This window comes from Quercus robur, chromosome 1, assembly GCF_932294415.1.
Source record: "Quercus robur chromosome 1, dhQueRobu3.1, whole genome shotgun sequence".
Classification (NCBI taxonomy): Eukaryota; Viridiplantae; Streptophyta; class Magnoliopsida; order Fagales; family Fagaceae; genus Quercus; species Quercus robur.
The window spans coordinates 15,267,320-15,328,267 of record NC_065534.1 but is presented as its reverse complement, the minus strand read 5'-3'; the positions used below and the strand labels follow the sequence as shown (position 1 = coordinate 15,328,267).

At 32.9% G+C, this 60,948-nt stretch overlaps 2 protein-coding genes across 3 annotated transcripts; both read left to right on the top strand.

Moving 5' to 3' along the window:
• Positions 1 to 22,062: 22,062 nt before the first annotated feature.
• On the top strand, positions 22,063 to 27,078 carry LOC126722747 (uncharacterized). Of its 2 annotated transcripts, none has more exons than XM_050425901.1 (9): positions 22,063 to 22,771; positions 23,193 to 23,379; positions 23,475 to 23,608; positions 24,240 to 24,352; positions 24,481 to 24,724; positions 26,102 to 26,254; positions 26,402 to 26,481; positions 26,568 to 26,610; positions 26,819 to 27,078. In XM_050425901.1, the coding sequence occupies exons 1-9, from the start codon at positions 22,379 to 22,381 to the stop codon at positions 26,975 to 26,977; spliced, it is 1,506 nt and encodes a 501-aa protein (XP_050281858.1). In that variant the 5' UTR covers positions 22,063 to 22,378; the 3' UTR covers positions 26,978 to 27,078. The 2 variants fall into 2 exon arrangements, with proteins under 2 accessions (XP_050281858.1, XP_050281864.1); XM_050425907.1 differs by having other exon boundaries at positions 26,568 to 26,617.
• Positions 27,079 to 32,854: 5,776 nt separating this feature from the next.
• Positions 32,855 to 33,599, top strand: LOC126722640 (uncharacterized protein At2g29880-like). Its single transcript, XM_050425815.1, has 2 exons — positions 32,855 to 32,947; positions 33,057 to 33,599. The coding sequence occupies exons 1-2, from the start codon at positions 32,855 to 32,857 to the stop codon at positions 33,597 to 33,599; spliced, it is 636 nt and encodes a 211-aa protein (XP_050281772.1).
• The last annotated feature ends 27,349 nt before the right edge of the window (positions 33,600 to 60,948 follow it).

The window sequence follows — 60,948 nt, the reverse complement described above, 5'->3', positions numbered from 1 at the left end:
AAAAAAATAAACTAACTCTCCCCCTAAGTTAGATACATCAAAAAGTTTTTTATATTCTCCCCCTAAACAAAACAAACAGGTCATCTATGTCTCCCCCTTTTTGTCACGTATTGACAAAGACTACCTAATCAGAAGGTAGACAGAAAACATACACAACAGAGTAAGAGAAAATAAAGACAATTCCCCCTATGAAGAGCAACAACTCCCCCTAAGAACCACAAAGGTTAAAAAAAAATTTCTCCCCCTATAAAAATAGGAAAAACAAAACAAGTTTTGGGAAAAACAGTTTTGGGGAAAAATAAAGGGAGTGGGGATAAATAAAAAGATACAAACCAAGTTTTTTTAAAAAACTAAGTTGAGGACACACATGAAGAAAAAATATTCTCTCTTTCAATAAAATGCAAACATGGCACTATGTGACCCATAAACGGTTGCATGAGTAGAGAAAATATTTGCATATTGACTATCCATCACATCTCTTAGAAAAAAAAATTTCTACAGCTCACACATAAAAAAGGCATATACTAGAAAGTACATAGCTCAAAAATTAATCAATCAATTTTTTGATCAAGTTGAGTACCTAATGTAGCAAAGTGTATGCATGTTATGTGTGAAAATAATGAGAGATATGACTGCAAAACTACAAGATGGATACAAAAACAATCAATGCATTACATGTGAATCCTAAACATAAATGATGCATGGAAAAATCAACTTTTTGAAAAATAGAACAATTTAATGCAGAAACTCCTCAAAGCACAATATTTCATGAATGAAATGCATGAGTATGAGATTAAAAGTTTTTCAAAAACACTTGAATGCAACCCGGATTTTCCAAAAACAAAATTTTCAACCAATTTGACTCCAAAACTCAAATATTAAAGACATTTTGCATCAAAATCCAGGAACTTTTAATCTTGGTTGGCCAAAACAAAATCACACACAATATAATGTACCAAGTTTAACAAAGAGTAACTTGTGTAGTGTGTGCAACTAGTAAAAGCTTGAGATACATGTGAGGTGATATGTGAATAACAATCAATCACAAAGTCTACAAAATTCATCACAAAGAATTTAAAAGAGACTATCACCTAAAGAGTTACATCATATAACTCCCACATCTCCTAGATCATAAGCTTGCAATTATGTAAGTTTCTTGTATTTATGCCTCATAATATACACACCAATTTTAATTATGTGATTTGGCATCAAGCCTAATGGTACACACCAATTTTAACATTTAAACTGAGGCTACACCTTATGTTCTTTTTGTGCATGTGCTACACTTTTTCGAGCACAAAATCTTATGATATGCACTAAGGTGTTCATGATTGGCTAGTGAACAGTGGTGAGATGGTTATTTATACCTTTCTCTAAAGGTTCAAGTCCGACAGTCAAAGACATGTGACTTCAAGATCAAGACAAAGTGATAAAAAACTATAAACATCTTTCCCACACAACATGCACTATAAAACTTCAACTAGTAAAGTGCAATAAGTAAGCTCATCAAAGCTAAACAAGGTACATAAACTTGTTATGTAAAGATAATATGGCCAATCCTTAATTATAAATCCAAGATGTGAAATACAAAACACAAAAAAACTTTTCGGTAAAAAAAATTTATAACCAAAAACTAAAAGCACACATTATGCTAAATGAACAATGCAAATGCAATGCATGACAATGTTTAACTAAGCTATAGAGGGTACACAAACAAGAAATATTAATTTCTTAATTAACCCTTGAGTACATGTACAAACTAGTACATACTCATACAAAATAAAAAATAGCTTAGCACTTATATAACACATACTATTCAAGTTTCTCCACAATGTCAAGCATGTTCTAAATCAAGAGAAAGATATCATAATTCATGTAATTCTCAAGAAAAAAAAAGACTCAAAATAAAATATTTTTGTCTTTTTGAAAAATTTTCAATGTTTTTGGATTTTTTTTTTATTAAAAAAAACCTAAGAAAAAACAAAACAACCAAAAACAAAAACAAAACATGTCCACAAACAATTGAAAGAATTAAATTAGGGACAAGTCAGCAACACTCACCTTAGAGAATCTTTTCTCACCCATATAGCACGAGTCTTCGGCTTTGTAGGTGAAAATCCATGTGAAGCAGAGTGTATATGAGGAATTACACCAATTTTCTGAGAAAGACTAAAATCCTGCAAATTCCTTTCACAAGCCAACAAGCTCAAATTTTTCAAAAAAATATGAAACAATTTATATGGACTTATGGCAGGAGAAATATCATCACAAATCCTAGACTGAAACATAGAATGCTTAAATTTCAGTTTATGACAATTAGGACGAATGTGACCATGGCCACCCCAAAAGTGGCAGACAGGAACAAATTTAGGAACATCAGTATTCCTAACAATAAGTCTAGTCTCAGATTTTGGTTTTTGCCTCAACAAAGAACAATTTGGTCTAATATGACCAACAACACCACAAAGGTGACAAGTAGGCACAAAAACAGATTTATTATGCTCTCTAACAGTAGGTTTAGACATAGGTTTAGAAACATTAGCGTCAACATCAGAATTTTTACCTTTGTCTAACCTAGCAAAATAAGCATTTTCTTTATTATTCCTTTTAAAAGGAGGGATATAAAGTTTCTCAGTTTTAGGCTTAAGAGAAACAAAAACACTTCTGTTATCAACAGCAGATTTGGTACAAGTCAAATTTTCAATTTTAGCTTTAGATTCAACTAACTCTTGTTCCAAGTTTTTCATCTTCTCATCTTGAGAGGAAATTTGATTTCTCAAAAATTCATTCTTTTTATTAGATTCATCTAATCTAACAATTAATTCCTCTTTTTCAAGATTAGCCAATTTTAACTCTTCCTTGAATTTCTTAGCAATTTTCATAGATTTCAATAATTCCTTACGAAGAGTTTCACAGGCATCAATAAAATCAACAGAAGCATGAGCAGAAACATGATTAGAAAGACACTTCAAATTATCCATGACAACAAGGGTCAAGGATCAGCTCTTAGATCAAAAGATCTAAAACAAAAGAGCAACTCGCTCTAATACCACTTGTTAGTTTTTAGACCCCTTAAAACAATTGATTTAACCTAGGTAATTAACCAAGTTGTTACTTAGTCCAAATTTCAAGTCTAGGTTATCACAATCAATCAATCATATCATGCATAGCAGCGAAAAATAAATAAGACAATGATATGATCACCCAGGAAAACCAAACCGGTAAAAAACCTGGGGAGGATTTAACCTAGCTATCCTCAAGGTAAAAAGCAAATCCACTAGAAAGAATCGAAATTCATACAATAAGACTTACAAGCCCCCACGCTCGACTTCTTATTGCTACCAACCAGTAGAACTTACTGACACGACCACGTGCAAGCTCCGAATACACGGACTCCTTCTTGCTTTGGCCTTTGCAAAACACAAACACCCCCGTTTGTGACTTTAAGATCCCACTCAAAGGTTTAGCAACACAAACTCTCCTGTTTGTGACTCCAAGACCACCCTTGAAGGTTTAGATCATCAACACCTTTGATGACAAGAGAAGGCAGCAACTTCTACAATACCGGATCTTGAGATTCTTCAAGGAATAGCACCGGTAGAAGACATAAGAGAGCTTTTTAGGAACAAAACCCTAAATACAAAAGAGGCACACTCTTTTCTCTCTGAAAAGCCACATAAAAATATGCTTAGGATTTCCTTTATATACTGGGAGAAGTAGATTAGAAACCCTAATCCTAAATGGGCTTGAACTGCTGTTTGGGCTTAATTAAAATTCTGCAGATACGATTTTCGATCGGTCGAGCCTGTCTTTTGATCGATCGAACCAGACAGATTATGAAATCTTCTTCTTGCAGCTTGTATGTTCTTGAATCTTGACTTGAATCACCTTGAGTATTGTCTAATAAAACCTATAGACTCTAAGATCTATATCTAGACAAGTTTGTGTTCACGATTTGCCAATTGTTCTAAACATTTTGAACTTAACAAATGCTTTGGATAAAAGGGATTTCCAGACAAAAAGTAGAAAAAAAGAAAAAGAAAAAAAGAAAAAAAAGGTACTCGATTTTCACAAACACATTCTTATCAACGATTGCGGTATAAGATGTTTACATGGAATCTGCTTTCTACTTTTCTTCCAAAAAAAGAATCTTCCTAGACATTAAACGTGCTTTCCACTTTGCACCTTTATTTTCTATACTTTTACAAGTTCACTTTTGTTTTCTTGACTATTTTCCGGGATAGAAAATGATAGGCACCAGTAGAGTATTTTAAACATATATTTTCAGTTTTTAAACAATATTACACATATTTTCACATATTTTTTCAATTACACGTATTTTTAAAAATTACAAACAATATTATTCCAACCCCTTTACCAAACATGTCATAGTTTTACAAGTTCACTTTGACTTGATATAAAAATTAATTTCCACAGATCCCAAAGATCAAAAGATGATATGATGCTGGATATGCGAACTTTTCATAGTTGTGAATGATATCTAGTCCTCGCCAACACTGAAAAAAAAAAAAAAAGGTATCTGATGGTTCTAATTCACTGTTCTATGGGTCCACAAAGAAAACGTATTTAATTTGAAAAACGATAATTTATCTCAATTTGATAAAGTTTCTTAGAACTTGGATTCAATATTATCTTCCCAAAAAAAATTTTTAATGTCTTTGTCTATTGATATTTTTTTTGATGAATCATAAAAAATAATTATCATGCAATGCATGTCATAGATTTGAAATCTTAACGTATTTATGGAAAAAAGACTCTACAATTAGTCAATAGCTTTATCGTTTACCGGCATCTATTCTTTCTAGAAGAGTTTTTTATTTAAATTTTTTTATGGGACATACAAGGGCTTAGTTACGGAGTTGAATCTCTTTATTTACAATTAAAAAAAAAAAAAAAAAATCAATCTACCAGTATCTTGTCCTTTATGGTTGGTTTTTATTTTTTTATTTTATGGTTGGTTCTTAATAATAAAAAGGAGACTTTTCTTTAGTGATATAGTTTCCATCATTTTGCTAATTGACTTTATGTCATGTGTTTGTTTGTTTGTTTGTTTGTTTTTTTTTTTTTTTTTTTTTTTAAATATTTTTTTAATTTTTATGTAATAAAATTCTCTTCCTTTACGTAGGGTATAAGAATTTTCACCACTTTAGTTTAAACTTTAAACCAAGTTGAAAATGGCATATTAAGAGTTAATTTCTCATTCGACGCTTAATGATTTTGGACAAAAAAAATTAACAATCACATAATATTATTTTTTTTGAATTAATTATTATTATTATTTTGGTAGAACATCACATACATTAATTTACATAAATAGAGAAGAACGTGTTTTAATTGCAAGCTTACCCACCATGATATTCAAAAAGACATTGTGAATGCAATTGCACGTGAAACATCCAAAGCCATCATCAAGGATCTTGACAATGGGTTCTTTTCAATATTAGTTGATGAGTCACATGATATCTTAGTGAAAGAACAAATGGCTCTCGTTCTTCGTTATGTAAACAAAAAATGAATTATTATAGAGCGGTTCCTTGGTATTGTACATGTAGCAAGTACAACCACTTTGTCACTCAAATATGCTATTGAATGTTTACTTTGCGAACATAATTTGAGTTTATCGAAGCTACGTGGGCAAGGTTATAACGGGGCTAGTAATATGCAAGGTGAAATCAATGGTCTCAAAACTTTAATTTTGAAATAGAATAAGTCAGCATTTTATGTCTATTGTTTTGCTCATCAACTTCAATTGACACTTGTTGCCGTTGTTAAAAATTACATTAACATTGCTGAATTTTTTTATGTGGTTAGTAATTTTGTAACTGTTGTTGGAGGCTTTTGTAAGAGACGAGATGCTCTTTGAGATGCACAATTTGCCAAAATTAAAGAAGATTTAAAGAATGACGTACGTAGAAGTGGACAAGGTTTGAATCAAGAGACAAATCTTAAATGTTCTGGTGATACACGTTGGGATCATATTATGGGACTATTCTTAACTTGATTTTGATGTTCTCTGTTGTTATTGATGGACTTGAGATTATTGAAGAAGATGGCATCTCCAACCAAAAAGTTGAAGCTCGATTTATTATGAGGTCAATTCTATCTTTTAAATTTGTCTTTGCTCTATACTTGATGAAAAATATTTTAGGGATAACAAATGAGTTGTAAATAGCATTGCAAAAAAATAAAAAAATAAAAAATCAAGATATAGTAAATGCTATGGATCTTGTTAATGTGTCTAAGCAACGATTGCAAGTGATGAGAGATGATGAATGGATATCTTTATTGACTGAAGTGTCTTTATTTTGTACCACATATGATATTCCTATCTTGAACATGGATGAAATATTTGTAGTTAGTGGGAGGCCGCGACGCAACACCCAACAAAATACAAATTTACATCATTAACGTGTTGAGCTATTCTACACAGTCATAGATATGCAACTTCAAGAGCTTAACAACAATTTTTCAAAGGCGAATACTGATTTGCTACTTTGTATGGCTTGCTTGAATCCAAGTGATTCATTTGTGGCTTTTGATAAGGAAAAGTTGATATGTTTAGCAAAGTTCTATGCATATGATTTTATTGGGATAGATATCTTGGCACTTGACTCTTAACTTCAGAATTATATTTTTGATATGCGCAACAATGATTTGTTTTTAGAGTTTCAAAGAGTTAGTGAACTTGCTGAAAAGTTAGTGAACACAGTGAAGCATGAGTCTTATCCACTAGTCTATTTGCTTGTGAAGTTAGTTTTGACACTTCCTATCGCTATTGCAATAGTAGAAAGAAGTTTTTTAACAATGAAATATATAAAGAATGAACTGGGCAATCGAATGAGAGATCAGTAGATGAATGATTGCTTGATTGTGTATATTGAAAGAGATGTAGCTTGTAGCATTGATAATGAGACTATCATGTAACGATTTCAAAATATGAAAATTCGTAGAAGACAATTGTAAACTTTATGTATTTGCGTGTTTTTTTTTATTTTATTGTTGTTGTCAATATATGAATTTCTCTTTTTATTAGATTGGGTAATTTATGCTTCTTAAGGAACATCCTGTGAAAAATTCCTAGAGCCACCACTGCATTCTTCCAACAAAATCACGATGCTATTGACAATAAATCTAAGAATCCTTCACTTGCCATTATCAGTTTGAGTGACAAATTTATATATGTAACTTGACCCAATCCAACTTGTGATTACCCCTAAATTCTTTCCACTTCACCAAACACCCACATGAGGCAATTGAGTCAACAAGGAATTTGAGGCCAAAATGGCCAAACACCATTGTTTGGGAAAATAAGTATGGATTTACCACTATTTGCGAAATAATTAGGGATCTACTACTTTTTAAAAACTCGAGTTTGTGAAACTCGAGTTTGCTGTGTAACTCGAGTTTCATGAAAAATTTCCACCAATTTTTTATGTAACTTGAGTTTTATAAAAAATAGCACGGCAAATTTGAAAGCTATTTTTTCAAAGAACTCGAGTTACATGGCAAACTTGAATTTTACAAACTTGAATTTCAAAAATGTGATAAATTATTTTTTCAAAGAACTCGAGTTTCTGGAACTCGAGTTACACGGCAAACTCGAATTTTACAAACTTGAATTTTAAAAAGGTGATAAATTGCTAAATATTTCACAAATAGTGATATATTACTAAATATTTTGCCAAATAGTAGAATGACCATTTTTTACCCAATTTTAAGAGCCAAATTCATACGGTTCCATATTTCCCTAAAGTCTATGGAAAACTCCCAAATCATTCGACTTTTCAGTTTTCACGCTGGGAACGCATAGTCTAAAAGATAGTATTCGCGTGAGAAAAGTGATCAAAATCCCGAGGGCTATCTATTTCAACTTATCATGAATGATGATTCATGAGACTGTCACTGAACACTTTTTTTTTTTTTTTTTTGCTTCCATAAAGAACTGGAATTAGGCAGTGTGTACTCAAACTGGAATTAGATTTTTTTTCAAATTGTTAAATCTTTACGGGCATATGTAACATCTTGGTGCTTGGGGGAAAAAGGTTATTTAGTTTAAAATTTTAAACTAGGTAGCCAAATACTCATTTTCAAAACAAAATATCTATGTTTTGGAATTTAACATTGTTGATGTCGAATTTTACTTGAAACTCGATATTGTTGATGTCAAATTTTACCTGAAACTCAATACTAAATTATATATATATTTTTCCACTTAAATTTTTTTTTTTAAAATTTTGCATAGAACTCAATATTTAAGTTCTACTTAAAAATATACATAAGACTCAATATTACTAATGTTGAGTTTTACCTGAAACTCAAAATCAGTAATATCAAGTTCCAAAACAATGATATATTATGCTACAAAATTTAAAAATGTGACTATTTCACTGGAAACAGCCAATTTTCCTGGTACTTGGTAGTTGGTACATGAAATATCACAAAACTTCCCACTCTTTTATTATTATTATTATTATTATTTAATATGTGGACGGATTCATCCCTCTCATGAAGTCATGACATGATGGTCAGCTTCACGCGTGGACTCTTTACTTTTTTATTTATTATTTATTATTATTTTTTGTTTCTCAAAAAAAGAAAGAAAGTAAGGACTAAGGAAGGAGTCCAGTCCAGGTCCAAACAGACATAATCATCTCACGCATGGTGGGTTCATATTAGGGATGACAATGGGCGGGGATGGGGTCGAAGGATAGGGTCTTCGTCCCCGTCCCGCATGGTATTGCCCCACCCCATTCCCGCCCCGCCCCGCCCCGCATGATGGGGAAAACTTTCTCACCCTATCCCCGACCCTTGGGGCCCCGCCCCATCCCATAAAACCCTATTTTTTTGTTAATTTTCCCTATAATTAGTACTTTTTTTTTAATGACACCTATTTCATTAATAAAAATATACTTAAAATTACAACTAAATTTATCCCGTCAAATCAAATCAATTTTTAGAAAAAAAATTGAATAATATATCCAAGTGTTTGACAAGATAATCACAAAAAAAAAAAAAAAAAAATCTCATAGTATAACACATAACAAAATAAAAGCAAAGAACCACATTGGGTAGAATAAAATAAGCTAATATTGATATGTTTGTTTAAATAGTAAGGTTTTAGGGTAAGAAAAATTTACAATTATAACCCTTAGTAACACGGGGTGGGACGGGAATGGGAAGGGACGGGACGGGGTGGGTCTAAAAAGTCTAAACCCATCCCCGCCCCGCCCCATGGTGCGGGGCAAAAATCTTGCCCCATCCCCGCCCCACCACCTTTGTGGGGCAAGGAAAACCTGTGTGGGACGAAGCTGGGAGGGGCGGGGCAAAATTGCCATCCCCAAATGGCATGTCTCCATCAAAGTTTAAAATTACACCAATTCATGTGAATGTGGAAATTTAGAAATTTTCTTAGTTACCTCTAATAATGCATTGGTTGCTTTCAGCAAGGAAATGCATACAATAAATAAAGGCCTACTAAATCCATATCATGTCATTGTTGAAATAGAGTCCAAGCTTTAAATTCATGAGCTAAATGCTAATTCAAGTTTTGCGTTTTCCTTCAAGTCTTTCACGCGCATTCTTTCTCCTGTCTACAAGTATTCTATTGTGATGTGCAAACTATGTTGGATCAAAATATGAATGTGGATTGGTGTTCTTCAACGATCACCTCAATGTGGAAATATAAGGCATGCAATGACCGACCCATATTATTTACGATGTTTTTTGCAAGTTGAAGGGAAAAAAAAAAGATGTATATTTCTCCAAGTTTCAATTTGCAAACAGGGTCACTTTCACACGTCATCTATTGAAGAAAGTCCTTTCGTTAAGACAAAATTGTCGATCACTTCAAAATTGCCTATCTCTGAATAAAACAATGTTTTTTTTTTTTTTTTTTTTTTTTTTTTTTTTTTTTATAAATTATAAATGTTAATAGAGTGGGATGGGACATTGGGACTACATATGATGCATAGGAAGGTTGGGGCCTCATGGCGCAGCTAAATGAATTAAGGACGTGATTTGCTAATATACAAATAAGGAAAAAACTAAAAAAGATATGAATCAATTATGGACATGATTTGCTACTTCCCAGCTTCTACGCCTGGACTTCTGCCGAAAATAGTCATTATCGTTGATTTCGGTCTTTTGTAGACTTCTAGATAATTTCCAGTAATAGAATATATATCTTTTGTAGGACTTATGCATGATTGGCAAATTAACCTTAAATAAGGAAGATGTGGATTCACAAAATTAGTTACCTGTTCTTTGAATTCTCTAAATCACGCTTAAGCTTTACCTAACATTATTTTAAACTAATAAATAAATAGGGGTATAAAAGTCATTTAAAAAATTCTTTGTAAAATTAAAAATACAAAATTCACTTCATTTTCCTAAAATTTAGCATACCTATTTAAAATTTAAAATAGTCAACTTCTACACAAATACAAAGTACAAACGTCCACCACCACATACACATTCTAATCCTTATATTTTCTTTTATTTTTTGAAAAAATAAAACTTTTAAAATTGTTTAGAAATCTCTCTTACTCAGTTACTCCTTAACTAAACTTTAAAAGTCTTAAGTTTTAACTTATCTAAAATTTTAAAACTTAAGACTTTTAACTGTTCACAAACACAATTGCCAATATTTCCTTAAAAAAAAAAAATTGCTTACACCTATACGTCTACCCACATTTTAATCTCACTTAAAGTTACAAGTTAAAATTTATTTATTTTTTGATATACTGCTAGATTGGGTTAGTTCAATTTTAACACCGAAATCAATGCTTGAAACAAACTTTTTAGAGGGGTTTTCTAATTTTAATACATTTTTGTTGAGATTCAATCATCCTTGTTCATGAATTATTACTTGGGACTTGAAAATCCAATTTGAGTACGCTAAATGGCATGTCTCCATCAAAGTTTTAAAAAGTACACCAATTCATGTGAATGTGGAAATTTAGATATTTTAGTAGATACCTTCAATAATGCATTGGTTGCTTTCAGCAAGGCAATGCAAATGATATAGCTCCAATCAATCCATATCATGTCAATGTGGAAATAGGGTCCTAACGTAAAATTCATGCGTCGAATGCTAAGTCTAGTCTTGCGTTTTCCTTTTAAGTCTTTCACGTGTATTCGTTCTCTAGTATGCAACAATCTTTACTTCATAGAATTAATGTTTCAGCATCTATTGCAAAAAAATAAAGGTCTAATCAAAATATGAATGTGCATGAATCGGTGTTCTTCAACAATCACCTCAATGTATAAAATTAAAGCATTGTCTGACTCAGACTCAAATTATTTAGGTAGTTGTTAGCAGGTTGAAGGAAATAACAAGGATGTAGGCCTACTCAGTCTTTGTCATTGCAGAAATTAGATTCACTAATTCGAAAGTATATTTCTTTTCGATTCAATTTTCAAACAAGATCACTTTCAAGTTCTTGGATTATTGACTTATATCTTCTAATAATAGCTCCAAACTCTTATTGGCACTAGGGGAATGGATTGAGAATTCATAGTGTGACCCTGTGGTATCATCTATCAATTCGTAGTTGCTGGGTCTAGGCTTCTTTGTTCAGTCTTTTCTTACTTTTATATATAAAATTCTATCTTCTTTTTCAAAAGAAATAATAAAATAATAATGTTATTAATTAAATATTGTGAAAGACCAAAACAAATGCAATTTTAATGAGAGTTAACAGACAGTTTAATGGAATACTAACTAAGGTCTTAATTGAATACTTTTAAAACTTAGAGAACTGAATTGAACAAAAGCAGAGTTAGAGTACTGAAATGAATTATGGTGAAACATAGGGGGTGGGTTTTGTATTTTAGCCTAAATTATAATGACTCTTTCTCCTAATAAATGCAGTTATTATTATTATTATTTTTTTTTTTATAGACAAACATCTAAAACCAATTGAGGACTGTAGGGATGGCAATGGGGCGGGGCGAGTCCGAAGGATGGGGTCTTTGCCCCCGCCCAGCAAGATTTTGTCTTACTCCATTCCTGACTCGCCTTGCATGACGGAGAAAATTTTCTTGCCCCATCTCCACCCCTTGGGGCCCCGCCCCACCCCGTAAAATTATATTTTTTGTTAATTTGCCCTACAACTAGTACAGTTTTTTTAATGAAACCTATTTCATTAATAAAAATATACTTGAAATTACAACTAAATTTATCCCATCAAATCAAATCAATTTTTAGAAAAAATTGAATAATATATCCAAGTGTTTAACAAGACAATCATTAAAAAAAAAAAAAAAAATCTCATAGTATAACACATGACAAAATAAAGGCAGAGAACCACATTAGGTAGAATAAAATAAGCTAATATTAATATGTTTGTTTAAATAGTAGGGTTTTAGGATATGAAAAATTTATAATTATAACCTTTAGCAATACGGGATGGGAAGGGGCGGGGCTAAAATCTTACCCCATCCCCGCACCACCATCTTTGTGGGGCAGGGAAAACCCGCGTGGGTCGAAGTGGGGATGGACCGGTTAAGTGGGGCAGGGAAAAATTGCCATCCCTAGTTCATATCACTATATATTCAATGTCTGATTTTATTGCGAAATGTATTATTCATTTTTTATGACAAGTCATGGATAGGTTAATAAACCAATGAAAAGTATTGTTCATTTAAAAATAATTGGCCTTTATGTGTAATATTAATTATAAGTATGTATTATTCTATATAAAAAAAGATTTATAAATATAGATTTCATTGTAATGTATTCAAAAAAAGAGAAAATGATCCCGCAGTCCTGAGCCCAATGGTTAAGGTGTCACTATAGTTACGCTTAAGTGGAAAACGCCAACTCTGGTCACCCTTACCAATTTTTTGATCATTAAAAAAAAAAAAAGTAAATGAGAAAATGTAGGCCATAGAATTTGAACATATTTAAACTAGATATGCCTCCTTTCTCTATCTTCCAATCACAAATTTCTACATGGCATTGGAATTGGGTCTTGAATCTTTTCACTTATATGATTTTTCTCTTGTTGTTGATTTCTAATATAATTAGCTTTGCAATAATCTTTTATTATCCATTTTTTAATTTATTTTAAAAAATAGGAAATATTGCTGCTGTGTTTTACATGTTGGTAATTTTACCCATGCACTTCTTGCTCCTAGTCAATTGCTTTATAGAAAAAGATTTCATGTTAAATTATAGTAACATCTTTATAGGAAAGTTTATTGTAGATTTCTTACTAAGGAGAAATTTTCATTTTAATAACATTATTTTCATGTGCCATTAAAGTGTTTACATTGGTTTATATCAAGTTTCACTTTTATTAACTAATTTTCTTGTAGTAAAAAAAAAGTATAAATTTTAGAAAATATATCAAATTTAGATTTAATTTCTACAATTTGTGCATTTCATCAGAGATTGATTTACAACTTGAGAAGACTTCTTATGGATATTTAGAAATTTGATTTGTTTGTAATGGTTCTCTACCTCTTTGAAATTTCTCCTGATAAGGAGTTGAACTCCAATCTTATCCTTATTTCAAATAATTTTATATGTAGAAACAAGAAAGATTTTACTATTAATAGTCTAATTGGAAAAATCTTAACAATATTCATAAACAATTTTGGGACGATTACATCAGTATTAACAAGTCTAGGACTGTTCAATCTCTTGCCCTTGAATTTTAAAAGTAAGAAGAGTAGAAGACACAACCACTCAAAAAAAAAAAAAAAAAACCCAGCACCAAACCTAGCTAAAAGTCCTATGGGAATTGAGAGTTAGACACTTGATTTGTGGAATTTAATAACCATATGTTGCTTTTGTGTTTTACATTAACTAGTTGGAATGGATCTATTTCTTTTGAATATTATGAGGTAATCTACGATGAAGTGAGATTCATCTCAACCATTGAATCTACATGATAATCGCTGAGATCGTGATCCACCATAAAAAGAGATACCGATTCTTCTTCTTTTTAATTGAAGGATACAATTTTTTTCTTTTTTAAGAAAAAAGGATACAATTTTTTTTTTTTTTAATACAAGATAGAAATTCTACTATAACTTAATCTAAGTGTATATGTGTGTGAAGTTCCCTCCTAAAGACTTGAATCCTGGCCATTACCTTCCATACCTCACAAGCACTTATATGTCAAAGTGATCAGGAGTGCATTTGGATTAACTTTTAGTAAAATATTTATCTATTTATTTAATGAAAGTTGGTTAAAATATAATTGCACTTGTACTGTTGTACCCAAGAAAAATGAGGCTTTAAAAGGCCTGCACATAAAGAAATAAACTAAAAACTTAAAAGAGCAAATTGTTGCCAAATAGACACCATATTTATCATACATGACTCATATTAACCTAAGGTTAACATTAGTCGACTTTTAAATTTTTTTGAACTGAATTCACACCATTTGCAGGAAAATTTGAATTCTAACTCGAGGTTTGGGTCTAAACAATACATTGATTAATGAAAGATAAGTGTGAAAATACCAATTCATCTTTAGAATTAAAGTTTCCATTGAGACAGTTTTAAGTAATATTCAAAAGCAAAAAAGCTTTTTGACATCACGAGCTTCTTTTCCCACAAGAGAGAAAACTTCACAACTCCTTATCGGGTCTTGTTAGCATCAATCATTGATTGATTGCTTGATGCCCCTGTAGCTTAAAGCCATAAACTACAAGACATCTATTAGGTTGTCCCCAATGTGGATCATGACATGTTGACTTGGCCCTTAGTAGATGTTAGAGATATATATTAGACATATTAGTTCAATGTAATAGGCCCAAGCCCAGTCTTGCTTGTATTAGTAGTTTAGGGTTTAGTCGCTTATATATACTCATGTGATGGCTCATTGTAATACAGGTTATTGTACTACACTTTTATACACAATAAAGATGTAGCCCTTAAGGGATTCCTCCGTGGATGTAGGCTGTTAAGGCTAAACCACGTAACCCTCGTGTTCTTAATGTTCCTATTCTATGCTTCCCCTTCTACATCCACTCTAGTATATACAACATGGTATAACACATCGCGTTGCTAATAATATATTTAACAGTATATCTTGTTTGTCTAATTATTAAATTATTTTTGTTTTCTCCTCTTCTTAACAAAGATCTGCAACATCTTTGGTTTTTGTTAGTCCAAACACATTCTTATCAACGATTGCGGTATAAGATGTTTACATGGAATCTGCTTTCTACATTTCTTCCAAAAAAGGAATTTTCCTAGACAATAAACGTGATTTCCACTTTGCACCTTATTTTCTGTACTTTTACAAGTTCGCTTTTGTTTTCTTGTCTATTTTCCGGGATAGAAAATGATAGTTTTACAAGTCACTTTGACTTGAATTAAAAATTAATTTCCACAGATCCCAAAGATCAAAAGATGATATGATGCACTTCAAAAAAAAAAAAGAAAAAAAAAAAAAGATGATATGATGCAGGATATGCGAAATTTTCATAGTTGTGAATGATTTCTAGTCCTCGCTAACACTCTAAAAAAATAATAAACAGTATCTGAAGGTTCTAATTCACTATTCTATGGGTCCACAAGGAAAACGTATATAATTTGAAAAACAATAATTTATCTCAATTTGATAAAGTTTCATAGAACTTGGATTGAATATTATCTTCCCCAAAAAAATTATTAATGTCTTTGTCTAGTGATATTCTTTTTTGATGAATCATAAAAAACAATTATTATGTAATGCATCATAGATTTAAATTTTAACGTATCTATGGAAAAAAAAAAAACTCTACAATTAGTCAATAGCTTTATTGTTTACTGGCATCTATTCTTTCTAGAAGAATTTTTTTATTTAAATTTTTTTATGGGACTTTCTAGAATGGCTTAGTTACGGAGTTGAATCTCTTTATTTACAATTAAAAAAAAAAAAAAAATCAATCTACCAGTATCTTGTCCTTTATGGTTGGTTCTTAATAATAAAAGGTGACTTTTCTTTAGTGATATAGTTTCGATCATTTTGCTAATTCACTTTATGTCATGTGTTTTTTTTTTTTTTTTTTCATGTAATAAAATTCTCTTCCTTTATGTAGGGTATAAGAATTTTCACCACTTTAGTTTAAACTTTAAACCATGTTGAAAATGGCATATTAAGAGTTAATTTCTCATTCGATGCTTAATGATTTTGGACAAAAAAATTAACAATCACATAATATTATCTTTTTTGAATTAATTATTATTATTATTTTGGTAGAACATCACATACATTAATTTACATATATAGAGAAGAACATGTTTTAAGTCGGACCTGCCAAAAAAAAAAAAAAAACAAATGGATCTTACTTTATTTTGGCTTAAAAATAACCAATCAAACACTTAAACCATTCTTCCAACAAAATCACGATGTTGTTGACAACAAATCTAAGAATCCTTCACCTACCATTGTCGGTTTGAGTGACAAATTTATATATGTAACTTGACCCAATCCAACCTGTGAGAGCATCTCCAATGGCTTCTTTAAAGCTAATTTTAGAGAGAAAACACCCCAAAAACCCACTCCAACAACTTCTCCATCTTCATTTTTTAGATTAGAATTGCTACAGTGCTTCTCTATAAGTAGAGAACACTGTAGCATTTAGTGTTCACACTTCAAATGTTTCTTTTTTCTATTATAATAATCAGCTATTGAATAAAAAAATGTTAGAAGATGTGTAGTTGTTAAAAAAAAGAATAAATAATGAATGAATAAATAATATTTAAATGAGATGGAGAAAAGGATAGAGAATCTATTGGAAAATATATTTGAAAAAGTAGGTAGGTAAAAGCTAAATATTACTATTCACTGTCCAAACAATACAAAAATTTAGATAAACTGCTGGCGATGCTCTGATCACCCCTAAATTCTTTCCACTTCACCAAACACCCACGGGAGGCAATTGAGTCAATCAAACACTTAACCCATCAAACACTTAACCCATTCTTCCAACAAAATCACGATGCTGTTGACAAAAAATCTAAGAATCCTTCACCTACCGTTATCGGTTTGAGTGACGAATTTATATATGTAACTTGACCCAATCCAACCTATAATCACCCCTAAATTCTTTCCACTTCACCAAATACCCATGTGAGGTAATTGAGTCAACACGGAATTTGAGGCAAAAATGGCCAAGTACACTGTTTGGAAAAATATGTATAGATTTATCATTGTTTGCAAAATAATTAGGAATCTACTACTTTTTAAAAACTCAAGTTTGTGAAACTCGAGTTTGCTGTGTAACTCGAGTTCCATGGAAAATTTCCACCAATTTTTGATGTAACTTGAGTTCCATAAAAAATAGCACGGCAAATTTGAAGGCTATTTTTTCAAAGAACTTGAGTTACACGGTAAATTCGAATTTTACAAACTCGAGTTTCAAAAAGGCGATAAATTGCTAAATATTTCACAAATAATAGTATATTGCTATATATTTTGCCAAATAGTGGTATATGACCATTTTTTACCCAAATTTAAGAGCCAAATTCATATGGTTCCATATTTTCCTAAGTCTATGGAAAACTCCCAAATCATTTGACTTTTCACGCTGGGAACGCATACCCTAAAAGATAGTATACGCGTGAAAAAAGAGATCAAAATCCCGAGGGGTTGTCTATTTCAACTTATCATGAATCATGATTCATGAGATAGTCACTGAACACTTGTTTTTGTTTCTTTTTGCTTCCATAGAGAACTGGAATTAGGCAGCGTGTACTCAAACTGGAATTAGATTTTTTTCAAATGGTTAAGGTTCTATTTGGTACGCGAGTTCAAACACATGTTTTCAGTTTTTAAATAATATTACATGTATTTTCATATACTTTTTCACTCATATGTATTTCTAAAAAAACTGAAAACTGTTATTTAAACACACGTATCAAACGGGCCCTAAATCTTTACGGGCATATGTAACATCTTGGTGTTTGGGGGAAAAAGGATATTTAGTTTAAAATTTTAAACTATGTAGCCAAATAGTCAATTTCAAAACAAAATATCTATGTTTTAGAATTTGACATTGCTGATGTCGAATTTTACCTGAAACTCGACATTGTTGATGTCGAGTTTTACCTGAAACTCAATACTAAATTCTATATATATTTTTCCACTTTTTTTTTTTTTTTTTTGAAATTTTGTGCAGAACTCAACATTTGAGTTCTAATATACATAAGACAACATTACTAATATCGAGTTCTACCTAAAACTCAACATTAGTAATATCAAGTTCCAAAACAATAATATATTATACTACATAATTTAAAAATGTGACTATTTCACTGCAAACAGCCAATTTTCCTGGTACTTGGTAGTTGGTACATGAAATATCACAAAACTTCCCACTCTTTTATTATTATTATTATTATTATTATTATTATTTAAGATGTGGACGGATTCCTCCCTCTCATGAAGTCATGACATGATGGTCAGCTTCACGCGTGTACTCTTTACTTTTTTATTTTTATTTGTTATTTATTATTATTTTTTGTTTCTCAAAAAAAGAAAGAAAGTAAGGACTAAGGAAGGAGTCCAGTCCAGGTCCAAACAGACCTAATCATCTCACGCATGGTGGGTTCATATCACTTTATATTCAATGTCTGACTTTATTAAGAAAGTATTATTCATTTTTTATGACAAGTCATGGATAGGTTAATAAACCAATGAAAAGTATTGTTCTTTAAAAATAATTGGCCTTTATGTGTAATATTAATTATAAGTATGTATTCTTCTATATAAAAAAAAGATTTATAAATATAGATTTCATTGTAATGTATTCAAAAAAGAGAGAAAATAATATTGCAATCCTGGGCCCAGTGGTTAAGGTGTCACTGTAGTTACGCTTATATGGAAAATGCCAACTCTAGTCACCCTTACCAATTTTTTGATCATTAAAAAAAAAAAAAGTAAATGAGAAAATGTAGGCCATAGAATTTGAACAATTTTAAACTAGATATGCCTCCTCTCTCTATCTCACAATCACAAATTTCTACATGGCATTGGAATTGGGTCTTGAATCTTTTCACTTATATGATTTTTCTCTTGTTGGTGATTTCTAATATAATTTGCTTTGCAATAATATTTTATTATCCATTTTTTATTTTATTTTAAAAAATAGGAAATATTGCTGCTGTGTTTTACATGTTGGTAATTTTACCTATGCACTTCTTGCTCCTAGTAACTTGCTTTATAGAAAAAGATTTCATGTTAAATTATAGTAACATCTTTATAGGAAAGTTTATTGTAGATTTCTTATTAAGGAGAAATTTTCATTTTAATGACACTAATTTCATGTGCCATTAAAGTGTTTACATTGGTTTATATCAAGTTTCACTTTTATTAACTAATTTTCTTGTAGTAAAAAAAAGTATAAATTTTAGAAAATATATCAAATTTAGATTTAATTTCAACAATTTGTGCATTTCATCAGAGATTGATTTACAACTTGAGAAGACTTCTTATGGATATTTAGAAATTTGATTTATTTGTAATGGTTCTCTACCTCTTTGAAATTTCACCTAATATGGAGTTGAACTCAAATCTTATCCTTATTTCAAATAATTTTATTTGTAGAAACAAGAAATTTTTTACTATTAATAGTCTAATTGGAAAAATCTTAACAATATTCATAAACAATTTTGGGACGATTACATCAGTATTAACAAGTCTAGGACTGTTCAATCTCTTGCCCTTGAATTTTAAAAGTAAGAAGAGTAGAAGACACAACCACTCAAAAAAAAAAAAAAAAAAAAAAAAAAAAACAGCACCAAACCTAGCTTAAAGTCCTATGGGAATTGAGAGTTAGACACTTGATTTGTGGAATTTTAATAACCATATGTTGCTTTTGTGTTGTACATTAACCAGTTGGAATGGATCTATTTCTTTTGAATATTATGAGGTAATCTACGATAAAGTGAGATTCATCTCAACCATTGAATCTATATGATAATCGCTGAGATCGTGATCCACCATAAAAAAGAGATACCGATTCTTCTTCTTTTTAATCGAAGGATACAATTTTTTTTTTTTTTAAAGAAAAAGGGATACAATTTTTTTTTTTTGATACAAGATAAAATTTTTACTATAATCTAATTTAAGTGTATATGTGTGTGAAGCACTCTCCTGAAGACTTGAATCTCGGCCCTTGCCTCCCATACCCCACAAACACTTATACTTGTGGGGATACGATTTTTCTAAATGCATAATCATGAATATCAATTTTTATTTTTGTGTTGCAAACCAATTGTGTATTGGAATAATAATATCCACTCATGCCTGAGCTTATCCAATTGTTGATGTTGTGGTTATAATGTTATATACAATAATGGACGTCATCTTTGATAAATATTAATTTTTTCAATTTCTGGATTCCGATATTTCTGGTCAAAATTTTAATTAATAACATCAAGTTCAAGTAGCCGATAATTCAATCTGATGATAATGACTATGGTGACGATGAATTAAGACACACAATCATAGTCTTCATTTGTATGTAAGATGAAGACACCAAAGATATTTTTACAATTAAAATTTGTCTTAACCAAGAATCACCAGCTCATTAGTTTTAATCCATCTAATTCAAATTTTCATTATAGCAATTTTACTTTATTTTAGGGTAGTGTGAGATTCCTATTCCTAATACCTGTTATTGGGGTTGGAGGAAACTTTTTATTTAGAAAAATATTGCTGGGTCTCTTGAAATTTTAGCTAGTGTTGTGATTCTATTTTTCTATGGTTCGATAATTGGCATTTTGAAGGGCCTTTATACTAGCAGTATGGGCACAAAGTGATGTATGATAGTAATGATTGCTTGCTAGTATTTTCAATGGGACTGGGTGCACGCTAGGTGCCAGTTATGGTTCATCTGGATCTCTTGCTCTCACAGGCTCGGGCCTACCAAGGAGAGCATTACTATGATCACGCCTAGATGGAAGATACTAACTCAGGTCGCCTCCCTACCCATTTTTTGTTCATAAAAAAAAAAAAAAGAAAGTTTTCTAGTATTATTTTAATAAATTAGGCCAGTATATTCAAATTAAAATTTCTAGCTAGTATGATAATGACAATGGTTACTTTCGAATATTGTTGGGCTTGGCCTCCAACAATGTTAGGATAGTATGCTTGTTAAATTCATATTTCTGATGAGGATTATTTAGTGGTGTGGCTACTGGCTACTTGCTGTTAATAGAAATTTCAAATTTTAATTGCTATGATACATGAGAAACTTAGAGCTGAAATGGAAATGATTAAATCAATTGTGCGAGATGTTAGATTGATGGAAAAATTATGACTATATATTGTAGTTTGACTGGAACTTGATGGGCAGTGTGTAAATTGAATGCCATGTTCTACACAGGTAAATTGAAGGCTTTAGTCTTTAGATTATTAAACTACTTGACACGTGTCTTTTGTGATGGCGAGAATTAAATTTTTACTATAACAGTAACAATTAAAGAAGAAATTCAGAATTTTATCTCATAGTAGAATTCTTTAATATTTTTGGAATGGGCTGATTAATTGGTTTATGTATTTTATTCGTAGTTGGTGTTTTGTGTAAAAGGCCAGAGGGTGCATCACCAGCTGCTACACCAGTGCAGCTCAGCTTGCCTCATAGTGCAGCAACTAGTGCACCAGGTGATGCAGCATCAGCTGCCACACTAGTGCAGCACAGCATGCCACCCAGTGCAGCAGCTCGTGCATCAGAGCTGCCCAAACATGCACTGGACCAAGCCAAACAAGAAAATCAGTTGCCAGATGATACAAGAACAAGTGAAACTCAGATTGAAGCTTCAAGTAGAAGTCCAGAGATCTTGCCTTGTGTTTCAGAGTTGAAGAAATTGAAGAGTTGTAATTTTTCATCTAAACGACAGTGTAGCTTACCTGATGTGTGTACAGAACGGTGTGTAGTTTTTGTTAGTTAATTTGGTTAGTTTTAGTCAGACACGTGTATGAGTTTGTTGTGTTTGTTAAGTTGTGTTCACACGTACATATAGCTGTTAAGTTAGAGTGTATATATATAATTATATAGTTGTATAGCTATTGAATCAATCAATGAAATCATAATTTTCAGCTTTCATCAAAATCAATTTCTCATATTTTGAATGTTGTCTTTCTTTGTTTGTTCTATAATTGTGGTTTAATCAATGTTGATTTGTGTTTCTGATTGCTTGTAGTTTGAAGATTTTTGCGTGTTCTAATCGTGGTTTTGGTTCAATAAAATCAAATTCATCCAAAAAGGAAAGTGATGTGAAACTAAAATTACAAGTAAAGACCAGCTATTATATGTCAGTTTTCGAAGCATAATATAATTAATAATACCTTCCAAAGTAGCAATCCAATGCTATATAAATAAGTGCTTACTATAATATATTGAAGCTTCAATGGAATCTCCAATGTTTTCATTTCAATGGCTTCCTTTTGTCTTTCTTATTTTCTTATCCTCTGTCTCTGCAACACTAATAAATATTCCCAGGTTAAGTCCAATTGGAGGAAAATTTCTACACGATCTTGAAACAGTATCTGCATCTATTTCGGATGACTTACAAACATTTTACTATGACCAAACACTTGATCACTTCAACTATAGGCCAGAAAGCTACACAACTTTTCGGCAAAGATATGTGATCAACTCTAAGTACTGGGGAGGTGCAACTAGTAACGCACCAATTCTTGCTTATTTTGGAGCAGAAGCACCTTTGGATGGTGATCTTTCCGCTATTGGTTTTCTTGCTGATAACGCCCAGCAGTTCCAGGCTCTCATACTATATATAGAGGTATAAATGAAATGTTAAGCAGACACATGAACACACACATAATCAATATTCTTCTCTCCCTCGCTTCCTTGTGTAATTTATTGCTGAAAAATTGTAATGAGAGCCATAATTAATTTAAAGAAGAGATGATGAATCATATAGGCCAAAATCATAAACTCAAACAATTTATATTTTAGCTTTTCCTTCAGAAATATAGAATAACAGAAACGAATATATGTGACTGACTCTGATTAGTTCATTGAGGATCAATACTCAAAATACAAAAATTCTGAGACTAAAGGCTTAGTTTTTCTTGTTGTTATTGTTGTTTTTATTAACCAAGTATAATCAGCATGTTTTACTGACTATCTAAAACTTCAAATTCTGAAATTTGGTTGTTAACCAAAACTTAAAATTGGAAATTGTTACTTTTTTTCATCAGCATCGATATTATGGGAACTCAATACCATTCGGATCAAGGGAAGAAGCACTTAGAAATGCAAGCACTCTTGGATACTTCAACTCTGCCCAAGCTATAGCAGATTATGCAGAAATCATTACACATGTAAAGAAAACACTACATGCCAATGATTCTCCAGTAATTGTCATTGGAGGATCATACGGAGGAAGTAAGTAATGAAGTTGCTTCTATTTTGATTGAAAGGTTACGAAATAAACTCTAATAGGTTGGTATGTGTACATAACTTTTTCTTCATTTGTTCAGTGCTGGCTTCATGGTTTCGGCTAAAATATCCCCATGTTGCCCTTGGTGCCTTGGCCTCCTCGGCTCCAATCCTTTACTTTGATGATATTACGCCACAAAATGGATATTTTTCTGTTGTCAGTAAGGATTTTAAGGTAACAGATTGAATATTTTTAGTTTCTTCTATGGGAAAATTACATAAAAAAGGCTTAAGTTTATAAAATATTTCAGATTTGGCCCAAGATTTTAATTTTGTCAATTAAAATTCGAAATTTATGAAATCGTTTCAATTTGAAGCATCTTTCCATCCCCATTATTCATTTCTTTTATAATGGGTAGTAATTGAACAAAGAAAAGTGGGAAACCATTGTTTAAACTATATATTTCACCTATAAGCATGTTTATAAATCAATTTGACAACCATTGAACACAAAGTATAGAGAGAGAAAATTTTTGTTTAGAGAGAGAGAGAGCTTTATTTAGAGTGAGAAAACTATTAACAGAAAATCGAAAACTGATTTTAGATGGAAGCATAATATTTTATCAATGGTTTCCCCTTTTTTCTCTACTGTATTACTTCCTAGAATAACATAAATGAATGAAATAGATGAACAATGGCTTCAAATTGAGGTAGTTGTATAAGTTTGAGAATTTAATTGACAACATAAAAAACTTATGAACTAATCTGAATTTGGGTATAAAATATGGCATTTTTATGTAACTTTCTCTCCTCATTTTCCTGTTCATTTTAACGAATTTAAAAGTTGTCACACTCGAGTGGTGCAGGAAGCTAGTGAGACTTGCTACCAAACCATACAAAAGTCATGGTCTGAAATAGATAAAGCCACATCTCAGCCTAGTGGTCTTTCAAACCTTGGCAAGGAATTCAAGACTTGTAGGTACATGCACATAGATACCCTTTGCCGTAAACTTATTAGAATCAATAAAGTTAGACAAGAATAATAATTAATTTATGTTGATCTAAAAAAATAATAATTACACAATTAATCCTTTGTTTCTATTTTAGACCCCTTAGTAAATCTTCGGAGCTCAAGAATTACTTGGAGTCTGTGTATTACACTGCAGCCCAATATAATCATCCTCCAGATTATCCGGTTACAATTGTTTGCGGTGGCATAGATGGAGCTCCTTCTGACGCTAGTATTCTTGAAAAAATATTTGCTGGTCTTGTTGCTTATAGAGGAATTAGATCATGCTATGTTAATGAACCCAGAAATATATCTGAAACAACTGTGGGATGGAGATGGCAGGTAAATGATGCATCTATTTATTTTTTATCACTAATCATAACATTAATGACAAAGAGAGGATAACATATGGAACAATGTACACACCTATTATGAATAATGTACCATTTAAATATGATGACTTGGAGTATTACTATTTTTTTTTTTAAGACGAGAGGGGAATTGGGTCAAGCCCATGACATAAAAGACAAGGAGGGGTAAGTGACATTGGGCTAGAGGCCCACTGGTGACTTTAATTATTTCAAGCATGGACGAGAGCGTAAATGATTAAGTTGACACAGATTCTTGTTACTTGTTAAGAATTTTAAGATAATGAAAAAGCTTTTAGTTTTTATTTTTTGAAATTAACCAATATGATTTTATTATTATTATTTGGTTTTTTTTTTTCCTCCTTACAATAAGTGAGACTGTGAGAGTGGTGGATTCAAATCCAAATTCTCCTTATTGAGAGAATCAGATAATATAATACTACAAAGCTATAAGGTTTTAAGCTAATATAAGTTATCTCTACAATGTATACTCATGGAGAGTTTCATGAATTGTGCTAGCCAATTATGTACAAAGCTCGAATTTTTTTTTTTTTTTTTTTGAAAGAATGATAGAAATTTTATTGAAACCAATATTCAGAAAAGTACAAGTAAACCCAAAACTACAAAAGTTTGGCGTGGGGGGATAATGACTTCATGACCCCGATGGAAAAGGCACTAATGTACGCCTATATCAACTATCTATTTGCTGTGCTGCCATACAAGTACAAGTTGCACACTATGCGACATGAGTTTACTTTAAAATAAAGAGTAAAAGTGTGATAATTATTTTTGCCTACTTAAGTTTTTGGCATAATTAGTAATTTATCAATAATTATAAAAAAAGAAAAGAATGCAAGTTGTATCCAAGCTATTATGACTCATGCATATTATCTAAGAGCTTTAATGATTTTTGATTACTATTTCTAACCATCTACAAATATTTCGTAATCAACGTAGGACCTCCAACTTGCAAGTGTTTTATTAAGCGGGGTATTATCATTTATCACTCATGCTTATCTAAGAACTTTAAATTTATGATAAGAATTTATAACAATCAACAAATATTTCATAATCAACGTAGGACCTCCAACTTCCAAGTGTCCCAATACACAAGAAGAAATTGAATGTAAGTTATATCCAATAAATAAGTAAAACTTAGGTACAATTAATTACATGTTTTTGAAAAGAGAAAACACATACTTAATTTTTACCCTATACCTTATTTATATATCTAACAGTCCTTCCCTTGGCATGAAATTTGATATTGCCATTGAAAAATTGTACTTAATTTTTTTTTTTTTTAATTTTTAAATTTTAGTTTATGTGAAAATGATTGGTTTTGTGCATTTAGACATGTAGTGAGATGGTGATACCAATAGGCCGTGGCAATGATACCATGTTTGAACCAGATCCTTTTATCCTAAGCAGCTACATCGAGCAGTGCAAGAGCATCTACGGTGTCCCACCTCGGCCTCATTGGGTCACTTCTTATTATGGAGGCCATGTACGCATTCTTACATATTTTCACAAACTATCAATTTCCAAAGCACTTGTAGAAGTACTTTATTATGCAAATATTTTGTTGTTTGCCATGTTGTTTTCACAACTAATACTAAAACAAACATTTCTGAAACTTTATGGCATATTCCAGGATATCAAACTGATTCTCCACAAGTTTGGAAGCAACATCATATTCTCCAATGGGCTGAGAGATCCATACAGTACTGGCGGGTAACCAGATAATCAAACAATTACCACCACACAAACTTTTTAGGTTTACTTGATCAGCTATAACAACTTTCTATTTTTGATTCCAGGGTCTTGGACAACATGTCAGACACTATTGTTGCAGTTAGTACAGTTAATGGTTTGTGCTCAACTCATTTATTTAGTTTATTGATGCCAAATACATTATGTCTAGAAGTAGAGTAATTGGGTGTCCATAAGCATTTGAGAAATGCTCAATAATGTTTAAACTTGAGGAGATTTCTTAGCTTTTGGCCAAGAATATTTCAAAGAGAAGAAAATCATAGCTGAGTTCATACTTAAATCAATTTTCGATTTGCAGGATCTCATTGCTTGGATATACTCTTTGCAAAGGAAAGTGATCCAGAATGGTTGGTTATGCAGCGAAAGGTTGAGGTTAGGATCATCAAACAATGGATCACCAAGTACTATGCTGATCTTCTCACCTACAAGAAATAAATTGAAGTCACACCAAAGATGAAAGAAGCAATAAATGTTGTGCAGATTAAAACCTTCATATGTGTGCATGTGTCTGTGCATTGCAATAAAACATTATGTAATCTGTTACATAATTTTTTTTTTTTTTAAACAAAAAACCATTATGTAGTACACTAAAGTTATTAATTTGCAACTTGACCTTCAAATCTCCTTACGATAAATAGAGTGAATTCTAGTTAATTAGTCTATCATCATGACCTTAGCAGGGTGTTTACAGGGCTCCCATGGCTCGTTGGCATTTTGCCAAGATCATGGTCTCCTAAAAACTTGAACCCCGACCTTGTCTACCCCCATACAACAGAGTGACTATCACGTCAAATATGTGCAGTAGTGTGTCAATTACTTCCCACATTCAAAAGGGAATTAGATATTACCCTGTGATTTTTGGATTTGGATCTTCCTGTACTTATTCTACATCTTTTTATTTCCCTTAGTTTTGCTTACTCCTTTTCTCTGTGGTTTGGATCTTCTTTGTTTTACTAACTCCATTTTCTTCCATTGCTGAACAAGTTCAACGTACCCTTCAGTAGAACTAGAAGCAAATTCTGCCAGTGACCTCACAGGCCGCTGGTCATCACCGTCAGGACCTGTTGTTGGTCCTCAACGCTGGTCTTCACTCACTTGCATCTACTGACTAACCGTTCTCTTCTCTACAAGTTTGATTTGAGGAGTAGCCAGAAACGATACAAAGAAATAGAGATTTTAATCCCATATAAAATTTATAAAAAAAAAAAAATATATATATATATATATATATATTTTTAGAGAGTTTCAACCTATGACGTTTGCTCCTGATGATAGTTCTTTACATAAGATCAAGACATCAATCAGTTTTTGATATAGGCGAGAATTCAACCCCAAGTTTCTTATACAAATATATATTTCCTTGTAATATATTTAAAAAAAAGGGTAAATGAGAAAACATAGGCCACAGAACAGAACAATTTTAAACTATATATGTCCTCTCTCTATCTCCCAATCACAAATTTCTACATGTTATTAGAATTGGACCTTGAATCTTTTCACTTACCTGATTTTTCTCTTGTTGGTGATTTCTAATATAACTACCTTAGCAATAATCTTTTATTATCCATTTTTTGTTGTTGTTGGAAATATTGCAGCTGCGTTATGCATGTTGGTAATTTTACCTATGCACTTCTTGCTCTTAGTAACTTGCTTTATAGAAAAAGATTTCATGTTAAATTATTGTAACATCTTTAAGTAGAAATTTTCATTTTAATGACATTATTTTCATGTGCCATTAAAGTATTTACGTTGGTTTATATAAAGTTTCACTTCTATTAACTAATTTTCTTGTAGTAAAAAAAAGTATAAATTTTGGAAAATAGATCAAATTTAGATACAATTTCTGCAATTTGTGCGTTTCATCAGAGTTTGATTTACAACTTGAGATGAGTTGTTATGGCCATTTATAAATTTGATTTATTTGTAAGGAATGGTTCTCTACCTCTTGAAAATTTAACCTAATATGGGGTTGAACTCCAATCTTATCCTTATTTCAAATAATTTTATTTGTAGAAACTAGAAAGTAGAAACAATAAATTTTTTACTAACAACACATTAGTAAATAATTCTGGCAAAACTATACTATTGGTCCTTAAATTTTACTTACTATGAGTTTTTGATTTTTGAAGTTTCAAATGAGTACTATTGGCCCTTAAAGTTTAAAAAATGAGCATTGTTAGTCCCTTAGTTAATTTTCTTACCTAAATGTCTAACAGAATAATTATATGTGAATGTTCAAATAGTGTGTAAAACACCTTGAACGTTTAGACCCCCAATTTACAAATTACTAATTCAAGCTTATAATCAAACAATGTATGTGCGGAACATGAACATAAGCTAAAACAGAATTGATAAAACCATCTAAACCAAATAAAATCACAATCACAGCAGAAATTAAATGACAAAGATTAAGGGAAGAGAGATGCAAATACAAGGACAACACAACGATGTGTTATCGAAGAGGAAACCAAAGTCCTTGGCGTAAAACCTTTTTGCCGCCCTCTAAGCGGTCAATAATCCACTAAAGAATGAAGTTGGGATACATGAACAGCAGAAGACCCTCCAAGCCTAATCTACCCAGCGTATCTAAGCCCTCCAAGCTTCTTGCTCCAATGAGGTTATGCCGAACCTTTGTCTTCTTTAGCTTACCAGATTCCGCTATAACCCATAGCATCAACCAATATCAATTGGTCCCTTCCTAACTACTTCCCAAGCACCAAATAGCCTCCTCACAGATATGGGTATGGTGAGAAAAGGTTTTGGCTAATGTATCTCTTAAGGATGTAACAATGAAGAGGGTGAGAGTAGAGGAATTTGAAGAATTAAAGGATGAAGATTGTGGATAAGTCAATCTTGTTTTTCTCTAGGGTTTCTCTCTCAAAATTCTCTCTGGAAGCTCTCTACATTTTGTGGGTATAAGGGTTATTTATACTGGTGTGTGTATGGAATGCGAAGAGTCAATTTTTCCCAAATAGAGTGGATGCTAGACTTGGCCTCGCGACTTGATTGAGTCGCGAGTCCAAGCTACGAGTTAACTGAATGACCAGACTGGACTTTTTGTCTTGTAGTGCTCCAGCTGGCGTGACTGTTCAGCTCCTCTGCATGCTTCACTCTTGTGCATCCTTTGGTGACTTGCAAGCTGCAAGCAAGCTGCGAGATCCAGTTGCGAGTCCCTTGCTGAGTGCATAATCTTGAGCTTTTCTTTACACTCTCTCACACACTCTCCTTATATGATTCCCACCTAAGGGTACGTTTGGTAGACTGTAATAGAAACTGTAATGTAATAACAATTCCTATGGTTCAGCTTTACAGTTGTTTGGTTATGTTTTTATTACTTGTAATAATCATTCCATATGAATCTCTATTCCTTAAAATGAGGCATAGACATTCCTTATTAAAAGTACCGAATCCCTATTCCCTTGCTAAACGTAATACGCTCTGCTTAAGCAAAATTCCCAAAATTCCCAAAATCCCCCTCTACTCGCATCTTCTCCAAAAATTTCTTTCTCCTTGCTCTGTTAACAAAAATCCCAAAATCCCCCACTACCCGTATTTTCTCCAAAACTTCTCCTTGCTCTGTTAACAAAATTTCCAAAATCCTTCACTACTTGCATCTTCTCCAAAATTTCATCTCCTTCCTAAATTTTCCATCTCCCTCCTCTCTAAAATTTTATTTTCCCGCTACTAGAGATCTATTTATATGGGTATTGTCTTTCTTTCACCCTCAGTTGCTGCTCCCTCTTCTCAAGGAAATTTTTTTTTTCCTTCTTCCCTTAGGTCTGTGATTTCCACAGGTATTGCACCCTCTCTCTCTTCTTTTCTCATCTATTTGTATGGGTATTTCCTTTTACTCACCCTCAGTCGCTGCTCTCTTTTTTCAGGATTTTTTTTTTCTGCCCATAGATCTGCAATTTCTACGGGTACTGCCCTTTGTTTCTATTATCTGTATCAAATTTTTTTTTTTGACATTATATCAAATTTGCCATAATTGATATTTGTATAGCTATATAATTGATATTTGTATAGCTGTATAATTGATATTTGTATAGCTGTGAGGTTCTATGAAACTAAGATTAGAAACAATGACCGTGAACCCTATAGCCAATCTAAAGCGTATCAATAATATATATATATTAACAAAAGATTTTTATTTCAGCTGTGCATTTTGGTATTATATTTAGGAGTATATATATATATATATATATATATATATATATATATATATATATATTAATGTGTCTGATATATACTATATGTAATCTGTGGGGATAACTTTAAATAATCAAAATTCATAATTTCAAAATCAATTAATTAATATTAGGAGGCAGAGAATTGAAAGTTATCTATTGAAGTGTGGGTTTGCACAAAATTTATCTATTGAAGTGTGAACATTAGTCTCAAGGAATTTGGTGGGGGGTTACCCATGCACTTGGTATTGTGGTTATTCATATTTAATATATTATTTTAATTATCATCTTGTTCAATTATTTAAATTGTGTACAAATTTTATTAATAGTATTGTGAATTTGTTCAATGCTATTGTTTGCAGTTATGGCTCGTTTGAGTTTAGCCACAAGGAATAGGATAAAGAAAAGGAAGTTGGTTTTGGTTGGATATGTTGCACATTGTTAGTATGTTTTTTCAATTATTATGCTTTATAGTAGAGTACCGTGTTCGAAAAAGATCATTGAAGGCAATATATGGTCATGATTTTCATTCAAGGAGAGGGGAAATTCACCGTTTATGCTATGAGAGTGATGAAATTTGCATTAACTAACTTAGGATGAATAGAAATGCATTTACTAGGTTATGTAATATGCTTGAAACAATTAATAGGTGGCTTAAAAGATACAAAACACATGTTAGTAGATGAACAAGTTGCCATGTTCCATGCAAAAAATCGAGTCATAAAACACCATTTTAGGCGCTCAGGAGAGACAGTGAGTAGATATTTCAATGATGTGTTACATGCTATCATACGTTTACAAGGAGAGCTATTTAAGAAACCAGAGCCAGTTCTAGAAAATTCTTCAGATGAGAGATGGAAATGGTTTAAGGTATCCAACAATGTGAATTTTCTTTTCAAGTTATGAAGTAGAAATATTGAATAAATTTTTGATTGCATTTTTTGTTGTTGTTGTAACTACAGAATTGTTTAGGTGCATTAGATGGAACATATATTAGGGTGAGAGTGCCTTTAGAAGACAAACCTAGGTACCGAAATCGTAAGGGGGAGATTGCCACAAATGTACTAGGAGTTTGCTCACAAGACATGCAATTTATTTATGTTTTGCCTGGTTGGGAAGGCTTTGCTGCTGATGGTAGAGTGCTTCGAAATGCACTAAGTAGGAGGAATGGATTGAGAGTTCCCCATGGTAAGAGAAATAGGTTGCCTACTAATTATATTATTATTTTTAAAATTTTTATACACCCATTATACTAAAGACATTACAATATATAGGTTATTACTATCTTGTTGATGCTGGCTATACAAATGGTGAGGGATTTCTTGCCCCATATAGAGGACAACGATATCACTTAAATGAATGGAGAGATGGACAACAACCAAGAACCCCAGAAGAGTTCTTTAATATGAAACATTCTTCAGCTAGGAATGTTATAGAGAGATGTTTTGGATTGCTTAAAATACAATGGGCTATTCTTAGGAGTCCTTCATTCTTCCCAATCAAGACACAAAATTGCATTATTATGGCGTGTTGCCTTCTCCATAACTTCATAAGGAGAGTGATGCTTGTAGACCCAGTAGAAGAGGAATTGGACAATGATGAGTAGTTGGCAGAAGGAATTAATGGTGACCCAATAACACATATTGAGACTTCAAATGAATGGAGTGAATGGAGAACCACTTTGGCAAATGAAATGTTTAATACGTGGAGAAATAGGAGAGAAATATAGTTTAATAATATAATACTTTGATTTGTGACTTTTTCATGTATTTTTTCCTTGAGTTAATAAATTTTTTTATTGCATTGGTGTTAAATTGTTTATTATGTGTGTCTAAACTTTTGCATATTAATTTATTATCTTGCCATTATATTGTTAGTATTTGGAGAGATATGGAAACGACTGTACTTGATTCTCAAGATCCTTCTAAACGAAAGTGCACACCTGCTGAAGAAATAAAATTAGTGGAGGCTTTGGTAGAATATCACCATGAAAGAGAAGGTAGCCCTGAAAATAAGTTTAAACCCAGATATTTGAAAATCTTGGAAGGAAGATTTCTACCAAATTACCTAATGCTAGCTTAAGAGCAAAACCACATATTGAGTCAAGATTGAGGACTTTGAAAAGAGAATTTCAAGTTATCCATGAAATGTTGACTGGACCTAACACAAGTGGGTTTGGATGGGACACTATGAGGAAGTGCGTTACTGCTAAAAATGATGTGTGGGATGCATATGTGCAGGTAAAAGTTCACTATCTTATAGATCCATGTATTTTATCTCTTTTGGTTTAACATAATTTATTTAATTTTATCTTGCCATTTTCATATTTTTGTCATTTTTTTTTTGTAGAGTCATAAGGGGGCAATTGCTTGTAGAAACAAATCATTTCCATACTATGAAGACCTTTGCATTGTGTATGCAAAAGACCATGCTACTGGTAAAGATGCTCAAGCACCTATAGATGTTGTTGAAGAACTAGAAGCAGAGAAAAATGATGAGAAATTAGATGATATTCCTGAAGACGTGGACTGCACGCAAATTCCCACCCCTGGCAATAACGGGGAAGAACAGAATGCTCGAAAAAAGAAAAGAAAAATTCGAAGTGGTGAAGATAATATGGTAGAAGCAATGAAAGAAGTTACAATCATTCTTGCTGCTCAGCTAAAGGATGCATCAGATAACCTTAACAAGGCAGTTATTGGAGTAGTAGCAGTTGAAAGTAGGTCCAAAATCAATGATGAATTACTAAAACTACTTGGCCTTACAACTAAGGAGTGTCACAAGGCAACTAAATTGATTGCTTGTCAACATGAACTAATAGATGTTTTCTTGAGCATGTTGGATGTTGAGAAGGAAGAATGGGTGAAAGGCCTTATTAATGGTGACTTTTGAGTGGCTTACAAAGGTTGGAAAATTCAATTTGCATTTATGCTTCTTTTTTATCCCACTTGAACATGGGGCTCCTAAGAATTTTGGATGATTGTGGTGTTTTTTTTTAGGTAAATGGGATGTTATATTATTGAAATTCTATATAATTTGGGCATTTTAAGACTTTTCAATGGTTATTCAACCTTTAGTTTCATTTTCCTGTTCTTTGATTTCATTCATGTGGTACTTGTAATTTTGTTGCTAATGCTCTAGCTAAAAAAGCTATGAACATGGTGGGATGTTAGGTCTGGTTTGAGGTCATGCCTGAAGGCATTGCACTATAGTTGGCTTTGATGTTCATTTGGTGTTATTCAATATATTCCTAGGCTCATAGTTGGTGTCTAAATGTTTAAATGCTTTTGGTCTAGGATACTTCTAGTTATGTGTACCTAAGACACTACCGTAGCAGTGCCAACTCCCCTGTTAACTATAACTATATATTTATATATATATATATATATATATATATATATGAAAATGATGAGACCCAGATACAAGTTCTAAAGTTGGTTTTGAAAGCAACAAATGAGAAGTATGAAAGCATGCTTAATGATGCAAAACATGAGATTGATGTTCTTATGAATACAATTCAACAATCCAAGAATGAAATCGAAAACTCCAAGGCTGAGTGGGAGCAAAAAGAACCATTTGGTGAATTGTGTAAAGGAATCAGAAGAAGAGAACTCTTCTCTGGAAAAAGAAATAAAAAGGCTGGTGAATTTGCTCAAGCATACTTCTAGTTATGCTTTTGTCCCAGGATACTTCTAGTTCCTGTTAACCAAATATATATATATATATATATATATATATTAGGGAAAAAAATACCTTTAATACTGGGGCAGGGTCTAAGATTTAGTCTTTTTTTCCTAAGCTCCTAATAGAAACAAAGAACGTACATCAATAAAAATGAATGAATGGGATTTCAAACTGAGATATTTAGTTGTTGGTAGTATTTATAGTTGAAAGAATAATGAAATAGTGATAGTGTTTGTTGGGCAAATTTTACAGGTGTGAGACAATGTTGAGAAGAAGACACGTTGAGAATAAAAAAAAAAAAAAGACAAGTTAATTTTAATGCAATGAAATGAAAGTAATCCAAAAAAAAAAAAAATTTGGGTTTATTAAACCAAAAAAAAAAAAAAAAATTCATTAGATGTCTCCATTCAAGATTGGGTTTATTAAAGTAATCCTTATAAAAAAAAATGTATTTATTATAATAAGGGCATTTTAGGCAATTTGATTTAAAAAGCTTTCATTACATCGTTTTAACATGTTGTACCAAACATGTAGAATACATAATCAGGGTTCTATTACTATAGGATTACCAAACAACTGAATAGGAATAATTATTACATTACAACATCTTGCATTCCTTGTAATAGCTATTCCTATTCCTATGTAATCATCATTACAGTCTACCAAACATGCCCTAAATACAGGGTTTTTAAGTGTTGAATTACAAGCAAATTTGTACGGAATAAAGCCAACAAGATAGTTAATTAAATTCAACCTTACAACATGGATTTTTTTTTCCTAAAAAATTACAGTTGTGCTGGGAATAGTTAGTGGGGCAAATCATTTCAATATGCATTTTGCCCCAAATTAAAACCCCGAAAATTCCCTAATTTGTTAAGTTCTTAATCAAGATTAAGCTGCAACACAAATTCAATTGATTTTTTTTCCTAATAAAAAATTCTAGAACCCATTAAATCTTTTTATTTTTTTTTATTTTTTTATTTTTATGAATAGAAAACTTTATTAAAGAAAAAGACAAAACTACAACACCCTACTGGACTCTCCCAAAATAACTGAAGAGAAATAGTCCGGGCTAAAACCACAACCAAAAGAGCCAAAAAAATTACAAGATAAGCACCATTTAGCTAAGGTGTGGGCTGCCTCATTACACAGCCTAGGGACCTAGGAAACAGAAACATTACCAAAGAGAGACAAAAGGGACCTCAAATCAGAACATAGAGACTTAATTCTCCAAGGAGGGGGCATTGCCAAACTCGAAAGAAGCTGGACAACAGATTGAGAATCAGACTCCACAATTATAGATTCGCCAACTAGAGCAGGGACTAAGGAAATCGCCCATCTAATTGCTTCTGCTTCAGCTTGGAGAGGGAGGGTGGTGTTCACTTTCATGGAGCCAGCAAATACCAACTCCCCTCTCTAGTCTCTCACAACTGTAGCAATGGTAGATTAGTGAGGACCCACTGCTGCATCAACATTTATTTTTATGTCCAGCCTTGAGAGAGGAATCCAAACCTGTGGAGGGGCAGAAACCAAATTTCTTGAGGTAGAGGCTCTTGAATTTTATGCTCAGCGAAGAGATTAGAAATCCTGGACGCTACTCCATCAAAATTAAGCGCAACGTTCTCAAAGAGGGATCGATTTCTCTGCTTCCAAATAACATCACAAAGGATGGCACCAAACAGCAAAAATTCTTCTTTTTGACCAGGATTCAGATTGTCCACTAAAGGAGGGGATATGAGGAAACAGATAAAATTCGATGGGGACCCAAACTCAATGGCTTCCATTCTCAACCCCCACTGACTCTAAAACCAAATAGATTTAGCAATAGTACATACAGTAAAGAGATGAAGGGTTGACTCATCTGTCGAATTGCACAAAGGACAACATCTATCTATATTTTCATTAAATTTACTGATTACCTCTTTAGAAGGTAGCACGTTGGCAGCAATTCTCCATAAATGCATCTTATGGCATTCATGCAACTTGGTTTTCCATATTTGACCCCTAATAGAATCAGTATTCGATGGGGAAGAGGCTGCCTTGCATAGCCAATAAGCAGACTTGGTTGAAAAGGATCTCGAGTTCATTATAGTTCAAGACCAACTATCCTCAGTTTGGTAAATTGGGATGGGGATTTTCAGAATTAGATCAACCACTGGCTCTTTGAAGAAATAGTTTAGTTTGGGAATATCCCATCTATTGTGATTTGAAGATAGGAGCTGTGACACTACCAAGGCCAGGTTTGGATTAGCATCAACCTTAGGGGAAGGGATGAAGCCTGGGAGATTAGGGATCCAAGGATTAGACCATATTCGAATAGAGTCCCCATTGCCAAATAGAATGCAAGTTGCCTTAGAGATGAGGTGCTTGATGCCCAACAAGCTTTTCCAAAACAGGGAAGCATGGCTAGAATAGGAATGAGTCAGCCAGTTATTATGGATCTTGTATCTCGCCCTCAACACATTAACACAGAGACAATCTTTTCTAGTTAAAACCTTCCAGCCAAGTTTGGAGAGGAGAGCTTGGTTGAAGTCCCAGAGATTCCTGAAACCTAAGCCTCCTTCCTTTTGGGGCCAACAAAGAGATGACCAAGACATTGGCGTCCAGTAAGCAGTAACTCGTCAATTGTATTGTAAAGATGAATCATGAAACTATTTACAATTGTTAATATGGAAAACAATTCAACTGTGTCCTATTATTAAAATCTAAATCCAAGAAACCGAGGGACTCAAAGGATTGAAACCATGTGGCCCAAAATGATTAGTCTTTAACTTCATTATTCGAGATTCTAGTTATTAGAACTATAACATGAAGACCCAAAATTTTTGTTTTTTGGGTTCAAATCCTACTCATCAACATCTTGACTACTTCGCTTTGCCAGCACTAATATAATCATCGGAGCTCATTCGCCTTCGTCTAGTGATGTCTTGCTGGTCAGATGCAATAGACGCTTTCTTTGTGTTGGACGGTGTCAATCCTCATGTGGGTGGAGCTGTCGCATTCTCATATTAGCTTCTCTCTCGGGTTGGTCTGTACAAATTAGGGATTTATTCGGATTTTAATTTGGGGCTAAATCCAAATAGAAATTTGCCCCACTAGAAAAAAATTGTCATATCATTTAAAAGTAGTTATGTCATTATTTTGTTAGACACATAAACAAGGAAATTAATAGAAGTTTTGTTTTGTTTTTTTTTTTTTTTTGAGAAACGAAATTAACAAAAGTTAATAGAGAGACTAATTATGCTCATTTTTTAAATTTTGGGGACCAATGACACTCATTTGAAACTTTAAGGACCAAAATCGCTCAATAGGTTAACTTTAAGGACCAATATTTTAGTTCCATCAAGGGTAAAATACTATTTTAGTTCTTAAAGTTTACCAAAAGTTTGGTTTTCATCCTTAAATTTTAAGAAATTCATTTTTTGTCCCTAAACTATTAAAAAGTTCATCTTTTATCTCTAAACTATTGAAAATGTTTTATTTATATCCTTAAACTTGACCAAAAGTTTTTTTTTTCATCTCTAAACTATTGAAAAAGTTATTTTTTCATCTCTATTTTTGTCTCTAAACTATTGAAAAAATTCTTTACAAAGTTTAGGGATGAAAAAAAAAAACTTTTTAAAGTTTAGGGATAAAAAACAAACTTTTGATAAAGTTTAGGGACTAAAATAATATTTTACAATTTCATAAATAATTTTGGGAGGATAACATTAATATCAGTATTAACAAGTCCATAACTGTTTAATACTTCAATCTCTTGCCCTTGAATTTTATAAGTAATTAAGAAGACACAACCACTGAACCAGGCAACCAGCACCAAACCTAGCTAAAAGTCCTATGGGAAATGAGAGTTAGAATTGATGTGTGTAATTTAATATCCAAATGCTGTTTTTGTGTTTTACATTATTACTGGTTGGAATGGCTCTATTTCTGTTGGATTTTATGAGGTAATCCACAATAAAGTGAGACTCATCTCAACCACTGAATTGAATCTAAATGTTGATTGCTAAGATTCGTGATCCACCATTAAAAGAGATAATAATTCTTCTTATTTTGGGTAAATTGCAAATTATACCTCTAAAGTTTGAGAGTGTTTGGATTTTATACTCTGAAATTTCAAAACTTAGGGTATAAAATCCAAACACTTTCAAACTTTAGGGAGTAAAATTTAAATTTTGAAATTTCAAGGTGTAAAATTCAAATACCTCTAAACTTTAGTTGTGTAATTTATAATTTACCTTTTTCTTTTTAATCAAAGGATACGATTTTCTAAATGCATAATCATGGATACCATTTTTTTTATGCAACCAATTGTGTATAGGAATTATTCAGAAAAGGAAAAAAAAAAAAAAAAAATTGTGTATAGGAATACACACTCGTGCCTGAACTTATCCAAATTGTGGACGTCATGGTTATATGCAATCACGGACGTCATCTTTGATAAATCTTAATTTTTTTTTTCATTTTTATTTTAAAAAATAGTTTTTAAACCTATTCTCTTAAAACATTCCAGGACTGTTTGGTATTAATGTTTAAACAACAATAACACTTCTAACATGTATTTCTATAACACTCAAACATGTATTTCCACAATATTAAAAACTGAACAATGATATTAGAAATTTTCAACCAAACGGCCCTTGTTAACTTTTTCCTTTTCAAATTATAGATTCCGATTTTTCTGGTCAAAATTTTTATATATAAGCACATTTGGTCAAAAACTTCAAGTTCAAGGTAGCCAATAATCCTTTTTTTAATTTTTTTTAGTTTTTTTTTTATTATGAAAGCCAATAATCCAATTTGGTCAATTGTGCCGGCTTCATTTAAATGATAATGACAATGGTGATATTAAGACACAGGCGAAAGTCATAGTAAATGCTTATAATTAAAATTGATTCAAACGTCTTCATTTAATGAGTTTTCAAGAACATCCTTTCCAAATAATAAAGGATTTCTAACAATTTCGTTAGTTTCCCGGATTTGAAAGTATGTGTGAAACTAGCATCTTGAGTTTTTAAAACTCGAGATCAATAGCAAATCGAGTTTTAAAAACTCGAGTTCTAGATTTCTGAGACAGCTGACGTGCATAAAATTTCCACATGGAATCCACGTGGAACTCGAGTCTCTAAGACTCGAGTTCCAGTGTACACTGACTTTAGAAAAATAAATAAAAAAAATGCCGCATGGGTTAGTCATTCTCTTGCCACTTGCGTTTTCTAAAAAAAAAAACAAAAAAAAAAAAAAAAACGATTCCTGTCACTGCAAGATATTTTTCCAACGCAGTGACATGAATTTTTTCTCTTTTCCAATGCGTGGGTTAGTGCAAGATTTTTTTTTTCTCCTTTGATCTTAGCCACATATGTCTTTTCCCTTGAGTTGTTTCCAACGCAGATTTCTCCTCTTCACTCTCATTTCTCCTCTCAAGTTGATCTCTAGACTACTCCTCTCAAGTCTCACACAGTCACACTCTCGCCTCTCAGACTTAGAAGTCAGAACTCAATTTTCTGGGTTTGATTTTGGTTTTAGATTTCTCTTTTTCTCTGTGTGTGATAGACACTAGACAGGTGGATACTAACCACCGCGCTGACTAGAACCGCTACCGATATTGCTGGAGAACCGTTCCTCAGGCACGGCGGCGGCTCGGGTTTTTAGGAAATCGAATGTTCCGGTGCGGTGCAGAAACGGCCACAAAAACTGGCCGCACCGCACCATGTACAGCCTTACAACTGAAGACAACAAAAACAAGACCCTTTGCTGTGGATCTTCTTCTTCTTTCTTTCTTTCTTCTGGGTTTCATTTTTTTTTTTCCAGTTTGAAATCGAGTGCAAAAAACTCGAGATTTATGTTTTTTTGAACTCGACTGTTAAAAACTCGAGATCTATGTGGCATATACATGTCCAACTTAGCAAACTCAGCAAGTGGGAAGCGAGTCTTTGAGTCTCGAGATTGATATAGAACTCGAGTTTCTAAAACTCGAGATGCTAGTTTGCGTTATTCTTTCAAACGTTGCCTAACTAAGTATATACAACCCCTTTACACAGCTATTCTGCACATTCCCTCGAGTTTTCAATCATTGGAGGTACCGGCATCATTTGTATGTAAGATGAAGATATCGAAGACATTTTTACAATTAAAATTTGTCTTAACTGAGAATCACCGACTCATTAATTTTAATCCATCCAAGTCAAATTTTCTTTGGGAAATGTTAACAAATGCCTTAAAGGAATTGGGTAATAATCCGTTTAAAGAAAATTTTTACGGGAAAAGAAACTTCATTTTCCATAAAAGTGGTGTCAAAACTTTCCTAAAATAGATTGTTAACCAATGCTTTAAGGGCACTCATTAGCATGACTCATTTTCTTTATAGCAACTTTACGTTATTTTAGGGAAGTGTGAGATTTCTTTTCCTAATTATTTTAGGAGAAATTATTGTGTACTCCCGGAGTATCATAAATGCATACTCCCTCCTCTCACATGAATGGTGGATCCCACCATGAATTTAATTAGTGGGACCCACCATTCATGTGAGAGGAGGAAGTATGCATTTATGGTACTCCAGGAGTACCTAATAATTTTCCTTATTTTAGGGTAGTGTGAGATTTCTATTCCTAATACTAGTATTGGGGTTGGAGGAAGCTTTTTCATTAGAAAAATATTGCTGGATCGCTCTTGAAATTTGAGTTAGTGTTGTGATTCTATTTTTACTAAGGTTTGATAATTGGCATATTGAAGGGCCTTTATACCAGCAGTATGGGCACAAAGTAGTGTATGATATGGTAGTCAGTTTAAGTAATGGGCTTAGCCTCTAACAATGTACAGGTCAAAGATCGTAGGCATTAGCATCAGCTTTAAAATATATATATATATATATATATATATATATATATATCATATTCATCCTAAAGCATGTAGCATGAGCTACAAACTCCCAATACAATACAAATTTTGGGAGCCTTCGATTTATGATCACATTAACCACAACAGCAGAAATGACATCTCCACTCTAATCTTCTCAAATGTCACAGAAAGAAGAAAAATACAAGAGTCCTAAAACTCCGTATGTTAAGGACATATTTTATGTAATTGGCTAATTCTTTGACAAAATGCACTTTACTTGTAATTGGGTAAATCTCGGATGAGTATAGTACTTCAAGAAACATGTTGTTCAAGCCAAGTATTAAAGCCATGAAGATTGGACTAAGAAACAAGTGAAGAAAAGCTGTTCATTAAAACTTGACAGATACCTTGACATAAAAAGTATTTATTGAGACTTATGAACGAAGCTCGACAGAATCTTGGCATAAGCTGAATCTGTCGAGATCTATGAAATCAGAATTTTCAAATATGATTTTCGGCTCATGCTAACATGTATGTGTAGGGTTTCTTTTCTCACAACTCTAGACATATATAAGGCTTATTTTAAAGGCCGTTATACATGGAGAACACATGCAGAAAGTGATCTAATGCCTTATTCTCTCTGCAAGAAGTTACTGCATCTTTTGCGCCTTAGGGTTTTGTAACCAAGTACTTCTTGATCTTCATTGTTGATGAAGTGAAGAATTTTGCAGCCAACAACATTTTCAAGTTGCTGGAGTTAGTCATGTACTAGGATTTGTGCAAAAGGATGACGTTCATATATTAAAGAGTTCAGAGAATCTGAAGCGGTAGAAGGTTTCTGCTGTAAGTTCATCTACAAGGATTGTAGAGTCTAAGGACAAAGGTTTTGTACTAGATTTGAAATTTCTCTTTATTATAGTGAATTGTTTTTCGGGAAGGTGTCCCCCTAGGTTTTTATTTATTTATTGTGAAACTAGTTTGTTTCATTGGTTTTCCTAAGTCATCATATCTTGTCTTATTTACTATTCCGCTGTGCATGATATTGACATGATATTGATGTTTGTTTGTTTTAACAAGGTTTATTCATAATAAATCTAATTAACAACTTGAGTTTAAAACTTGTTAATTCTATCAACCGTGGTCTAAATTTCCCAACACTATACATAACTTTACATTTCCAAAAGTCACCATGCAATCAACAAAAATACGTGAGTGAAAAGAACAAAACATTATAAGGAAGTGGTAGTCTTTCTACTTTTGTGATAGCCGATACCCATCAGCTAACAAAGAAACATATGAAATGCACTAAAAACCAATTATATATATCCTATATGTTATCAGTATACCACTAAGCACAATGACTATTATAAATAAAAAGCCTTGAAAAAATTATATTATAAATAAAAAGCCTTGAACTGTATCTGTACAAATCCTGACTTTTTTATTATTATTAAAAAGGATTTTATTGAAAGCTAATAAACATGCAACACTGAGTTATCAACCAAGACATAAAAAACAGAGTCATAACAAACCACAACTACAAGATAGAGACATCAACATCAACATCAACAACCAAAACACAGCAACAAGATAGAGTCATAACACACTACAAACAAAATCCCAATGAGTCCCGCAATTAACACTTTTATGCCCTCACTTGAGTTATAGGTTCACATTATTGAGTTCATGGAACTCAAAATTTTAGAGTAGAACAATCTTTTAACTTACATAATTTTTTAAGGCTTGAACTAACAGTAAACCCTAAAAATTAGTTGAGAGAAACTCCCAAGAATCTTGCTCTAACCCAAAGAAGACAACCCTAAAATCTCAATGAGAAAAACCCATGCATTTTTGGAGAAATTTGCCCCAAAATTTGTCAATAGAGATAATTGCAAGTTGATCCACCCTCCTCACTGGGCTGCAAAACTCCCAAGTTGATCACATTCTTTCTCGTGATGAAGAGAATGCGCAAGAACAAGAGCTAAGAGAGGTGGAATGAAGAGAGAAGATGAGAGGAAGAGGTCAGGAGTGAAACAGGGAGAAAGAGTATTCTTCGGCGTTGGTGTTGCTTAGGTTAGAGAAGAGAGAGAAAAAAAGAGCAAAATAAGTTTTTATAACTTAATATAATATATAAGATAATTGTTTGTTTGTTTAGACCCTTGTAAACTAGATTTGTTTAACCTAATGAATTAGCCAAGTAGTTTCTTAGGTTAATTATTCAAATCTAGGTTAAACAAAGTAAATCATATCATGCAAAGTAGTGGAAAATAAATAACACTGCGGTATGATGACCCAGAAAACCAATGAAACTAACAGTTTCAAAGTAAAAACTTATGGAGGATTTGACCTAACATTTCTCAAGGTAAAACAAATCCACTATAAGAGAATTGAAGTTTTTACAATCAGATTTAACCCTAAATTTATTGCTACCTCCAGTATAAACTTACTGACATAACCACGTGCAAGTTTCGAATCCACAGACTCCTTCTCTCTTGGATTTGCAGCACACAAGCACCCACGCTTGTGACTTTGAGATCCCACTCAAAGGTTTCAGATTACGGCTTGTTGATCTATGCAACAACTAGATTTCACTAGTACTTGATTGTAAATCTTGTTTCGGTAGACACTTGTAGAGTTAGAAGGTACAAAACCTCTCGGATCCCATAGGATTAACTCACAAGTCTTCCAAGAGTCTTCGAAACGTGGCTAGGGTTTTCTTTTTTATATGTAGCAGTCTTGGATTGAAACCCTAAACGTTTTCGCGGTCTTGGGCCTGTTTAAAAATTCTGTAGAAATTATTTTTCTACAATTCTTGATTGATCGAGCCTAATCCTTTAATCGGTCGAGCTTCACAGAAAATTAATTCCTTTTCCTGCATCTTGCACATTCTTGAGTTTTGACCTGTACAGCTTTGAGTAATGTCTAACACTTATCCTAGAGATGTTTTTGTTCTCGGTTTGCCAATACTTACAAGTTAAAATTCTAAACATTTAATCCTAAATCTTTAGATCCTAACAATAATATATAGAAAGCTACAGTACCTGTGCATATATGCACGGTTATTGTAGCACTTTTAGATATATACAAACTTATCCAAGCACTGATATGAGTGCTTTTTTTTTTTGTTAAGATGTGTAAAATTAATCTCTTTTTCTATTTTGCAAGCTCCGATGTAGTTGGTCTTAGGCTAGCATGTTCAAATTAAAATTTGCTTGTTTGAAATTCATATTTCTGATGAGGATTATTAGGTGGTGCGGTTACTTTCTATTAATAGAAATTTCAAATTTCAGTTGATATGATACATGAAAGACTTAGAGCCCATTTGTTTAGGCGTATTGAGAGAGCTAAACGCCCGTTTATCAAATCGCAGAAATCAGGATATGTTTGGCTAGGCAAAATTTGTGGGATTGCGTTTTTGAATCAGCAGATTTTCGTGTTTTAGGAAAGGAAATTTCTCGTTACGATTTGGATATTGTGCGATTTGCAAATCGTGATTCCGCCAATATTTTTTGTTGAAAACCAAAAATAGCCTCTAGTCCTCTCCCTTTATCGTTGCGTCTCCAGTCCTCTCCCTTTACCATATATATTAGTGGAGTCAATACCGTATTGTACCGGCTGGTACAGCCAAAATTTTTCATACTGGCACCTTGACCGGTATAGAAACACGGCAATTTTGTACCACTTTTTGTACCGGAGCTTACAGGGTTGTATCAGCAAAACCAGGAAAAAATCGGATACCGGACGGTAAAAGAAAAGCAAGAAAAATGGAAATTAAGTGATTAACGGTAAAAGAAAATACCATGCAACCCATAATACCGCCATTGCTAGCATTGTTCCGAAAGTGACCAGCCATTCTTCTTCTTCACGCCCATCCCTCTATCCGTCTACATCTCTTACTTTTTAAGTTTCTATTTCTGAAGGTTTTAGTTGATTGTTTAGTTGTGACTTTTGATAGTAAAAAACTAAAAAGCAAAGGAGGTTTGCTTTTTGTTTGGAGCTTGTGGCAGTGTGCCCTTTGACACACCCACGTGAATTGTTATAAAATTTTGAGATTTCAAATTTGATTTTTTTTTTCCTAATGCAAAGAAGTTTCAAATGGCATTTTAACTATTAACTTATTATTATTATTATTATTATTAAAAAAGGTAGGAACATCAATAACCTATTATTGTTAACATTACCTAGTTGAAATTTTAACTAGAGATTAACATATTAAATGAGATAAAAATTTATAAATTTAAACTTTTTAATAAATAATATAAATTTTGGTTATATATATATATATATATATAAAATAGCGGTAAATCTGAAATGGTACACAGGAAAAATGATAATATAACATTCAAAAAATAGTTAAGTCCTTTTTTTTGGAATTTACACTCAAAACAACTATTTTTAAAACAGCTTATCCAAACGCTTAATATGGTTTTAAAAATAGAAAACACATATTTTCACATTTTTACCAAATACTTATCTGTGGTTTTTAAAATGGAGTTTTCAAAACGCACGTTTTAAAAACGTTAGTTTTTAAAACGCATCTTTTAAAACAGCTTATCCAAATATGCCCTTAGAGTTGAAGTGGAAATGTTTAAATTAGTTGTGCGAGATGTTGGATTGATGGAAAAATTATGACTTGATATTGTAGTTTGATCGGAACTTGATGGGCAGTGTGTCCTCGATGTGTTGTTCGAGAATGGACTAAAGAGGGTTTGGTATTGACTCAACTAAGAAGACTTGAAGCCAATGAATAATAATGTACAAGAAATATATTTAACATAATTAGAGTGACTAAATTAATTAAGGAAGAAGTTAATGGATGCTCTAAGAGCATTAATTTAGCAATTTGCATTAATGTAACTAGTGTGTAGGCTTGTGCATATGCATGGGTACAATTAAAAAAAATCATAATTATATGGTTCAAATTATAAATTTTTTTTTAGAAAAGGTTCAAATTATACATGGCATTTGTGGCAGGCCAAAATTGGCTAAGTGAGATTTCAACCTCGCTCAAATAACTTATAGAGATGGGATGCCAATCAACCTGGTTTACTCTTGTTTTTAACAAGTCAATAAAGTGATAATGGAATGTGTGCTTGGCATATATGTAAATCAGGAAAAGTAGAAGAACATACGTCAGGGATTAATACAACAATGCACCTCGGTTTTAGGCTGATGTAAAGGTTAACACTTGTTCTTGCATTATCATATTCTCACTCTCTCTTCTTTACTTCTCTTCTTTTCAATCCTTCATGATCCCTTTCTTGTAGGGATCTCCTTCCTTTATATAGTCATCCAAGTTGCATCCTGGCTTTCCACTTGAATGGCCAAAGCTTTTTCCTCTAATACTTGTCCCATCAGGGCCTTACTAGAAAGTTTCTTTGTTAGGTTGTGAGCTATGCTGGCACTGTTCAGGGGTCATTCCACCATTAATGCGGCCAACTAAATGAGTGTAGAGCATTGAATGCGGAGGTGATAGATGATTTATCTATACCCTTTCTTCATCCGTTTAATGACAAACTTTCCTTCCTTTTCTCGGTTACGTGTTTGGTGGTCTTCATAACTAGACCTCGGCCCTTCCAGGGATGTATTAGTATCCCTAGGTTCCTTGGGTACTCTAATCTTCTCTAGTTTTGCGGTTGTGTTATCATGTTTGCTCTGAGGGCTTCTTGACAAAACTTTTCAAGGTGTGCCCCTTTTGTCTTGACATCTTCTCCTTCATTCTTGTCCTCAGCCTCCATGCTTTTGTCCTTGGTTTCCCGTCCTCCCACAACATTAAATTACACTTTATTTAAACTATACATTTTAAAAATATATGTTATATATATGATTTAAAATTTAATTGGATTTAAACTCTTCAGTTTTAGTACCCAATAATTCACTTGCCACAAAAATTAAAAAATTAGATGGACATGTGGTGGAAAATTAGACTCCAATTGAAATCCAATTTAGAATCTAATTGGATTTGGACTCTTTGATTTTTACATTCAATAATTCACGTGACACAAATTAAATAAGACACGTGGCACAAAATTGAGAATCAAATTAAAATCTAATTGGATTTTTCTGAACTTTCATGTGTATGCATGGATATACTTAAAAGATATACATTAAGATGCATAGTATAATTCATATATACATATAATTTAAATATTATTGATATATAGTCATTTTTATATTTTGTTAACTCTTTAAAAAATCTTGTAAGAATATTATTAGGTAGAAAATGTAAATTGTCCATATATATTTTTAATTTTTTTTATTAATTCTTAATTTTTGATATTGTGAAGAACTTTTTTTTCTTCTTCTTCTTATTATTTTTTTTTTTTATAGTTTATTAATTCTAAACTCTTTAGTTTTTATACTCAATAACTTAGATGAATATTTATGATGTGGTCCCACATTGGACTTTAATTGTTGAATCTAATTGGATTTTCTCTAAATTTTACCTATTAATATATACTAGTGTGTAACCCTGTGCATATGCAAATACATTTAAAACCAATCACAATTACACACTCTCTCTCTCTCTCTCACACACACACACACACACACACACACACACACACGTGATTTAGAATCTAATTGGATCTAAACTTTTCAATTTTTATACCTAATAATTCACTTGTCACAAAAAAAAAGATGAGACACATGACACAAAATTGAATTTCAATTAAAATTCAATTTAGAACCTAATTGAAATCAGACTTTTTGATTTTTGCACCTAATAATTCACTTGAAACACAAATTTAAAAATTAAATGAGACACGTGACTCAAAATTAGACTCCAATTTAGAATTTAATTGGATTTTCTCTCAGCTTTGGCTATATATATATATATATATATACTCTTTAGTTTTGCACCTAATAATTAACTTGCCACAAAAATTAAAAAATTAGATGGGACACATGGCACGAAATTGAACTTCAATTAAAATTCAATTTAGAATCTAATTGAATTTAGACTCTTTGATTTTTGCACCTAATAATCCACTTGACACGCAAATTTAAAAATTAGATAAGACACGTGGTGCAAAATTAGACTCTAATTTAGAATTTAATTAGATCTTCTCTCAGTTTTGACTATTAATATATATAAATATATATATATATATATATATATATATATATATTTATATATATAGATTAGTCAACTACAAAAAAAGTTAATCAATATCAATATATGTATAAAAGCAAAGATCTCGTGTGGGAAAGCACGACGTTCTGCCAAGTGGCACATTGTATGACATCCTTCTCATTTAGGCTTCCACCTCATCTACATTTAGCATTTATGTCTAACTATTAAGCAATGGCAAATGCATTTATTTCAATGTATTGATAAAATTCAAAGTATTTATATACATTTATATCTTTACATGCTTTGAATTGATATGGATGGATTTAAAAAATCATGGGAAATGTACGAATAAAATTCAAAGAATTTGTATACATTTATAACTTTACATGCTTTGAATTGATACGAATGAATTTAAAAAGTCATGGGAAATGTAGGAATAAAATTCAAAGAATTTGTATACATTAATAACTTTACATGCTTTGAATTGATACAGATGAATCTAAAAAGTCAAGGGAAATGTAGGAATAAAAAAAACATTTCAATTTTCTACATAAGACTAACTTCAATGCAGAATTACAAGAGTTGAATTCAATGAATTGGGCAAATATTATTTGTCTCCACAATTGTCCAGTATAAATCTCCATTTCCATTGGACTTAAAAATTAAACTTCATAATTTTCTCACAATATCTTTTGTTTTTTTCTTTTTGAGAGGTATGTTAATTTTCAAAATATTACGTTAGTCTTAAATATTTTGTTTAGATTTTATGTATGCGGTTTTACTTATGTAGCATTGTAATTTATTTAGGCTTATTTTTTCATATTATGTGCCAAATTATATTTTTGGCTTTCTGTATGATACGTATACCTGGTAAGGATCTATTTTTGTCTACTTTTAGTTCAATTAAAATTTGGTGGTTAAATTGTGATATTATTGCATCACTATGACATTATTTTTTCTATTGTTGTATCATGAAATTCTAGAAGTTTTTATAACTAATTGATATATAAAACATGAATAATACAAGAAAGACACCTAGGAACTAATAGGTTTGTAGGTGATAATTTCACTATGATCTGGTGACATTTCTTGGTTGCATGAATTAGAGGAATCCCCCCCCCCCCCCCCCCCCATGTATTTAGTTTGAATTTAGTTTTAGTAGAAAACCTCATTGATTAAGTGTGACTAACAATAATAGTATTCATGAAATCAATGGGTCATAAATAATTTCTTACAATTTACCAAAATGTACCGCACATTGCGCGGGATATCGGCTAGTTGTAAACAAAAAGGATGATTATAAGGATAAGCAAACAGAGTTTTTGTGTCTTGAAGTGGAGATCCCTTCTCTTAAATGAAAGCCCTTATATATATATATATATATATAGAGAGAGAGAGAGAGAGAGAGAGAGAGAGAGAGAGGATTCAAGTTACACTTTGTACAAGTGTAATTTTTGTTTTTGTTAATGTTACATCACTCATTTTTTAATTGGTTTAATATATTCAAAATTATAACATTGGATTGTACATTTTTGTTGTTTTTAAAATGCATGCCAAATTTTGTGTTTATTGAATATTATTTACTATTTGATCAAATATTTTACAAATAAAATAGTTTTTGTTCTGTAATTATTTTAATATTTTGCAAGTATATAGAATATAAGAACGCAATGTAATATCTGACCAACAATTTACATTTTTAACTCATTTTAGTGACATATAATATATAATCTAAATTAATTTTCCAAATATAATCGAGGACATGTTATATAAACAAAATGAATTTCCCAAATATTATAACACCTAATGAGCATTATACATAATTTACAAAAAAAATTTCTTATTAAATTAAAAAAAAAAAAAACAAAGTACTTCAATGCGAAGGAACTAACTAGTTACTCTCATTTTTTAATGGTCAAAATTTGGCTGTAAACTTAATTGTAGTCTAAGGCGATAACTCCACTTAATATCTTTTTATTGCATATGAATTTTAACAAATTCACCATTAGATTGCGTTTTATTTTTATATCCTCCATACTTGCAAATTTTCTAAAAGATAAAAAAAATCAATAGCCAAATTTTGTCATTTCTTAATTATAGTAGGACACATGTCTCCATAATCTCAATTCCTAAGGACGGTTGTCCTGATGCATTGTCGATTTTCCCTAGATTGGAGTGGTTGGATAATCATATTCTAACACATTTCTTTCAATTTCCTTGTCATTTGTATTTGCATCTCTGACCAAGGTCTGGTTGCCAAAATGCCATGTACTACACAGGTAAATTGAATGCTTTAGTCTTTAGATTATTAAACTACTTGACCCATGTCTTTTGGATTGGCGAGAATTAAATTTTTACTGTAACTGTTACAGTTAGAGAAGAAATTCAGAATTTCATCTCATAGTAGAAATTCAGGATCCTATAGAATATGCTGATCAATTGTTGGTTTCTCAACGCTATTTGGCGTTTCTGATTGTTTGTAGTTTGAAGCTTGATGCGTGTTCTAATTGTTGTTTCAGTTCAATAAATTCAAATTCATCCCAAAAAAAGAAAGTGATGTGAAACTAAAATTACAAGTAAATACCAGTTATTATATGTCAGTTTTCGAAGCATAATATAATTAATAATACCTTCGAAAGTAGCAATCCAATGCTATTATAAAATAAGTGCTTACTATCATATATTGAAGCTTCAATGAAACCTCCAATGTTTTCATTTCAATGGCTTCCTTTTGTCTTTCTTATTTTCTTATCCTCTGTCTCTGCAACACTAATAAATATTCCCAGTTTAAGTCCAATTGAAGGAAAATTTCTAAACGATCTTGAAACAGTATCTGCATCTATTTCGGATGACTTCCAAACATTTTACTATGACCAAACACTTGATCACTTCAACTATAGGCCAGAAAGCTACACAACTTTTCAGCAAAGATATATGATCAACTCTAAGTGAAAGCTCGAAATTGTGTTAAAAACACAAGAGCTGTTTAGACCTCCTAATCAAAGTTACGGCTCGATAGATTTTACACTAACTTAATTCTAAGTGCGGAATAGTGTAAATGCGAGTGGATAAACAAACAAGCTACTCTAACACATATTCATATAAACACAATAGTAAAATGAAATGTAAAAGAGTAGGGAAGAAGAATGCAAACACAGATAACACGCCGATGTGTTATCAAAGAGGAAACAGAAGAACTCGGCGAAAAACCTCTCCGCTGCCCTCCAAGTGGTAATTGATCCACTAGAAAATTAGTTGGGATACATGGGTTAGCAAGAGACCCTTCAAGCCTAATCTACCCGCTGTACCTAAGCCCTCCAAGCTCCTACTCCAACAAGGCTTCTCAGAACTGTGTCTTGTCTAGCTCTCTGGATACCGTTACAAGCTTCATGTTGCATCTGCCATCCTTGACTTCTTCCAATGCTTCCTAGCAGCACTAAAACCTCACTTGACACTCTAAAAGGGTGTGGTAAGTGTTTGGGCTATCAACCTCTCAATGGTATGGAAATGGAGAGGTAGGAGTTGAGGAAATTCACAAGCTTATGTGTAGAGATATATGGGTATGATAATCTCTAACTCTCAAGGTGTTTGGCTAGGGTTTTCTCTCAGAAGTACTCCCCAACATTTGTGGGTAATGTGGTATATATAGTTTGGGTATAGAAAGTGTGTATCAGATAGTACAGTCTGGCAGAATAGAATGTTTCGCGGGTATCTCGCGGGAAGGCCTTACCCATGAGCTACTCGCGAAACACAGCTATCTCCATCTGTACTGACTCTTCGCATTCCAGTCATGTGCAAGGCACATGCTTCACTTCGCGGGATGCTTAGTCGCGAGCTACCTGCGAGAAATCTTCTGACTTCAATTGCTTGAGTCTTCACACTCTCTCTCTCTCTATCACACAACCCTTACAATCAAATCCTACAATAAATACAAGGTACAAAAGATTGAATAAAATTACAATCAAATTTGGCACGGAATAAAAGCTAACAGAATACATATTTGTAAATTACAACTTTACAATCTCCCCCTTTGGCTATTCCGTGACAAAACCCCTAAAACAGACTCTAGACTTAAACTTGAGTTTGGGAACAATGACAAAACTCACTCACACCTAATATAGAAACTGTGAAGCACTTGCACGTTTATACCTGTAACCTGAGACACTCGCACACAAACAAAATTTTCATTAAGCTTATGACAAGTTGAATACAAGGTATGAACATGAGCAAGCATAGTGCGATCAAGTATGTAAACATTAGATATCATGTAAACAAAAACTTGATCAAACAAGTTCAGTCATTAAAGAATGACTGCAATGAACATTTAGCAAGTAAGTGTTCATCCGGACATGCAAACAAAGAGTAATCACTTATGATCACTTGTATGTCCAACACACGACCAATGCAAAATACGTAAAGTATATGCATCGAGGAACAAGATCCTCCTAGGGCACAAGTGTAAAGAACTCAAGACATATTGGTAATATCTTAAAAGCACGGAAAAATGCTATAGAGCATTGAGATAATCACAAACTGAATATAAATTGAAATTAAAACTAGAGTGTGCTGAAGATTTAAATGAAAACAGTAAAAGAATAAACATAAACCAGCAGTTATAAAAGCTAAAAGTAAACACAAGTAAGCCATTTGTGAACTAATAACCAATGTTTCTAAGCCTAAACCTATGCTCCCCCTAACACTGTGCAAGCTCTTCCTTAGCTCCCCCTTTTTGACCGGAATGGCCAAAGAGGCTAGAATTGATTAGACTCTGAGTCTGATCCTTGCGCCATGGACAAGTCCTCGATCTATGAAGATAGTGTTGTGATCTGTCCCTAGACGTATGCAAACTGGGTCGCAGTGTGCTGCACATGGGAGTTTAGCATGGTGAACATCTGATCCACTCTAGCGAGGAGGCGATCAAGTCCGAAACAGAGCATATATCAATCTCCTTGTGAGTAAAGAGATCGTACAAAAACTTTGTCCTTGGAGTTGATAGTGTAGTGAGATTGGTGATCGGATACAAGTTATGGATCATCACATATGCCAAAGCCCTCATCTCTGGTGAAAATGAGATTGTATTCATGGATGACTTCTTTGATGTACCACCAAGTATTTCCACCATTTCCTCAGTTGATCCCAATTTGTCTTCATATTGGACTGAGATTGGTTGAGAGGGAGGACGAATTTCCAAAAATTCTTGAATGCTATCCTTTGTAATCACAAATTCTTTATGCCTCACCCAGTAGTCTATATGGTCTTCTTCCACAATAGCATTTGAGAAGAATTCTCTTATGATCTCTGAGTAGACAACCCCAACCGGGTTCAACAATTTGGTCCAAGTCCTTTCTTTGAACACCTCAGGGATGAAGGTGTCTTCAAGGGTTTTTAGCTGGACCACCCTCTCCATAATAATGGTTGCTCTTTTGTAGCAGTCATTGTATTTCATATCAGCCTCAGCAGACTTGAAATTGTCAGAATTAGTGCGAGAGAATTTTGTGGATTTCTTGGTCGCAGAACGTTTGGTAGGAGACATTTGCATAAATATCACAGAGAGCAAAACACAAAAACAAGTGCACAGACACAAAGACAAAACACAAAACTTGATTAGATTCAAGTTAGTTCAACACAAAAGGAAAACACTTTAAAACATAGCATAACCAACACAAAACAGAGTAAATAAACTCAAACAACATGTTAAAGATGTTAAACCAAGTAAGCATAAACACAATGCATGAAATAAGAAACTGTGTATGCGTGTGTCTATGCTAATGCATGTGTGTGTAGCCTGTGATGCATGTGATGTGCCTAGAGGGCCCTAGTGTGCGTCTAGTGTATGCAACATAGGCAAAGTGTGTGAAACACATAAACAGTGAACAAACCAAGTTAAACAAGGTCAAACAAGTGTAAACCCAAAAATTGGAATTCACTTGAATCCAATTTAGCACAAAAATGTCACTAGGACATTTTGTCAAGCACTTGACATGCGACAATGCACAACAGTCTTGAAGAATGCATGAACAGATTGAAAAATGCCTTAATACAAACTTAAAATGCCTTAAGGGGCCAACACAGATGCACCAACAACAAATGGGACTCAGCCCAATCAAAATATTGGAAAACTTTTCACAAAATTGAGAAACCCAACCCTTTTTCAAAAAAAAATCCCCAATTTTGAAAACCCTAAGCTAAAATCTACAAAATTGAAGGAAAATGAAAGCAATGTCTAGAAAAACATACCTTGAAGTGATTTTGCAGAGATTTTTGCTTGAAAATGATGGGGTTTGAGTGAAAAATGATTTTGGGTTGAGAAGGGTTCGAAAAGAGGCAGTGCGAGGGAAAGTTTAAGTGTTTGAAAAACTGTCACATCTGCTACATAAAAACTGAAAACATGCGTTTTTTGTGGGTTAGATAGTAGCGAGACAATCGCGAGAAAGTCTCGAGACATACTGAAGCTTTCTCGAGAAGTTCTTAGTCACAAACCAGTCGCAATACAGTCACGATAACTTTTGTATGAAATTTAGAAATTTCCAGTTTTTGCCTTAAAACAATTTCACAAGAAGAGTTTAGTCGCGAAATACTCATGAGGCAGTAGCGAGACTTTCTGTATGAAAATGTGACTTTTTAATTTCCCTTAAGCACATTTCGTGGGAAGCTCTCAGTCGCGAGCTTCTCGCGAAAAGACCTTTGAACCAGTTTTTGAAGAAAAACACACAAATGCATTTTGAACAAAAATTAAAAGCACGAAAGTATAAAATCACTTTAAAAAACATATAAAACACTCAAAAATCTTTTTGGGTTTGATCAGCAAGTATTTGAGCATACACATCACATTTAAACATGTACAATCACACAAATGAGATATGCATTTTGAACAAAAACTAAAAGCACAAAAGTATAAAATCACTTTCAAAAACATATAAAACACTCAAAAATCTTTTTGGGTTTGATCAACAAGTATTTGAGCATACACATCACATTTGAACATGTACAATCACACAAATGAGATAAGCATTATCTGAACAAAGTCTTGTGTGTTGTGTGTGAGTATCAAATGTGGAATAGTCCATAGACCAGAGTGAAGCTTCAATGATCAATTCAATCAAGTCAACACAACTGATACGAAATCAAGTGGTCAATTTCAATTATAGAAATGAACATATATGACCTCCCACAAGAGAATGATTACAAAACTTAGAAGCTTTTCATTTGGCTTGTGCATAAATCATAACAATTGATCCTTTTTGGATTATACATTTATTTTTCAGATCTGTTCTTGAAATTTTTGATATTTCAACAAATAGAGTTAGCCTTTGGCTTTTTGAGCACCATACATTTTAATACAAAAGTCGCTTTCCCTTTTTTCTAGTCAAATACTAGTATGTGTGACAGGCTTTTGCAGCTCAATATCTCTTTTCATTTGAAGATTTACATTTAGAGAGCTCTATAGCAAAAACATAAAAATAAAGTGGGAAGAGATATAGGTACAAGTCTATGCAAGTATCAAGACCATCAAAACTATTAACCACTCATTCATGACAAGCTTGAAGATCTATTTACAACAGTCACACATAGATTTCAAGATTTCTCCCACAAAGATAAATGTGCATACAGAACAAGTTAGGCTCGTAAATGCACTACGCCATTAGTACGAAGGGACTAGGCCAAACTCACATGCGATACACACAAAAACAAGTGATCAAACTTTTTGGAGATTTTTCAATTTTTTTGGGTTTTTTTTTTTTTTTTGAACACACTCAAAAAAAGAACAAGAAAAGTAAGATCAGTAACAACAAGGAAAAGCAAAACTGGTAAAAGAAACATGCAATAAACAGAAAGCAATGCATGATATGATGCATGAACTTATGATCCTAAGCATTGGAAATATTGATGCATGGACATAGGAGATAATCATGCATGCGTACCCCTCTTCACCCACATGTCACGTGCGTTTGGGGTGATATCCTTATAGGATTGGGTACGTGAATTGTGACCTTCAAACCTGCTGTTGAAGTTTGCCAAACATGTGGTGAATGCCTCAATCATCTTCATTACATCCTTCACACTAGAATCTCCATTTTGACTTCTTGATTGTCCAACGGCCCAATTTCTCTTGTCATCTCTTGGTCCTTTTGACCTTTGATCCCTAGCATTATTCAATGCTCTTAGCTTATGACAATTAGGTCTGGTGTGTCCTCGAAGTCCACAATGATGGCATGCGTGGTTCATTCTCGGACCTCTTTGTGATTTTGGAGGTGATCTCCCTTTGGCTTCAGACCTGACCGTTGATTGGTTGCGAGGCTTATTCAACACTCGTTGGTCGGCCATATTCTTCTTCTTCTCCACATTTGCTTTCTCAACAGTAGGGACAACTTCTTTTGGTTCTTTGGCCTTCACAAATTTTACTTCCTTGGTTACCTTGACACCCGAACTACTTTCTCTAGTATATCCCAACTCGGTTTTGTCAGAGAAATTTTTTTGAGAAGAGATGACATCATCAAGCTTCTTGGTAGAGACTCGGTCTACTTTGGCATTTGCTTGAATCACCTCAAGTTCAAGAAATTTCACCTTTGAGTAAGCCTCAGTTAACTCACCATTCAACGTCTCAATCTCACACTTGGCCTCCTTATATCTTACTAGGAGACTTCTATAGTCCTCCTCTGCTTTCTTTATCTTCTTCATGGCCGCCTTGGCCACCCTTGCATACACTCCTGACTTCTCAAGGAGAGAGCTGTAGTTCTCTCGAAGACTGGCTGTATCTTCATCTACTTCAGCATCCAATTCTTCTACAATTCCCATGGATTCCTCATCACTATGCTCCCCAAGTTCTTGCACAAGCAAATTCAAGTCCTCTGAAGATTCAACATGAGCAATAGTCATAAATGCTGAAAAATTCCCTTCTTCATCACAGCTATCCTCTGAATCTGAATTGGAAGAATCTGAATCACTGAGAGTTATGTCATATGCCTTGCCCTTCATTCTCAAATAATTAGGACATTCTTTCTTGACATGTCCATGTCCATGTCCATTGCATTCGAAGCAAGTAATTCCTTGAGTAGATTAAGGCTCCTTCTCATCTTTCTTCCTGAATTCTTTCCTGATTGCATAAGTGTATGCATGTTATGACGATTAGAGATATATGAAAATTACTTTAACTCACACATAATCATAACTGCTTGATGGGGACTATTACCTTTGAGGTACATCATATAACTCTCACATCTCCTAGAATACACGCTTGCAATCATGTTTAAAGCATTTTTGATATTTTTGCTTTTGAATTTTCTTTGCATATTTTTCTTTTAAGCATATCATGCATGGGCTTATTAGAGAGAGAAAAGAAATACTCAATGATATTTGACATTCAAATTTTGCTATGCCTAAGCACACAAATGTCATTGACACTGCAATTTTGCTATGTCGAAGCATACAGGTGTCATATTATGATTGGCGGGCAATAGTGGTGAGATGATTATTTATGCATTTCTCTTAGGATTTTCTAGTCCTTCCCGTCAAAAAGAGTGATATGAGTGTTAAGTATAAGAGACAACTTAATCTTACTCATCACAAACACGAGCCACAAAGCTCACTTGCTTAGTTGTGCATAGAGATGCTCATCTAAGCTACAGATGATACAAAGTTTAGAAGACTTTGTTTCAATTGCCATCCAAGGTACACAAGTACCAAAGTACACATAACACACACTGTTTTTGTATTTTACTGATTTTTCAATTTTTTTCTTTTTTTATTTTTATATGAGAAACAAAATAAAACAAAATTGAAAACTAACCAAACAAAAATAGACAAACACATAAAAAGCATGAAAGAAAGATGCATATGCTTGAAGGTATGATAGAAGGGTGCAGATGCATGCAAGTATGATTCCAAAAGCAGATAAGAAATCAAGCAAAGAGAGTCCCACTTTAGATAGAAAGAATTAAAGCAAAGGACAAACAAAAAGACAATTAAGTCTTAAGATTCTTTATCACCCACACAGCACGAGTCATTGGCCGTGAAGATGAAAATGCACGTGTCTTAGTATGACTACTAAAGGACATAGAGGAATTAAAATTCCCCTGAAATTGAGTCAAAAAGCTCAAAGTTTTTAATAACTCACCAAGAATAGGTACAGAGCCTTTAGACAAAGGATGAGACCTATTGGACACCCGCTTATGAGGAAACAACTTGAAACAATTAGGACGAGTGTGACCGGAAGCACCACAATGGTGACAAACATGAGTAGTTTCCGAACTACTATGCTTCCTAGAAGGAGGTCTAACCTTAGAGGTTGACAAGTTAGGACAAGTTGGCCTAATATGACCAACAATATGACAATGATGACAAGTGGGGACAAATTCAGAATTTTCATTCTTCCTAGGAGGAGTTTTAGACATAGGTTTAGAAACTTCAGCGTTAACATCAGAATTTTTACCTTTGTCTATCCTAGCAATATTAGCTTCAACTCTTCATTGTTCCTTTTAAATGGAGGAATATAAAAATCCTTTTCTTTTGAGTTAGGCTCAACAACAAGTTTGGCACTAGTTAATTTTTCAACTTCAGTTTTAGATTCAACTAGTTGCTCTTCCAAACTTTTAATTTTGTCCACTTGAGATGAAATTTGATTTTTAAAATTCTCATTCAAATTATTGGCTTCATCCAATTTTGCAATCAAATCATCTTTTTCAAGCTTGACCTTCTTAAATTTAGCTTTTAATTTTGTAGAATATTCAAGAGATTTCATACAAAAATTATAAAGCTTGCAATAGGCATCTTGAATATCAGCATCATCATTCAACATAAGATCATGCAAATCAAAACAATCAAGAGTTTCCATGACAACAGGGGTCAATGGATCACACAGCAAATATTAAACCCTAATTAGAGTGTGCCTGCTCTGATAACACTTGATAGGCAACAAACTTAATGACCCCTTGAGATAGAAATTAATTAATTAATTAGTCAAGTTATTAATTAATCAATTTATCATGCAAACACGTGGTAGCACAAACAAATCACCAATAAACTAAATAGCAGCGGAAAATAAACAACATGGTGATTTGTTTACGAATGGGGAAAACCTAACTGCAAAAACCCTACCAGGTGATTTTCAGGTCACCACTCCCGAAACTCCACTATTATTACAACAAGCGGTTACAAGTAAGGGAATCCAAGTACCTTACCAACCCATAGTTGAACCCTTACCCCAATACCCAATTGGACTTGTTCTATAGTGACAGTTCCCCTTTCAGATGCACGGCTCCCAAGTACGTGACTAACCAATTGCGCGGATCCCAGTATGCGACTTAATCCTTTGCACGAATCCAGTACGTGACTAACTCCACAGCAACCCTTTGATTGTTGTAGTTGATTTGCAGCAGCTTCACATATAAACACCAATAAGATCTTCAATCTTGGTGCAAGAGGCTTTGCTTGGTTACAGAACCCAAAGGCGTACAAGAAACATAGCAAGAACTCTTTCTTCTGTAGAAGGAGGCTAGGGTTTCAAAAAGAAAACCTTATGAAGCTCTCTAGGGTTAGGTTTTTCTTTTTCCACCTCCTTTAAATAGGAGTTTAACGGGCTCTCCTATTCCAAATAGGTTTACACAAACCTTGGGCTTTCTTAGTCCAATAAGAATTATGCAAACCCACAAACCTTAGGTTTTCCTAGTCCTATAAGGATTATACAAACCCATAAACAAATAAGCTTTTAGAATAAAACGTTTCTGGCTATAATCTAAAAACCCATAAGCTCGATCGATCGGGGCATCTGTCAAGCTTTAATGAATCTCGACAGATCAAGCTTCTGTCGAGGAGGTATTGAGACCTACAGATTTGCACGTTTCTTGAGCAGTTCTTGAGTAGTCTTTATGTCTTCAATTTAACCACTTGTAATGATTATCTTGAACCTACTTAGATTTACCTAAATACAAATAAAGTGCGTTTTGTCAAAGGATATGCCAATTACATAAAAATATGTCCCCAACACCTACCACTCCATATCCAAATCCTTGAGAGGTGGATAGCCCAAACACTTACCACACCCATCTTGAGTGTAAAGTGAGATTTTGGTATTGCTAGGAAGCATTGGAAGAAGCCATTTGTATGATAGATGCAATTGGGCTAAATTGCGTGATTCGGAGAGCTAGAGAAGACAAGGCTTTGTCAAGTTAGTTGGTAGCGGGAGCTTGAAGGGCTCAACTACATGGGGTAGATTGGGCTTGGAGGGTCTTTTATTATTTGTGTACTCCAACTCATTCTTTAGTGGATCGATTTAACTCTTGGAGGGCGGCTGAGAGGTTTTTCGCCGAGTTCTTCGGTTTCCTCTTCGATAACACATCGAGGTGTTTTCTTGTGTTTGCATTCTTCTTCCCTACTCTTTTAACTTTCACTTTATTGTTGATATTTGATGAATATGGCTTAGAGTAGTTATTTTGTTTGTTCGCTCGCATTTACTCTATTTCGCACTTAGTTTAAGTTAGAGTAAAATCAACCGAGCCGTAATTATTAATTTGGGGGGTCTAAACAACTCTTGTGTTTTCACACAAATTCGAGCTTTCAATAAACATTATTGACAAAGAGAGGATAACATATGGAACAATATGCACACCTTGTATTATCAATATATTACCTAAATTAATAATATTAGTT

What these genes read in the sequence shown, in the direction of transcription:
- LOC126722640 (XM_050425815.1), top strand. Translation starts at nt 32,855, where the DNA reads ATGTTGACTGGACCTAACACAAGTGGGTTTGGATGGGACACTATGAGG. An exon ending in TGTGGGATGCATATGTGCAG is followed by an intron (nt 32,948 to 33,056) that starts GTAAAAGTTCAC and finishes TTTTTTTTGTAG; the next exon opens with AGTCATAAGGGGGCAATTGC.
- LOC126722747 (XM_050425901.1), top strand. Translation starts at nt 22,379, where the DNA reads ATGGAATCTCCAATGTTTTCATTTCAATGGCTTCCTTTTGTCTTTCTT. An exon ending in CTGTGGGATGGAGATGGCAG is followed by an intron (nt 24,725 to 26,101) that starts GTAAATGATGCA and finishes TTGTGCATTTAG; the next exon opens with ACATGTAGTGAGATGGTGAT. An exon ending in CTTCTTATTATGGAGGCCAT is followed by an intron (nt 26,255 to 26,401) that starts GTACGCATTCTT and finishes GGCATATTCCAG; the next exon opens with GATATCAAACTGATTCTCCA.